This window comes from Sorghum bicolor, chromosome 4, assembly GCF_000003195.3.
Source record: "Sorghum bicolor cultivar BTx623 chromosome 4, Sorghum_bicolor_NCBIv3, whole genome shotgun sequence".
NCBI lineage: Eukaryota > Viridiplantae > Streptophyta > Magnoliopsida > Poales > Poaceae > Sorghum > Sorghum bicolor.
The window spans coordinates 5,497,894-5,567,318 of NC_012873.2; the positions used below are offsets into that span (position 1 = coordinate 5,497,894).

The 69,425-nt window shown below is 40.4% G+C and overlaps 8 protein-coding genes, 2 long non-coding RNA genes and 1 pseudogene across 13 annotated transcripts; 5 read left to right on the forward strand and 6 right to left on the reverse strand.

Moving 5' to 3' along the window:
* Positions 4,691-15,488, reverse strand: LOC8077635 (negative regulator of systemic acquired resistance SNI1). 3 transcript variants are annotated; one of them, XM_002453370.2, is made up of 15 exons: positions 11,835-12,133; positions 11,641-11,707; positions 10,468-10,561; positions 10,134-10,196; positions 9,943-10,032; positions 9,391-9,459; positions 8,594-8,675; positions 8,450-8,499; positions 8,045-8,254; positions 7,897-7,967; positions 7,753-7,822; positions 7,018-7,083; positions 6,483-6,638; positions 5,341-5,465; positions 4,691-5,194 (listed from the first exon to the last, which is right to left on the reverse strand). In XM_002453370.2, exons 1-15 carry the CDS (start codon positions 11,956-11,958, stop codon positions 5,110-5,112), a joined length of 1,422 nt encoding a protein of 473 aa, XP_002453415.1. In that variant the 5' UTR covers positions 11,959-12,133; the 3' UTR covers positions 4,691-5,109. The 3 variants fall into 3 exon arrangements, with proteins under 3 accessions (XP_002453415.1, XP_021313928.1, XP_021313927.1); XM_021458253.1 differs by lacking the exons at positions 11,641-11,707; positions 11,835-12,133 and adding an exon at positions 15,441-15,488; XM_021458252.1 differs by lacking the exons at positions 4,691-5,194; positions 5,341-5,465 and adding an exon at positions 5,480-6,174.
* LOC110434920 lies at positions 15,573-16,424 on the reverse strand. The gene has a single exon (XM_021459923.1). It carries the CDS (start codon positions 16,110-16,112, stop codon positions 15,786-15,788), a length of 327 nt encoding a protein of 108 aa, XP_021315598.1. The 5' UTR covers positions 16,113-16,424; the 3' UTR covers positions 15,573-15,785.
* LOC8079413 (BRCA1-associated protein) lies at positions 17,320-21,980 on the reverse strand. The gene is made up of 12 exons (XM_002453371.2): positions 21,675-21,980; positions 21,469-21,584; positions 20,928-21,036; positions 20,709-20,823; positions 19,879-19,976; positions 19,356-19,462; positions 19,029-19,275; positions 18,872-18,925; positions 18,633-18,776; positions 18,451-18,515; positions 18,000-18,054; positions 17,320-17,864 (listed from the first exon to the last, which is right to left on the reverse strand). The coding sequence occupies exons 1-12, from the start codon at positions 21,957-21,959 to the stop codon at positions 17,700-17,702; spliced, it is 1,560 nt and encodes a 519-aa protein (XP_002453416.2). The 5' UTR covers positions 21,960-21,980; the 3' UTR covers positions 17,320-17,699.
* Positions 22,052-23,452, forward strand: LOC110434921. Its single transcript, XR_002452488.1, has 2 exons — positions 22,052-22,180; positions 23,226-23,452. It is a non-coding gene; the product is annotated as an uncharacterized LOC110434921 (long non-coding RNA).
* LOC8079414 lies at positions 26,132-27,615 on the reverse strand. 2 transcript variants are annotated; one of them, XM_021459922.1, is made up of 4 exons: positions 27,493-27,615; positions 27,146-27,394; positions 26,910-27,050; positions 26,132-26,656 (listed from the first exon to the last, which is right to left on the reverse strand). In XM_021459922.1, exons 1-4 carry the CDS (start codon positions 27,499-27,501, stop codon positions 26,342-26,344), a joined length of 714 nt encoding a protein of 237 aa, XP_021315597.1. In that variant the 5' UTR covers positions 27,502-27,615; the 3' UTR covers positions 26,132-26,341. The 2 variants fall into 2 exon arrangements, with proteins under 2 accessions (XP_021315597.1, XP_002453417.1); XM_002453372.2 differs by having other exon boundaries at positions 27,146-27,391; positions 27,493-27,609.
* Positions 29,164-30,062, forward strand: LOC110434922. Its single transcript, XR_002452489.1, has 3 exons — positions 29,164-29,254; positions 29,357-29,444; positions 29,791-30,062. It is a non-coding gene; the product is annotated as an uncharacterized LOC110434922 (long non-coding RNA).
* LOC8079415 lies at positions 35,663-38,853 on the forward strand. Its single transcript, XM_002451628.2, has 8 exons — positions 35,663-36,294; positions 36,429-36,580; positions 36,738-36,931; positions 37,050-37,334; positions 37,457-37,515; positions 37,624-37,660; positions 37,778-37,849; positions 37,926-38,853. Exons 1-8 carry the CDS (start codon positions 36,219-36,221, stop codon positions 38,707-38,709), a joined length of 1,659 nt encoding a protein of 552 aa, XP_002451673.1. The 5' UTR covers positions 35,663-36,218; the 3' UTR covers positions 38,710-38,853.
* LOC8077636 lies at positions 38,979-40,801 on the forward strand. The gene has a single exon (XM_021459806.1). It carries the CDS (start codon positions 39,955-39,957, stop codon positions 40,252-40,254), a length of 300 nt encoding a protein of 99 aa, XP_021315481.1. The 5' UTR covers positions 38,979-39,954; the 3' UTR covers positions 40,255-40,801.
* Positions 40,829-47,513, reverse strand: LOC8077637 (annotated as a pseudogene).
* On the forward strand, positions 50,255-53,446 carry LOC110434869 (phosphopantothenoylcysteine decarboxylase subunit VHS3-like). Its single transcript, XM_021459658.1, has 4 exons — positions 50,255-50,505; positions 50,676-50,812; positions 52,706-52,755; positions 52,855-53,446. The coding sequence occupies exons 2-4, from the start codon at positions 50,696-50,698 to the stop codon at positions 53,216-53,218; spliced, it is 531 nt and encodes a 176-aa protein (XP_021315333.1). The 5' UTR covers positions 50,255-50,505; positions 50,676-50,695; the 3' UTR covers positions 53,219-53,446.
* On the reverse strand, positions 54,228-60,713 carry LOC8079416 (pyrophosphate-energized vacuolar membrane proton pump). The gene is made up of 8 exons (XM_002453374.2): positions 60,349-60,713; positions 56,948-57,522; positions 56,397-56,776; positions 56,126-56,212; positions 55,705-56,035; positions 55,045-55,455; positions 54,908-54,967; positions 54,228-54,773 (listed from the first exon to the last, which is right to left on the reverse strand). The coding sequence occupies exons 1-8, from the start codon at positions 60,596-60,598 to the stop codon at positions 54,567-54,569; spliced, it is 2,301 nt and encodes a 766-aa protein (XP_002453419.1). The 5' UTR covers positions 60,599-60,713; the 3' UTR covers positions 54,228-54,566.

The window sequence follows — 69,425 nt, forward strand, 5'->3', positions numbered from 1 at the left end:
AAACAGAAAGGTCAATTGTGAGGAGGGTCTTCACATTCATATGCATGTTCCTTTTTGTGTTTCAATACCTCAGCGATGTGGACATTAGGTGCACAAGGAAGATAACCATGCTTTGTGGCAAGCTGGAAGCCGCTATAAGACCAATATTTTCCTGTTTGTTGTATTAGGATTGTGGAAATGCTCAGCCTTCCACTTCCAACACGTGCAGTAGTCTTGCGACGCAGCATTTATTAGGACTATAAATGGATTGGAGAGTTCAATTGTCCACCACTAGAATGACTGCTGAGCTACATGCCAAACATGGTTACAATGGATTAGAGCTTGTGATGAGCTACAGATAGATAATTTTATGAGCTTTTCACAATGAGCTCAGGTTCTTGCCATTCTAGTTTGACATTGTTGAGCTGCTGCAGCATGGGTGACTAGAGATAAAAGCTCAAATCAGTAACCACAATAATTATTATCTGAAACTGCAACACAGTTGTAGAGCACTGATTGTTTGAGTCATATGTCCGAATTATTGCTATTTGTATAACCTCTGGTGATGTTGCATAATTATTATTATCCAGTAATCTGTTGACAATTGTGAGACACTAGTTTGTATACTTTTGTCGTATACAAATGTTTTCAATGTGGCATTCTGCTTTGTAAGCCAGCCAGGGAGAGTGTGAGACATCTCTCTTGCTGTAGTCGATATTATTTATTTATTTATTTATTTATAAGCCATGCTGGTTGCTAGCTTCTCAACTTCATATCAAATGGTTCCAGTTGTATGATGAAAATGGCCTCTTCTTCATATTGACTTTATTTATGTAAGCTGTGGCAAAAGAGGCTTTGTATAAGAAGCATGTGCTGGCTGTCTGTCTGTCTTTTCCTTTTTTGATTGAGACATGGAGGGTTTGTTATCTGGGTTGTCTATGCATAGTCTTTTCAACCATGTTTATTGACATTTAACTGATTTCCTGTGATCCAGCTTATTTGCAGTTATTCTGTTGCATCACTTGTCTCTTGGGCAATTTGAAATTTGTGTTAGTATCTATGTCACCATGCTAGATGGGTGTATGCTCTGCTTACAAGGCCAGCATCTTGCTCAGTAGTTGTAGGTTGCAAACAGTGCATAGTAACATATCCTTTGTTAGTCAGATATGGTATTAGTGGTGCATAGGAGTATAAGTTGATGGCATGTTACTTTTTCTTGCAGGAGGTACTACGGAACAAAATCATATCAGAGGTAAAGCAGTCAGTGGTTCTACAAGAGGATGGATTCGAGAGAATGAAATTAAAAGACCTATCTGATGCAATTTTTCAAGATATTGGGTAATTTGAGCCACTTCTTTGTAAAAGCCTTCAAATGTATCACTTCTTAGATTCTCATAATAGATATTGATTACTATATCTTATACTCAACTGGTTGCTATACTGATCTTCCATATCAGGAACAAAATAATGGGTCAAATCTCAGATGAGGTATGGAATGTCATCCAGTCAAATGAAACTGATATACAGGGAACTGTGAAAGCCGTCTACAATAGGATACTAAACCCTGAAAAGGTCCCTGAGCCTTCTTCCAAGAAGCTGAGGCTGAAAGACAAAGAGGAACAAGTTTCGCCAACGAAAACAGCAACTGCCATTGCAGTCGAGGCGGAAGATGATGATCCGGAGGAACCTCCAGGATTTGGTTTCAGCAATACTCAGCGTAATGATATAGGAGCAACAAAGCCACCGATGAATTTGGAAAATGGTAATGAAGCGAAGCCAAATGGAGGTGAGCCAGCTGCTATCAGCAATCCAGGGGATGAGGAGGATCCTGAAGTGCCCCCTGGATTTGGTTAATGTCAGTGCAGCTGTTTCTTTCATAGCAATGTACAAGAAGGGAAATGTTTGATCTTCTGTTGACAGGAAGAGGAATGCTTTAGCTCATGTCTGAGACTTCAGAGGTACAGCAGTTGAAACCAGTGTAATGGTGGCTAAGTCTATGCAGCCCCAGGATATCTTTTAATGCGATGTTTTGTGCGGAGTTTCTTTCTGTTTCTGCCCTGCTTGCCTCCTGAGTTGCTAGTTGCTTGTTCCCTGTAAGTGTAAATGTTGCAAGGCATGGTGAGATGGCTTTGAAGCCCATGGGCTATTTTGGGCATCGCCGAAGGGAGAGTATATATTCTTGTGAATTTCTAGCAGGGATGCCTGACCGAGGCGAGCAAGTGTGTATTTTTTTTTTGAAAAAAGTCCACTTTAGGTCCCTCAACTTTTACGAAAGTCTAATTTTCATGCCTGAACTCTAAAACCGGATAAAATACATCCCTCTACTTTTAAATCCGTGCACATTACATCCTTGACCTGGTTTTGTATTTTTCTTTTTATTTATTTCGGCTTAATTTTTAAAAAAATCACAGTAAATCACATAAAAATCATAAAATAGAAAACTCAATTTTGTTGGACTTTAGATGAGTACATCTACACATTGAATATATAATATAGTATGTTTTAGTACAATTTTTTTATGCAGCTTTAGATTTATGCTTTTCTATAATTATTTAGACTAATTATAGCTATAGTTTCTATTGTCCAATTGTGATGAAAATTATATAGTGGGCTAATTATTCTATGATTGTGTTGTGGTAAAAATTTCATACTCATTGGATCATGTATTACTTAGTTATAGATTTATTCAAGTTTATGCTTGTTAAATCTTAATAAATCTATAAGTTATACATGATCTAATGAGTATGAAATTTTTACCATAGTTTAAACATATAATAATTAGCACAACATAAAAAATTCATCACAATTGGACCATACAACATATAGCTATGAATTATTCGAATTAATTATAGAAAAATATAGATCTAAAGCTACAACAAAAAAACTTTGTACTAAAGCATACCATATTATATGTTCACTGTGTAGATCTACTTAGCTGGAGTCGAACAAAATCAGATTTACTATTTTATGAATTTTATGTGTTTTACTATAATTTTACAAATATTCAACCGAAATAAATAAAAATAAAAAAGACAAAACTGCCTTCAAAACTGCTCATAACCATGTCAGGGACGTAATATGTATAGTTTTAAAAGTTAAGGGATGTATTTTATCTAGTTTTAAAATTCAGAGATAAAAAGTAAACTTTCGTGAAAGTTGAGGACTTAAAGTGGACTTTTTCCTTTTTTTTATTGGCGAGTTTCCTGTTTGTGTCAAAAACGGGTTTAGGGAGTTCTTTTGCAAAGCTCTTGAGATGAACAGCTCTCCCAGCATTTTTTTTCACGTTTATTTATACACCTAGAATAAGTATTTATACTATAAAAGCTCTCCCACCTCCCTGCGTAATTTTTTGCACATTTATTCATACACCTAGAACAAATGTTTATGTTATAAATATATATTTTTTGAATATATGGACTGGAACATGCAGCACCATACCATACTCGGCTTTTTGTTTGGAGTGTGTGTTGGTAAGGAATGAGTGCATGATAGGTTAAGGAGCCAGCTCGGCTCAGCTCGTTTTGGCTCGTTAGGATAACGAGCTAGTTCGGCTCGACTCGTTATCTTAACGAGCCAGAAAGCTAGCTCGGCTCAGCTCGTTAAAAGTTCGAGCTGGCTCGTTATGCTCACGAGCCAGGTAAAAAAGTATATAAAATATAATATTTATATTTATCTAAAGCTTAAAAATAATAATAATACAATAATAATATATCTATAATTGTTTTAAGTTCAACAAAATATTCATATGAGTTAACATATCAACTATTTATAAAGTGTAAAATATAAAGTAATACAAAACTAGTATAAGTTATGATGAATTTTTCTCTAATACTGTAGCTCATTTGGCTCGCGAGCTGGCTCGAGTTGGCTCGTTATAGCTAACGAGCTAAAATCTTGGCTCGGTTCGGCTCGTTATCCTAACGAGCCGAGCCGAGCTGAGCCGAGCCAGCCACGAACCGAGCGAGCTAACGAGCTTCGAGTTTTTCGTCCAGGCTTAATGATAGGTTGTTATTTTCTAACTTGAGTAAAATGAAAGATCCTCCCATAAGCTAACCTTCCACAATCTAAACTAGTCCCTCCATCCTCTAATACAGCACTTTCTAAAAAAAGTCAGGATAACTTAAAGCAATATTCAAATGATGCGCGTAAAACCTAATTAAAGAATTTCTCCTCGACGGTCGGGCCAAACAAAACAGTCGGAGCCTGATACGAGCACAATGTCCGACCGATTCCAAGAGTCTTCTCGCTCTTCAAATTATCTTTTGAGGAGCCATTTGAATAAAAATTATTCTTTGTATTTTTTTACCCTCCAACATCTTGTGTGCACTTTAGAGGTTAACATTACTCTTCATGACCTTATCATCTTTAGCTAGCAAGAAATCTAGAATAGAGAAAATAATAATATTTGAAGATTTAATTGAAGAAGCTGTTGAAGAAATTCATTTATTTATTTGCTGAAATCTCTAGTCAATAATTACTAGCATCCACACAACCTGTCATGTCAAGTTAGGCTATTTTTTAGATTTTCGGTTTTCCTATATCGGGTCAGATCTGAGTAAAAAATTACAACACACGATCAGCCCGATAGTTGTTGTATAAGTAAAAAATCATGACCAAGTGCATCCGATGGACTAATAAGTCGTACTTTTTCTGCCAACCAATAGTGTTTTTCTCTCACAAAAAATCAGCGAACAGTATTTTCAGCCATGGCTTTTCACACCAGGTTATTTTAGGAAGGTTAGGTTTGGTTGATCAGATGACCCACAATCAAGTTCTAACAGACCAATACCATATTCCTCGTTCTTCAACATCCGTGAACACCATTGATTCGAAGTAAACAAAGAAACTGGTGGTACTCAGCTTCATGTATGATACTCCCAAGATATGCAACAGTTTTCTAAATAAACAAAAGATTTCTAAACTCCTATCTCTAAACTCCCATTCCCTGCTTTCAATTACTCCCAACCAAACCAGCCGTCAGCGTTCCAGTACTGCTACTCTACTAGGGGAGGCAGGCTAATTCTCAGTAACTGTGACATAGAGCCCAAAATATGAACATTTTTTAGGATGGTGCCAGTGCCCATAGCTACACCATCTGAACCTATCATATCCAAAGTGGAAGCCTCGGCTCTATCTTTCTTCGCTCTTCAATTTTCTAATCAACGTTGCAGCAGTAAACAGAGCTTCTTTCTCGAATGGTGATATCTGGATATTCCTGCAGACAACATAAATGATAAATCGATATAAAGTTCAGATTATTTTTTTTGGAGACTTCCTGGTTGTAAGCAACAATCAGATCCAAAGCTTTCGAAACATGATGGTTGCTACATTGTATAATGTTAGGAAAATTAAGATACTCACGGGCTAGCTTTTCTGATATTTTGAAAAGCAGATATGAAGTTTGAAGATATCTCTTGGAGAGTAGCTCCAATTTTTTCGGAGGTAGCAGTAGAATTGCTAGTGACATCTTGAACAGAAAGGCACACCTGAAAATATATGTAATAAATCTGAATAGATCGGATGTAGTAGCTGGAAATGTATCAAAAGAACATAACGAGCAAATTAGGAACATCAAACACAGGGATTTAAGTTAACAGCTACAGGTTTATCAATAATACTTAAGATTGCTTTCTTGAATTAAAAGTTAAAAGCATTGCAGACACTGTTTATATGGGTAGCTGAAATGCTGTTGTTGCCCTCATGTTATTTTGGAAGTCACCAGAAAATTCACTGCAGAGGAATTCAGGACCATGACAGTGGTTAAGTGGCTTACAACCTAGGAGATGTTCACAGCAATGGGCTGGTTGTAGAGGGATCGACTGGTGACAGGGGAAAGGGTGTTCATGCTATTTAAATATAAAAGCTAAGCGACATTCAAGGGGAAACATTATTTTACAGAACAAAGATGACAATATCATCCTGCAAATTCAAAGCTATCTTATCTCTGTAAAACAGCTTGTTTGTCATGTCACAGACTTAATTTTCCCCATATTATATGTTATGTAAAAGGAAGTGCCAGCAAGACACACAATTATGGTTCATCTGGATGATTTTGTGATATAACAAATCCCACCTGATTGGCAGGTAACTTAGGGTGGCAATCATTTGTCTAGAATAATTAGGTCGTTGGAGCAATCTGCAAAAACTATTTCCAGAGAAGCAGGTAACTTGGACTGCTAAGATGAATCTGCAAAACTAATTGTGCAAACCACACAAGAGTACATATGAGCATCCGTGACAGGACATACTACCATTTGCACAAGCTGTAAATTGCAGGTCACAAAAGAAAAAGGCTTCCCGTATTTTGTATATCCAAGTTTCAACTAATAAACTATTTCCAGGGAAATGCATTGGCACATAATTTTTTTATTCTTTTAGTATACAAGGTGATATTCAGTGGTTTTAAGTTCTGCAGTCACTGTGGCATGCATCAAAATCTAGTTCAAGACATGATTAAAAAAAATAATCAAGAAGGAACAGTAGAAGTCTTTGGGGTTTCTAACCTGGTAAGCATGTGTTAAGAGAAGCTGAGCAATTTCTGCACCCATCTTTTTGACAATAGCATTTGCGCTTGTGGCTGTCAAAAAGAAACTCAGAACACTTTCCAGTTTCAAATCTTCTTGTGAATTATCAGACCTCCTTCGAGTCCGGACTGGGCCCTGCAAAGAAAAGGAGGGAAGAAACAGCATGCATGATTTCTTGGTCACTAAGGAAATTTGGAATGGAAGTTACCAAGCATAAGGACAAGTCTCAATTGCACATCTTGAAGCAACATGATAATACTGGAAATGTTAACTTAATTTTATGTATGTATTTGTAAGTTGTAACAAATGTAAGCCTATAAACACAAATTACTAATGAATCAACAATAAGTATGAAAGCTACTGGTTTAGAGGCGGCTGACAGCTGATACCAATAAGCCTACAAGAGGCCAGAAAAAGCTGCAATAATCAACTCATTTTCATCTTAACCAGATTTTTTTAAAAGAAATACTGTCTTTGGGACAAGTGAGGTCAATGAAGAGTAAAATTAGAATACCTTGCCACAATATTTTGAAAAGTACTGCAAAATAATCTCCAATTTCCACTTCCCTTCCACAAAGGCCTGTTATAATTATTCAAGGAATTATTTGTCTACAATTATAAGTGCAAGAACAAGCTTCTAAAGAATCACAGTAAAATGAGCAATCAAAACAGACGTGGAGTTAAAAGCATTGCTTTCTAATTACGTCTTCAAATATGTTTTTCTTCAGAACGCACTGCAGAAGAGTTGCAGGCTTGCAGCTAGACTGCTGACACCAAAGATCTTCTGTGTATAAACTTTTTCTCGAGCATAGAGTAAATAAACACTCAAGCTAACCTGATGGCTACAGCTACTCTTTGGTCTGAATTTTTTAATTTCACTAAGGCCTAACTTGGAAGCAAGGGGGAGGTAAACCTAGGGATGGAAAGCCCTCTACGGAGAACTAAGTGACTAAGTAAAATGAAATACCCATGGATTCTGGGATCCAGGGGGTTTGGAGTTTCCAAACTAGCCCTACTAACACTGACCAATCATGGCAATCAAGCCATATGCTTCCCCATTTGCAAAAAACAGCTAGCAGTAAACGAAACTGTGCATAGGGGTTTACAGGAAGCCATTGATGTTGATGCATAACCAGTGAATCTTTTATGTAAGTTCAAACACAAAAACAACATGATTACATGAACAAAGGAATTAAGATACTTGTACAAGAAAAACAGTGGTTAAGAGATGGTAATGGGTTGCAATTACCAAGAGAAATGGGGATAAATAACTGCTGTTGTAGGTAAGCTCATCCAAAATAATTTCCATGATAGGGTTTCTACAAAGAAGGAAATAGCATGTCAATACTTATAACAATTAACAGCACCTTCAGCTCAAAAAGCATTGGCTCACCTGAACCCGTCAGCTCTTGAAGTTAGCCCTAATGTGTCTGCTTCTTTCCTAATCAAGTCAAGTTTCATAACCTGTATAAGAATGATGGTTAGCACTAGAGTACTAGACTATAACAAGGTATACGTATCACCAAATTCCGAACACTAACCATCACAAATAATTTCCTGAGAGATACGAGTGTCCTTTCTGACTCGAAGGATGAATAGTTTAGGGAGAAATCGTGATCAGATGCTGATTTAGCTTTTCTTTCAGAAGGTACGATATCTTCAACTTCATCTTTAGCTTCAGGGTGATACTGGTTGAGTAGAATAAACATGCAGTTCTTCACGAAAGATTTGAACATCAGCTTTCGTGATCCCTGTTAATAGTTGTTGACAAAAAGTTCATCACTGTCACAAATTAAAATTACACAAGAAGGCACATTAGTGCCATGTGAATCGAACAACAACCACATGCCCAGATAAAACCTCTTTAAATGAAAAGGGTAAGTTTAAATCCATGCAAACAGAGCAAAGAAAAATAGTGCATTTTTTGTGATTGATGTAGATCATACCAGAAGCATATTTAAGAGAGACTCTCTGAAAATCACCCAGTCTAGTGACTCTGTAACACAATCAGTAAACTGTTAAGACATATTTTTCACTGTGCAGACATATAAAAGCCACGAGATAAACAGCAAGGTTTCTCAGTAGTTTACCTTTGTATGCAATATGGCGAGGCACAAAATCTGCTTCAAGTGTGTTGACAAGATACTGGAACAGCATCATATTCTCGATAGCCTAGGTCACAGAACAGAAATTAACTGAAATTTCAAGTCCAAAGGCAAATAATCAGATAAACAACAAAATGCAATGAAAGAGATAAAACAGATTACTTTGTAGACGCATCAAAAAGATAAAAATATTACTTTTTAGGCTCATCCATGAAATGCAATGAAGAGACAAACAGATTACTTTCTAGACTCATCCATGAAATGAATAGTCGAACAGATAGATCTAGTGAGTAGAACCTAATTCCAGCTGTCAGATAGATGCAAACATTAGTTTACTTTGATTAACAATTCAATAAAATATAAGCTTCACATTTTAAAGGCAAAGGTTGGTGTAACTTATTACTAACTGCAGAAAACCAAACAGGGGAACTAATGCAGACATGTGATACAATCCCTTTTTTATTCATTCTTCTGAGCAATCTAACTAAAAATACTGACATGATTATGAACAATCCAGAACAAATCCTAAGGATCAGAAATCAAAGGAGGTGAAGAGCAAAACAAAATCAATCAATAAAGTGTGTGGAGGAGGGGCTGCAACCCCGCGCGCGCGCGGGGGGGGGGGGGGGGGGGGGGCACCACGTCAAAAACAAGCAATTTGGTACTCAATGATCAGTTGAACAAGTGTGCCATTGATGATACTTTAGGAAACAATAAAAATATAATATTAATCAAGAAACAGCTTCCAAACATCTGTGAGAGGCTAAACATCATGGTGTTACCTTAATTCCATTATCATCATCTGTGTCATTTGTTGGTTCCACAATAGCCTCAATCAGCAATGAGAATCTCTTGGGAAGGGCAAAACAGAATCAGATATTTTCAATATTTCCATGACAAAGAAAATTTGACAAAGTCACGTACATTGGTCTAATCTACTTACAGCAACTATTGCCTAAAGTCTAAACACACAAGGGAAGTAATTAGAGTAAGGTAACAGCCCAAATGGCAACGATACCTCTTAATCCCTACTTAATAGTATCAACTAGAACTAACGCTTACCACATAAGTCAAAAGGGTCTACAAAACTTTTTTAAAAAATATATATCAAAAAGTCCTAAAGAGAACAGGGGTCACAAGGGAAAAGAACAACCTAAATGAAAAACTCAAAGGTACATTACAAGTATACCCGTAGCAGACAAAATAAGGAATACATTTTGGCCCAAAAAAGGATCCGAATAATCACAATGGATATTTCATTGCTACTAAAACAGAGTTTGAAAAGATGAATTATTATTTACAAGATGAGAACATTATATGTAATGTCAACTTACTGAAGGATCAAATAGGTGATCTGAGTTCCTCACGTTTCCCCCAATCTCACTACTAACAGCACCATTGCCAAGGAGAAAAGGTAACCAGCACTGTGTAGAATGAGAAAATATTTGTGTTCGAAGTTCAATATAATACATGACAGTTTTATGAAGAGAGTGTTTTATGAAATTATATTATCTTATTTGTTTACCTCTTTAACTACCACCAAAGATTGGTGTCCACCAGAATCTGTCACATATGTTCTTGGATATTGCTGCAAGGGGGAAAAATCACCCATGAAGTGAGATACTTTCTGGTAGCAATTTTGTATCTAAGAAAATCACTAAAGCTCCCCTAAACCACAAACAGAAAATTAAAGGGTGGTAGACTGAAAGCCAGTTGTGCCAATAAACAAAAGACATGTTGAAGCATCACTAAAATAGCACATTGGCATTATATATTGTTGAATTTCCAAGATCAACAGATAACGATTGAACTTGCATCAAGTGGCAGACAGATGGAGGAAATGGTAAGGAATGCTTTACCTTGCCCAATTCTGTTAAGAGATGGAAACTTGCCACCGCAAGCTCCAGAGACCTACTGTTTCGAAAAATCTGGAAAACACCATCGTACATTCTCCTGGCAGAAGGGTAAAAATCACATGAAAGTGCACCATGGCACCGTATAACTGACCAAAATAACTTATGACCACAATAATACAACAGTTTCACAAAAAAATAAACAAATATTCAGTAAAGACAACATGAACTGAATAAGTAGGCACATAATGCAGGAAATGCTACAGCTCTGCATAAGGAGCATGTGCAGACACAGGAGAATTTGAGGCGGAAGTTAACATTTAGTTTAAGAGACAAATACAGAAGAACATTCTCAAGCTCTCATCACAATGCAACAAAATTTATGGAACAAGAACAACAAGAGTATCCTCATCAGCCCAAAATACTACTCCCTCTGTCCCAAATTCCCAATAGACAATTCAGGTGGGGCACTCACCCCTCCGGTGACGTCTTCAAAAAAAATTCAAAAAATAGACAATGACTCCTGAGAATCTTAGGAGAAATTAAGTGTATCAAGGGACTCTGAATAGGGAGCACATACTGAACACAAGGTCATCTACAACGGAAGTTAACCTCTACTCTACTTTACGTAAACCAGTTAGGCCTTGTTTAGTTCGTGAAAATTTTTGGATTTGGATACTGTAGCACTTTCGTTTGTATTTGACAATTATTGTCTAACCATGGATTAACTAGGCTCAAAAGTTTCGTCTCGCAAATTACAGGCAACTTGTGTAATTAGTTTTTTTATTTATATTTAATGCTTCATGTATGTGTCGAAAGATTCGATGTGATGGAGAATCTTGAAAAAATTTGGGAACTAAACAAGGCCTTACAATAGAGCGTTCTCAAGCTGTCATCACAGTACCAAAAAAATGGAAGAGGAACAACTAAAGTATCCTCATCAGCCAACTCCTGATAAGTCCGCGTTAATTAACTTGTGGGTTGGAGGCTTCTCATGTCCTTATTTTTTTGATATAAAATTCAAACGCTGGAAGTCATCATATATTTGGGACATAGGGAGTATATATACCTATATTTTTGCGCTGAATGACGCAGCTAAATAGGAGGGCAGAGCAGAGAGCAGAGAGCAGAGGGCACCCATCTATACTCAGCCTAGGACTAGGTGGGTGAGGTCCGTACCACGATGGGGCCGATGGGTTGTCGGCGGCGAGGCAGGCGGAGCGCACGGCCTCCAAGAAGGCGGCTCCTGCAGAGTTACATCGAGGACTTAGCGGCGGCGAGATTCGATTGGTACACGGCAACGGAAGGAAGAAACCTAATTGATTAATATTCAATCGAAGAGGAAAAAGATAGGGAGCGGAGGGAGCGGTTACGGTCGTCGTGGAGGTCGCGGGAGTCCTTGATGCCGGAGGAGTCGAGGATTGCCATCGCGTTTTCCTCGATGCCCCCATCTGTCGCGGCGGCGACGGAGGCCGGCGGCGCGCGAGAGGCCGCCATTTTCGGGGGGGGTTGGGAGGGGTTTCTCTGACAGCGTGCAGAAGGCGGGAACAAAAAGAGGATGCAGCAGTGTGGGGAGGGCGGGGTGCAGAGACCGCGGATTTTTGTCTTCCGATGGAAGAAGGAAGCGACCCAGCGCCAGCGAATTTTTGCCTCACTGACGGCGTGGGCGTGGGCGTGGCCGATGGGGTTTTTTATTTTCACTCAAAAACTTTTCTCATTATCATTATTAATTTTTTAAAAAATAATTAAATGTATGGGACGAATCTTTTATATTTAATTAATCTATGATTGGACATTAATTGATACAGTTACAAATACATTATAATACTAAAAAAATTATTTTCACAAACTAAACAAGGCTATAATTAAAAAAAAGTGTGACAAAGTTTTTTCTAATTCAGTCTAAAAATTAATTTGAGAGCTTTGCTAAATTGATCATTAAATAATGTATTTATAATTTTAATGATTTTGATAAGACAGGAACAAAATATGATAAAACCTTCGTCCTGTTCTCTAGCAGTACTTTTTTGAAACAAGACTTTAGCACTACTTCAACAGTATTTTTTTCTGAGGCCTTGTTTAGTTTCGAAAAGTGAAAAATTTTCGGTACTGTAGCACTTTTCGTTTGTTTGTGACAAATATTATCCAATCATGGACTAACTAAGATCAAAAGATTCGTCTCGTGATTTACAGCTAAACTGTGTAATTAGTTTTTGTTTTCGTCTATATTTAATGTTTCATGTATGTGCCACAAGATTCGATGTGACGGAGAATCTTGAAAACTTTTTGGTTTTCAGGGTGAACTAAACAAGGCCTGAATGAACAATATTTTTCTTTCACAACAAATCAACATAAACATCAATAACAATCTTTTTCAACCATCCAAATATGTTTTCACGGTGTTAAGATCTACCACCATCTAATTATTATTATTATTATTTAGAGAGGATGGACTATTCTATTCCATTTTCTCACGTATTTGGTTCTTATAGACTTTCATGAACAGCCATATTTAGGCCTTGTTCAGTTAATGAAAAAATTTAGTTTTGGCTACTGTAGTATTTTCGTTTGTATTTGACAAATTTTAACCAAACATGGACTAACTATAGGTTTAAAAGATTTGTCTAGTAAATTACAGACAAACTATGCAATTAGATTTTGTTTTCATCTATATTTAATGCTTCATGCATATGTTCAAAGGTTTGATGTGACAAAGAATCTTGAAAAAAATTTGAGAAATTTTAGGAACTGAATAAAGCCTTAGATAGTATTTGGTTATATGGACAAGATGGGGCGGATGGAATGGTTTCAGTTTTCATGGTACTCAAATTCCGTATTTGGTTGGGAGACTTGGTCTTGTTTAGTTCACCCCAAAACCAATTTTTTTAAGATTTTCCGTTACATTAAATTTTGTGGCACGTGTATGGAGCACTAAATATAGATGAAAATAAAAACTAATTGCGCAATTTACCTGTAAATCACGATATGAATCTTTTAAGTCTACTTACTTCATGATTGAACAATGTTTATAAAATAAAAACAAAAATGCTACCGTTCTGAAAATCAAAAAGTTTTCGGAACTAAGGCCTTGTTTAGTTCCTAAAAAAATTTACAAAATTTTTCAGATTTCCCGTCACATGAAATCTTTAGATGCATGCATGAAGTATTAAATATAGACGAAAATAAAAACTAATTGCACAATTTGGTCGGAATTGACGAGACGATTCTTTTGAGCCTAGTTAGTTCATGATTGGATAATATTTGTCAAATACAAACCAAAGTGTTACTATTCCTATTTTGTAAAGTTTTTTTAGAACTAAACAAGGCCTAAACAAGAGCGGAGTCATCACACTAGAGAATATTCACCATAGGGTGCGTCCGCGTCCCTCCAAAAGAGGTCGTTGAGCTCATCCTCGGTCATGGTCATGCGTCTTCCGTTTCCTCTCTCACCTTGTCCTAGGCAGGCCCGTCGGAGGGGGGGGGGTGCAGGCAGTGCACAAGTCAGGGGCCCATAGCCTTGGGGCCCATGAGTATACCCATGTATACTACATGTATTCGGTGCTTGCTTCCTATCCCAGGTGAGTCACGATGATGCAAGCATGTGACCCTTTCAATTCCTGAACGCGATCGTGATTTCCTTTCCTTTGTGGTGATGGCTGCTCGGTGGCCTCGCGGGAATCATGGCCGTGGAGACGTCGATTCATAGTTTGACGGCGGCGGCGCGACAGGCGTGACCTCGTCGGCGTGCTGCAGCCTTGCGGCGCTGCAGATCAAACACGACATGCACTTAGCAGGTTCAGGTCGGCGCCGAACTTCGTTTCAATTGATCTTCTAGTTTTCTTTTGATCAATGATCCTGCCCAGTCTCCCTCGAAGGCCTCAATTGAATCCCTCTCTCCTTGTCTTGTCAATTGCATTGACTCCAATCAGTTATCCGTTTTTAGTTCAGTTCATCAGTTTGGCATTCCACGACTCCGTGACTATGTGGCTAGCGGTAAGTAATTGCTGTGAATTTACACTTCTAATTTAGTTATAAGTTGTAGAGATCTTATTTTCTAAATTTTAAATTCTAATTCAAATATATGCTGAACTAAGTATCTTATTTTCCCAAGCACTATATTTGAGGTAACCATAATAATTATTTTATCATTCTTTTAGTTTCTTCGATGTAATGACATTTTCTTATGAACTAAATATATGCTGAAATTTTTGTCTTATTAATAGTATTATATATTTCAATCGTCATATTGAAACGCTAGATTGCCGGGCCTTAATGTTTTGCTTGCACAATGGCCCTAAAAATTGTTGAGACGGCGCTGGTCCTAGGGTAGCTTGGCAGGCATCAAACAGACATCGCGGATGGGCCGCGGTAGCCATGGTGCATCATGAGGACCGTGGACGGCATGGACGAGGTGTGGGTGGACATGGCGTACAGCTAGGCGGGCCCGTGTGACATGGAGGCATGATTAAGCAGTGGACTGACGTGGACGACAGAGGGCATGGCGTGGTGTGGACGGGCGGGAGCTGACCAGACAAGATGGTCGGGCGCGTGAGGAAGAAGAATAGGGAGGGAGAAGCTGAGGGCTCGTTTAGATTCAAAAACTTTTTAGATTTTGATACTGTAATACTTTTGTTTTTATTTGACAAACATTGTCTAATCATAGAGTAACTAGGCTTAAAAATTCGTCTCGTGATTTACAAGTAAACTGTACAGTTAGTTATCTTTTTTATCTATATTTAATGTTTCATGCATGTGACGCAAGATTCGATGTGATGGAGAATCTTGTAAAATTTTGGATTTTTGGATGCATCTAAACAAGGCCTCTATATTATTCTTTTGTGTCTCTGAACCAAACATAACCTTAGTGAACATTGTTTATTATTAGTAGAACAAACATTATTAAATTTTAAAATGAAATTTTTCTTTTAAAAAAATCTATAAGGATACAAACACTCGTGTCAATTTAGTTCGGCTCTTACCGTGGAGCCATGCCAACGTTCATCTACGGCCCTCTTTGCTAAGGTTTTGTGTGGCTTAGGCTTCGCTTGAATTTTGACTGTGATAGATAATGTTTGCTAATTTATTATGATATAAAAACACCGTTAAATTGTAAATAATTTCAGCTGATAAGTTTAAGAGAATAAAAAAAATATACTTACAAAAGCAGTAGAATCAGATGAACTCTTGAGCCGCCGGATTCTTAAAAAAAAACATGATTTTCCGCTGGCTTGTCCAAAAGCAGTAGAATCAAACCGGGGGAACACATCATCACCAGTTTACACACACTCTGGAGTCTGCACACAGGTGCTCTACCTACCCTGCGGCTAGGCGGCCTCGACGACGGCGGCGGCCCCCGGCCTCCGCGTGACCAGCTGCGAGGACAACAGGAAGGCGTCGACGAGGCGGCCACCGGCGCGGTCCTCCTCCTCGCCGTCGACTCCTCCGTGGTCGCCTTCGTCGAAGTTGAGCGCGTAGCTGAGCGGGTCGTACCGGAAGTCCCCGGCGCCCGCGCGGCGGCGCCACCGCATCCGCTCGCCCAGGCCCCCGCTGCTGCTGCCGCCGCTGACGAAGCAGCACACGGTGGCGCGTAGACTGTGCCGCAGCACGCTCAACGACGCCGACGACAATGACGCCGCCGCCTCCATTACCATCCGCTCCCCTCCGTCCCAAACAAACAGCACCCACGATCAGACTACAACCGATGATGTAGATGACTAGCAGCAGCAGTAGCAGTAGCCTTGGATTCTTAGTTGACTATTAGCTTGCTTGCTGCTGGTTAATTAAAGGTGGGGCACGCCCGGCACGACGAAGGTTTAGAGCAGGCGGCGAGCTGGTTTAAGTAGCACGGGACGGAGAAGGACATGCTAGCTGCCGGGACCGGACAGGCGGACAGGGAGGGGGAGGGGGAGGTGGCGGCGCGGATGCCAGCGTGCCGTATCCGCCGTTGGTGTCGTTGCAGGTGGGGCGGGTCCGCGGGTACATGCACGTGGGGGCACGGGCAGTCTTGGGGTTGGCTCTCGGGCGCGCGGCCCGCCGAGTGTTTCCCCCAGTTTTTTTTTTTTTTTAAACCGCGGCCTTAATTTTTTTTTTATGGATGTAATAATACGGCGCCCATTGGATGGTCACTCAGGTCTGGATAGCGTCTGACGTCTTGTGTACTACGTCCTCGTGCAATTGCTTTGGCCAAATCCTATTATGGTATACGTTAATCGAGGGCAAGCAGAACTTGCTCAAAAATTTGCAAATTTCAGGTGGGTGAATTTGTGCACGGAGGCACAGATTAAACAAGAACAGGATCTTAGGGTGCTTAAGCGAGATAGGTACGCCCATTCAGTTAAGCAACTCATAATGTGACATATTAAAGGGAAAAAGGGACAGGTTAGAAAAGCACATGATTCATAAATCGCATTGGAGGCAACAAAACTAGTCATCCCTTAAATCACAAGCAATAATGTTTTAGGGTTGTCTGCAACCAACCTTTTCAAAGCTCGACAACCATTTTTAATCACAATATATTTATAAAATATATCACATGTACACTTCTATTCTATCCAAGTACTGTATTTATCAAGACAAATATACCTGTAACACTTCCGAAAATTCAAAATCAACATACAAAAAGTAGAGTAATGTGTAATCGAAGTTTGAAATTCTTTGACAACATCAAGTCACATCTATCTGTCAGAAGAAGATAAGGTTCAACCAATCGTTCCCCTTCCCCATGGTATAAGCTAAACCCCGCAACAAAAGACAAAGGAGCAAAGTCAGCACACGTTAATGCGGGGGGAAACGCTTCACAACTGGACCAGCACCTTTCATTTTTCCTCGGCGTCACCCTCAGCGGAGAAACTTTGCAAATGTCACAGTCAAACATGACTTGTTAATACCATTAATGTTAGTTATAAGGATAAGGATCTGAAATCCCTAAACACAAAAAGATAAGGATCCGAAACCATGAACTGAAGTGTTAATTTGCACTTCCTGATATCACTGCTTCACCCAAAGTATTAAAAAAAACTTTGCAATTCCTGCCGTGGAATCTCTGATACTATACCACTATGGTACACACTACTAGCGGCTAATGACAATAGACTTGAGGGGCAGTGAGGTGACAACTGACAAATGTGTGTTACCCTAACTGAACATACAAAGGGTGGGGGTTTGGAAGCAAGAATATACCTAGGTCCCTATAACAGTCAAACGTGCTTTATAACGGGTGCAGATTGTGGTGTCAAAACTCAATTCTGCTTCCCGTTTCTAGTGCCACCAACAGGGTCACCGCCGCTCGAGGATGATTCTGATGCTACCGGAAGAATCATGTCCCCTGGTATATCACTTGAGAACGAATCTTGAGCTTGTGCAATGGCACTTTGGCACTCGAAATGGGCTATCAAACCTCTTAGCTGTTACAAGAGAACAACAGATCAGTTAGCTACAAGCCATCGCACATTCTGCACAGGCCATTGGTTGAAATGACACAAGGCAGAACATGAATATGTTACGCATTCTGGAAAGGAAATTGCTTTAAACATACTAACCTCTTCTTGAAGTTTCTCAATCTTCTCATCTTTTAATCTAAGGGCAGCTTGCTCCCTGAAACAGAATTACACCAACTTAGATAAAAGCCAAAATAAATGTATGTTCTAGTTTCTAAATTGGTATGATCATAGTGTTCAACACCTGGAACAGTGACCAAAGAACATAACATTCAAACAAATGACCAAAAAGAAAGAAAAAAAAACCTTGATCATTCATAACTCATGAAACCATATGGAAGCTAGTGGGTCTATACCAAATTGAGCTGTCCAAAGCATTTGTGGACATAAATATTAGGATCAGTTATTAGGGAGGCAGCAAAAGCACAGTATGCATATCTTGTTGATCCATATTCTCTAGTTTGAACAAAAATAATATAAGGACTTCATCAAACAAGAAGCATTATTTAATAGATTGGTTCTGTGTTTATTTCAAATGCAACAAAGAAACTACCTTGCTTGTGCTTTTCGTATCGTTTCAATCCACATCTCCTGATTCTTGACAAGATTGCCATTAACCTGAGAAAAAGGACACAATCCAAACAATTAATACAAATGAAGGCCTGAGATAACACAAATTCTTAAGCACTAACATTTAGATGTAGCTGTAGCATATATAGTAAAGTACTCGCTTACTTCATCAAGAAATCTTTTCTCTTCCCTGAACTTTTCAAACTTTGCTTCCAACTTTTGGAGTTTTATGCTCATGGCTTTCTCAGTAGCAGCAGAAATTTCTCTCTCAGTTTCCTCTTTGACTTCTAGTAGAAGTGACTCATAGTACTACATTAGCACGGAAACCAAATAAAAACACATGGTTTTATATACAGTAGCAGATAGTAAACAACATTAAAAAACACAATAACGTATGGACTTACATTTCTTTGCTTTTCAAGTTGAAATGTAACAAGATCATTGTACTCTTCAACAATCTAAAATAGGGGAAAGTCAATGTTGTAATGCAAGGTATATAAGTTTATCAGGATGCTCTTTGAAAACAGTTAACAAAACAAATTCTTTACTTAAACACATTACAGCTTCAAATTTACTGTTTAGTAGAGCTTCACTCATTGCGGCATCACCACTGCATAGTGAACACGTGCTCTCTGCTGTGTGATCATCATGGCAATTGTACTCAACTAGCTTTCCATCTGTTTTTGACTGAATAAGCCGATGGACATAGTTGTCCCCAGCATAGTCCCAAACTTTCTGTGTCTCTAACTCAAGTGAATAGCAATGTTGTGTTTCCTTCCAGTGTTCAATAGCATGTCCACCTTTGTACCTGTGAATATCCCCAACAATTAAATCAAATAAGTTATTTAATAAATTCACAATTGACAGAATGAACATGGAATATTTTACCTTCCACAGCCAACATGGCCACAGATTAGACATATCCAAAGATTCTCCAAAGTTCCGCAAATAGAACACATGGATTTCTCTGGTTGCTGCTGACAATATCTGCAGACCTGAAAGATACTTTCAATGTAACACAAATTGCACAAGCTGCCAACAAGAGTAAACGAATGGCATACTACTTTCAATGTAACACAAATTGCACAAGCTCCCAACAAGAGCAAACGAATGGCATACTATGTTTTTTTCCTAAAGCCAGGGAAAAAAGACTATTAACAAAGCTCAAATCCAATCCATCCACTATCAAATACAAAAGGAAAGAAAGAATTGCTGAATGCACAAATTTGAAATACTGCTAGCTTGGTGATAAAAGATATTCCCATAGGCACCAATAGCATAGCTGAGTTTCATATTTCCATTTTGAATTTAAATACAGATATGGCGATGATACAATCAGCACACAGTACTGTAGTTAGTAAACTAATATAAAACAAACACATTAACCAAGTAAATCATTTCAGTCACTTACCGGGCATGAGGAGTCTGTCCATTTTGATATGCAAGAACAGTGGAAAGAATGGTTGCAGATTGTTGTGAGAATACCTCCAGGATCTTGGTCAAGTCGTTCTATTTAAAGATCGAAACAAATAAATGATGTGATCAAAATGAACTCCAAACACCATCTTGTTTGGGCTCAAATATACTAGAGAGCTGATAAAAATGCATGGCACTGAGCCTCTATAAAGCAAAGTGAACATAAAGAAGAACAATGGATATATTACATAAAACATAAAGTTTCATGTAGTATGCACTACCAAAGGAACAAAACAGATAACCTCCCAAAAGAAAACTTGTAAGCCTGTTTAACAAACATTAAATTTAACTATTTCAATGCATGGATAAACCTTCTGTCATCAATTAAGAATAGGACAAAGACACAGGGAGGCACAAATCACAATATATCACTATGAATCAACTGGAACCAGGGTTCGAAATTCAACAGCCCCATCATCACGCACAAACTTAAATATGGCCCAAGTTTTCCTAATGAATAAAGAGATAGCAAATGCACATGTGAAAAAGATCAGGTCTCACTTAGTGAGTACATCTAACTTGACATGGATCACAAACGTTCTCTTTCACATCAACCAGAGAATATATGACTGCATAAGCAGGAACCATGACTTGAATCCAAATGCGTAGGCACTGAACATTTCTAACCATTTCAGTGCAATACAAGAGGGAAAAAAACAAAGAGAGATTGTAGCTTTCAAAGTTTCAATATTCAAACAAAACAGAACACTCTACTCTAATTGTTTTTGCAAAATTGAGAGAGTTGTTCAAGACAACTAGACATACCAAGACATACTGGGCACGTAGGTTGCTCAGCCAAGTTTGTAACCGAGGTATGTGCATGCTCAATCAATTGAGTGTAGTGCACATCTTCCACAAAACGGACTTGGCAAACATCCCCCTGCACCACATAAACCTCCAATCAATAATCATTGTAAAATTTAATCACATCATCAGGGGAAAACACAATACTAAATTCAGCAGCGTAAAAAAAAAATTCAACACCTCCAGCGAAGAGAACTGCTTCCCATTGAAGTGCTTATAGAAGCTGTCTGTGGAGCTCTGAGTGTCAAAATTTATAAGAACACTGTACTGGTCCTCTGCTCCATCAGTTCTGCAACACAACCACCAATTGATACTAAAATCCACATACATGGAGATCACACACACATCAACAGAGCACATCATTAAGGAAACTAAGGCCTTGTTTAGTTCGCGAAAAGAAAAGTTTTGGGTACTGTAGCACACTTGTAACTATAGCAATTAGTGTCCCATCATGGACTAATTAGTCTTAAAGATTCGTCTCGCAAAAAACATGCAAACTATGCAGTTAGTTATTTTTTAACCAAACATTCGATGTGATGAGGCGAAAAGTTTTTGGGTGGGAACTAAACAGGGCCTAAACCAGCAAATTCACTCGGACCCAACTATTGAAACTACTCAGATTGCATCAATTGGATAAATTGATCTCTAGGGAAGCACACAACCATGTATGATTTAAAGGGTAAGCAAAGCATAACAGGAGTGATCAGGCAATGCGAGTAACCTGACGATGCGCATCTCGAGCGTGTGGGGGACGAAGGCACCGCAGAAACGGCAGAAGTCGGCGTAGGTCATGTGATTGGGCACGGCGAGCACGCACACCCGCGGCTTCCTCCCCACCTACAAACACACACGGGGCGAGCCAACCGTGGAGGTCAGGTTCATGTCACTAGACCCTATCCACGGAAACCCCAATCAGGCGTGGCTTACCGGGAGATGAGACCAGGAGGCGGCGGCGGGCGGGTCGGGGTGGAGGACGACGACGCCTCGGGTCTCCTCGATGCGAGGGTTTCCCGAGGAGAAGTGGACTGACTCCAGCGCGCGGTCAGAGGAGGAGGGCGCGGCGGGAGGTGGCTGAGGAGCAGCGGGCTTGCCACCGGTCGCCATGGCCGGAGGCAAGGCGACGGCGAGGAAATCAGCTAGGTCCCCTAGAGAACACCATTGAAGGGAGGGGTCTTTCTGTAAAAGGGTTCCTTGGTTACGCGCCGTGCGCATCTCGGTCCCACCAGTTCGACAGGCAGGTGCCCCCACCTGTCAGCGACCAAGAGGCCAACACCACACGATTCCACCTGTCCGTGACGGGACATGGCCTCCGCTCCTGCCCGATGGCGCCGACGCTCATGGAGTCTCCTTCTCCGCATGCTCAGACGGCGAAATCCCTACGCCCAATAGTTGCTGCGCGGCGATCGTGGTGAAAACTGGAAACGTTGGTGAAGGTAAGCGTTGCTTTGGAGATTTTCTTTTGGCTGACTGCTAAGTGTTCGACGAAATGCCACCGCGCGGGGTAGTAGGATTACCGGATTGGGAGTCATGGATGTGCAACATTTGGTTTAGGGATTTAACTAAGGTTATGTATGTGTAACATTTGGCCACCTGTCATGTTGTGTCGTCAACTCGTTGTCCTTAAAACATGCATAGGCGTTGAGATGATGAGCAACATTTGGTTTCTCCAGAGTAGTTTGCTCTGGAGAAGGCAAGGAGGCAGATCTCTACAGGACATGGCTTTCAAATGCCAGTGTGCTGTTCACATCTCCTGCTTGCTACGGGCAACTGACATGGATAGGTCCATTGGGCTTGGACTTCCAGGCCGGTATCTGTCTCGTTTCTTGTGTGCGGACTTTGGTTACATCTTCCATGTACCTGTGACTTTTTGCTTGTTCGAGATAAGAAATCATGTGTTCAAAGTTTTGCTAGTTTTTCACCTATAAAAGCCTTTCTATTAAAGCATTTTAATCCTGACTCCTGGGACACGAAATGATCAATATCTTCACACAGCTTTTTTTGTTTTGTTTTAGAAGACGTACTGGGCTAATCTACCTTTGTGTAATGCTCTGATTTCTTTGAAGTTACAATATTTGAATGTCATATGCACAGATATTATCCATTTTCATTGAACCAGTACTTACTAGTATCATCCCCACTAAGTCCTGCGTACTGCGGTTATGTTGCATAGATATCTGTTACGATAAAGAAATTGCTGATGGGAAATGGTTGATGTATCCCATGTAAATAAACTTCGTCAAAGACTGTAATCTTCATACTTGTCAGGGATCAGATGATAGATGAAATGTTAGATCTCGATCTTGCCATTCCTTAGTGGAAATGTGTAAGCTTATTACCTCACATGGTGTATTTTCAATTAGCGTATCTGGAGATCTTCTGAGCTATCATCTGCCGTACGGTTATTAGTTGACTCAGCATCCCTAGAACAGAAAGTGCTAAAATTTCTTAATTTGGTTGACTATCTGAGTTCATTTACAGGATTTTGTGAAATCAATCATTTCGTTGACTTCACCTGATGCAAGTTGATGAGATCTTCAGTTCTCAATCTTTTCCAATGATAATGGAGATGACCCACAAAGGAGTTCACAACACTAAGATTCTCACCGGTATGGGGATACGCTAGTCTGAAAAACAACACTATAGTAATTTTTCCCCTCAAACATGTAAACACTATGGTAATATAGAGAAAATATTGCCTTCTTAAATACCAGATATGGGTATGGCTGGTGAAGTATCAGTGATACATAGTTCACTGCTCTTTTGCAGAGATGCTCCAGCTAGATGATATTACTGCACAATATTATTTTCTGCTGAAGTAAATAATGTATTCTTTTGGGAATGGGAACTTGTAGCTAGTTGTAGTTGTAGGGACTCAAGGAAGAGGACTCCGTACAATTTTCTTGGAATAATGGAGTCAAAGGGTGGCCTGAAATTAGTTCTGAGACATTGAATATTCAAAAATTTTGATGCTTTCAATTCAAACATACATATATTGATCGGGGGGTGTATCATGTGGGAAGTTATCCTAAATTATGAGACTATAAACTTACGATCTGAATCATCTGATTAGACTTTAGATAGCTTGGAAATTGATCTGCAAGAGGAATTAACATTTTTTTATATTACACCGAGTCCTTCGTGCTCACCACCTTTATCTGAAACCTTGATGCTGAATTTTCTAAGACCCAGCCAGGTAGATTAAATTGTAAATCTTATTCTGTTGCAAGGTTTCATCTGTCGTGTTCCTTAGAAAAAAGTAACCATGAAATAAGCTTATTTGGTTTGAGTACCGTGACTACATGATTAGTTAGAATCGTTACACTATTTAATATTTATGAGTCCTATTACTGTCACAGCAAAATAGTGGTGGTTGAAATGCAAACAGTTTTAGTTGCATATTCCATCCTTCAAGGCTTTAGCCTTAAAACCTGGCAGTTCTTCTCCATCCAAGTTCTCAGCAGTACAATTCTTCAAAAATCATAGTTTTCTTTCTTTTTTTCCTTGCCAATATCTGTTCCTTTTCCATCACAGGGTTTTAGTAAATCATGGCTGGTTCTTTGCAGCAAATTTCGAATCTATTGAGATTTGTGCTGCTTTGTTGCTGTCTGCGTTACTAGTATTGCCTTTTTACTATTGGACTATTGTCTTGTTTTGCGTACCTGATTTGTCCAAACTTGACTAACATGTTTAACTTAGTTGTTTGTTGCTAACTTGAACTGAGCAAGAGTACATCAATTTGATCTGGTCAGATTGGTTTACTATGCTTAGCTTAACATCCCCGACATGACATGATTAAATGCTGCTTAGTTGTTTCTGCATCTGAATTTGCTCTTTTGTAGTACACAATATACCCCCAGTTACCTTTTTTTTTATTTACTTTAGACTGTACTGTTTGCATGAATTTGAGATCTGTCATGAAACTAGATGGTGCATGCATCTGGATTACAGCAGTGACAACACATCGGACGCTGCTAAGAAATTACAGTGGTTGAAATGCTTACAGAAAATTCAAGTCAGTTTTCTTTTTTTTTCAGTCAAAGTCAAGGGGGAGATCGGACCTACACCTAGGCCAATCCCTTTTAATTAATCATCATCATGAGAGGATGACAAAGATTTCACTGTTTTAATCAAAACTAGACTATCTTAATGTGCTTATAATATTTAGTCGATGATGCGCACGAGTGCACTTCCCGAGCTTTCCAGCTATATGTGTCGAATCATATCACGAGGTGCATGGAAAAAAATATTAATCTCATGTTCTGATCTCGAGATGATCTGAGTAGGCATCACTGAAGACTTCATTAGTTAAAGCTAGAGTTACTCGGCTTCCAATGGTTGAAGTTCATTTTAACATTGTGTTGTTAACGCTTCCCTGCGAAGCATAATGCATAATCAACAAGATCCAACCGTGTTGTCTTGCTGCAATACAATTGCTTGCATGGAAACTGCTGTAATCTCAAGATGTTTGTATCCCATTCCTCTAACAGATTGGTTTTAGGAAGGATAGTGTGCAATGGAAGGTAAACTTCTTCACAAACTTTTTGTTTGGTTGGAAAGAGTTATTCTCTTTGTCAATTGACCTTACAACCGTATCTTTTATGCTCTATATCTGACACACTTCCTGCCTATGAACATGTATAATTAGCCAGGGCTTATATTTGTTACAACAAGAGACATTTCTAGGATGCCATTTTTAACATCTTTAAGTCGCATTTTTTATGTGCTACTACATTTCGTCATGAGTTTTTTTTGAGATAATAAATATTATTTTTGAAACCAGGAATAGTGGAAATTCTTGCTTCTTCATAGTTCTTTCACGATTTGTTATTTTATTAAACGTGCTATGCATAATTTGACCAGTTCTTTTATTTATTTCAAAAATAATTTGACCGGTTCTTTTCTCTTATTTCTTTTCAAGTGTAACAGTTGGTAATGTTCCGAACTTGCTTGCAGGGTTTTTTTGGTAGACTTGAGGCTATAGTAAAATGTTTCGCATTTACTGATTTTATTTTTAATTATACATGGAAAAATATTAACCATTATATGTTTTTACATGCCACTGAAATGTTAGACCCATCAAAGAACCCCTCTATTTAGTCCAGAAAATTCAGATTGTGACTGGAAAAGGGGAAAAATTATAAACTCATTCCATGTTTAGATACAAAATTACACCCTGGGACTTAGCTATTGAACTTATATAAATAATTAAATACGAATCTTTTTATGTTTATTACTGGATGTAGTTTTACGCATGTCAAATATTAAGAACAATGACATAATGGATACCATGTCTAGATATTAATCTTAGTTAATGACCTACTAAAAACTATGGACAGATTTGGTTTTCTGAGCAAATAACAGCATACTTAAAGAACTTCGGAAAAGGGGATAACATGAACTATGTTAAAGCGTACATATATATAAACTGGTGCACCTACTTGAAGAATTCGAGTACAATTGCCTCTAGTGTTGTATTTTAATCACATGGTTGTATTGAGACAAAATTCTATCAGTATTGCACCAGTTTAGTCCAAGAGATAAAGAACATGAAAGAAGTAAACAGAAGGAAAAAAATAATTAATTATTGAATTTATTTAGCACAAAGGCGATCTATGAGGAACCCCTTTCCTTCTGCTCATATTTGTGGCCATGTCTTCATCAGACACTCTGTTTGCAGACCGTGCACAAATATATGGTCCACTCCGTTTTTTCCGAACAAAATTTGTGCATGGCGCACTCAAATTCTCAGAGTCCGATGATCCCATGGGCTCATCAACATCAACAAGGGTTGAGTGAGTTGTGTCATCATCAGCATCATGAGGAATGAAGAAGTCAGGGCCAAGCTGCAACGTCTTGCATGGGCGCAAGTATGCTGACAAATTTTTCTTCTGCCGTAGTATATATTCTACCTGAAAATGATGCAGATTATCAAACATTTTTCATATCATGTCTTGCTAAGGACCTTTTAGAAACTGACTGACATGGATATTGCATGACAAAAAAGTTCAAATACTGCTCTTGCTAAGGACCTTTTAGATTATAATTGTTCTGCTCCTCTCTTTTAGCATGAATTATGCTGTTTTATTTTCTCAGCCACCATAATTCAGTTACATAGATAAAGTCACATAGGATAACCATAGCTTATTAGTTCGAGTTAATTACCTTGCAATCCAGAGAGCAGTGGAAATACGGTTCTTGAAGGCTCCTGTCGCAGGAGGTGCAGATATTCCCTGATCCCTTGAATTGCCTATTCTGTGGTCTCTTCTTCAGGAAAACAACCTTAGAGCTGTTAATGGTATAAGACTGCACCACGTTGATACAGAATTATAAGCCTTCTTGCATCTTGAACCTCAGAACAATACCAGACCACATGCATGCACTATGCTTAATTGATATACCTGAACACTGGAGCAATCAACAAGCTTCTCCAGGTCCTCCAGCCGGACAACATCATGGTAGACGTATCGCCGCACCTGCAGGAGCCGGTGTACACGGTGTGCTCCCACACAGTGTGGGCAGATGCTGGTGCAACAGTCAAGGCAGCAGATGTTCTTCTCGTTCTTCTTGGCGTGCTCATGGAGAGAGCATGCTACGAAGAACTTCTGTGTGTTAAGGGCCTCTAACCATGCTGGCTTCCACATTGCCTGCTGATATATTGCACAATTCCATACATTTTTTGCATCAATAAGTGGCGAATTCATATGAGAATTCACTGGTAAGCATGAAGAAGGTTAAGAGTCCTTACCATGATCATGTATGCGGCTGTAAAGGCCTCTTGTGTTGTGTGTGTTCTAGGTTGGATGGGGTGGGGAGTTTTGAAGAAGAGGGGGGGGGGAGAGAGAGAGAGAGAGAGAGAGAGAGAGAGAGAAGAGAGAGAGAGAGACGCACAGTAGAGCTTATGAAGGATGGGAGGTGGGGTGTGTGGTGGTCTTAGAAGTATTAATGAGACAACCAGGAGAGGGGGCTATATATTTGCATCACTCGGGCTTTTGACAGTTGACTCCTTAATCTATGGCACTATCGTGGAATGCACCTTGCTTTAAGACAGAGTGATGGGCATGTGTAGTTACTTTATGAATCAAATTTAGGACATGTTCCGTAATTGCTGTTGTAAGTGCTGGGGCTGTACTTCAAAAAGGGTAGCGGATTTTGTAATTTCATTCGGAGGGCCTTCAATATCAGTTTGTGCCAGGACGATTCCTTGCTGGAGTTGATCCTATCAAGATTAGTAATAGGTGCTCTGAGATCATACATAATTTTGGCACACTTTCCCTTGTCATAGAAAAGTCTGTTTGATTTCATTGATAGTATCACCATGTTAATCTTGAAATAGATAATTCATTTTTTTTTGGAGAATTTCACAGTTGACAGGTGCTGCTTCAATTTTCAAAACTGGTTCAAATGAACTGTGTCAGTTTTGCATGACCGCAATCATGAATTTCTATTGCCCAATGTGATAACTTGGACAAGTGGTCAATTACCGAATCACCATATAAATTTATATGATATCATAATTTTCAGAATCATGACAAGTTACCATGCAGAGCAGATTATTGTAAGTTAAAATCTTACTCATTCTTGTTAATTCTTGTTGTTGATTGAAATATTTTGCAAGTTCAATTGTGTTGACATTGGAACACACCAAGGCCTGAAGTTTTACCAAATAGATCCTTTGCATCTCTTGGAGATTGGGCTAATGTGACATGTACATAGTTAGCCAACAAAACACACAAAAACAATTCTGGAGGGAAGAAAGGGGAGGTGGGGAGGTGAGGCGAACGTGGATGCTGTTTCTAGTGTTTCCCAACCCTTGTGCCAACTTTTTAACTTATGACTAAAGCTCAAATCTCTAGCCTTGGCACCAGAGCTCACCTCTCTTAAACAAAAAATTATGCAGTGCCCAAGGAGCCACTTTGATTCCTTGTTTGGAGCCTTATGTGTGGGGGCGAGTACGGCCTTTCTTGGGCAACACATGCATACAATACAAATCGACAGCCTCCACTAACAAATTACTGCCTTGGGCTTTGCCCCCATCGTGTTTGCTACAGGATAGGTTCTGTTTTACTTGACTTTTAAACTTCAAATGGTACACTACAAAATCTGCTTGAGTTGTGTATTCTGTGGATTGTTTTGGGGAATCTGTATTCTTTTCACCCTTCAGCTGTTTTTGTCTCGAATACAAATTTGTATGGTTTGAATGGAATTGCTAAAGTGATGTTACAGTTACTTTCTGTGGGTTAAAGTCTGATGATATGGAGTGTGGAGTATGGACTACTACCATTTATTTCTGCTGTAAAACCTTTTGACATGGACATCATTTTGGCCGTGTTACTACAATTGCAGCGATCAATAAGTTGTCTCTGTTTGGCCTTTACAGGTATGTGTTCTAGATTCCAGAAGAGTAATACTGATCGAATCCATCTAACTGCAGTGTTGTGGCTTTAACGTATTCCAGGTGTGGATCTGATTTGCAATGGCTTATCAGGATTCAGGCCGGGGATGATAAGGTTTGTAAATGAATTTCTTCGCCATGCATTGAGTTGTTTTTTCTGTGCTGTCTCATGGTTTGCACTCTAGAACCTTTGACATGGGATTGTACCATTCATCAGACTGTGGGTGCGAGTTTCTTTTTCTGATGGCACATCAAAAAAGCCTGAACTGTCTTGCAGAGAATAGTCCATTATCCCAGGGAAGCTGGTGAGTTGATAGTTCCTCCTTGAACTGTCTGATTGGTCTCCAACTCTGCAAGTCAAAACAGGCATGAACCAATAACATGATTATAACAAAAGCAATTGCTCGATTTCGTATCTCAACTGTTTTTAATAAATATCTTTACCATGATTGCATTTATTCTTTCCACTTGTACCTGATGTTAGATAGGAAAAGAACTGTTCTTTTAGTTCTTATATATAGTTTGATCAAATTATTATGAATTTCAGGAAAAGACATTTCATCATCATTTTTTATATGTAATGCTGTTGCTGCTGAATGTCCATAGTAGAGGAGAGTGGTTGAGCTTGACATATAGCTGTGATCGGTGTAGGGTATTTTTGGCATGCGTGGGCGCGGATAAACAGAATCCTACAGCAATAAGGTTCTCACTCTGTTTGCTATTCTTCAGTTAGTCAGGTTTAATCCTTTGTATTCCCTGAACCAAAAAAGAAAAAAAAAAGGTGATCTGTTACGCCGAGTTTACTCAAAACTAGAAGAAAAACTTTCTAGTGTGTTTGGACGAGGGAGTTACTGTAGGGACTTTCAGATTTTGCCTTCGTTTTATCTAATCTAGGAATTTGGAATGACATCCTTGTATCCAAACAAGCATTACCGGCAGGACTTTTTATTGAAATAGTAGTGCTCAACCAACTTGGAACTCACATGTGAAGTAGAAAGCTTCGTTCTCGTAGAGCATATCCTTAAAGAACATTGCTAGCTACAAGTACTCCAAGCATTTTCTAAGCATAAACACAAAACTCCAAGGCTAATAAGCCATTGAGCTTCCATAGCAGTCACCCATAGGACTTGACCCTATGGCGGCGTACGTCCTCAACTTGTCTTGGTGAATTAGGGCTAGCTAGCTAGGACTAGTAATATTTATTTATTTTTTCGACGAGCAGGACACTACTAATAATCTACCTAAGCGAGATATTGAAAACATTTCCTAGCTAGGCTTAAATACAAAACTCCGACGAGGCCAATAAGCCCTTGAGCTCATAGCATATACTAATATTACTCCCTCTATATCCTAAATTATAAGTTATTCCAAGAATTTTGGAGAGTCAAAGTATCTAAGTTTGATTAAAATTAAAAAAAATATAAAATTTTTTGACATCAAATAGATATACTATAAAATTATAATTAATAAAGAACCTAATAATACTTAGTTAATATCATAAATGTTATTATCCACCATATAAATTTGGTCAAATTTGAGATGCTTTGACTCTACAAGATTCTTGGAATGACTTACAATAATTTGAAATGGAGGGAGTAGCATTTCTCCATGAAAATTTGACCCAAGTAGAAACAGGGCGTCCTTAACTTTGTCTTGGGGAAGAATTAGACTATTATTAGGACACTGGTCTATGAGTGATGTCGAAGCAATGGATGTTGTGTAGTGTAGGTGCCCTATAATCATGAATCTAGCTTGGCCACACAGCACCCACGTAGACCTAAATATCATATCGTGCATGCTCTAACAAAAGGAGCTTTGCTACTGATGAAGCATCAGAATAATCTGTGTGTCATGGCCTCATGGTTGGTTCTAACACCGCTTTGTCGGTCTCATGGGCTTAATCTCTGGTCAAATCGCCCTCTCCACACCATTAACAAAAAAAGGCGTTCAAAACGTACGGACGCCTGCCCGGCCGGTTCACTCTAGCTCGTCAAGCGATCCTTTTTCACCATGACGTGTGGGGCCCATGTGCCCGGGACCCAGGCGCCAACGGGCGAGGCTAGCCTGTGGGTGGGTAAAGAACAGTGACGTGGATCGGAAAGAAAGAGAGAAAAAACACGAGTAGTACAAAGATGCCGGCGTGCGTGTGCACCGCCCGCACGTGTGCACGTACGCTCTCTGCGTAGACAATCCGAAGCACGCACACGTGGCGTGGTGGGGGCAGGGGGCGGGCGGTTGGTGCCCGCCACGTGAGGGCGTCTGACACAAGGTTAATGCGGGGAGGCCGCCTCACGTGCAGGGCATCGGAGGCCGCGTAGGATAGGATGCGCTGTGGCAGAGTCCCTGTGGACCTCGTTGCGGCTTGCTTTGTTGCCGTTCCAGAGGTTAACTGCAAAATGGATTATGGGCCTGTTGGCCTTGTTTAGTTCTTTATAAATTTTACAAAATTTTTCAGCATCGAATATTACATCACATGTATGGAACATTAAATATAAATAAATAATAAATAATTATATAATTTACCTATAATTTGTGAGACGAATCTTTTGAGACTAGTTAGTCTATAATTGGACAATATTTGTCAAATACAAATGAAAGTGCTACAGTGTCCATTTTGCAAAAACTTTTGCAAGTAAACAAGGCCTTAGTAACTAAGGAATGCAAAATTAAAAATATAAATTTCAAATTTTTCAGATTTATGTTTAGTACCATCTAAATTACAGAATTTATGCCTTTATTATGGTCTCTTGAGGCTTTTTTTTGCCTCTTGAGACCAAAATACAAAATGAAGAATGATAACTATTTTACCAAATTTTTTGCATGATGTTTAATTTTATTATACAAAATAACTGACCAAGACCTAGAATTTTTTAGGATAAAAGAGGAACTAAACACCCCCTATTTCTCCTTTCCCATTTCTCTCTCTTTGCTAGGAGTATGCCGTGGCGGATCTAGAAAATAGTTAGAATGATCTTATTTTATTATCTTACATCTCTATTCTTTTCCTTCTAAACTTCTATAGATGCAAAATTTTTGAGTCACACTACCTTATAAATATGAGTCCATTTAGATAAAGTTGATATTTATACTGCATATAGATAGTTTAGTGCCTATATTGAGTCCTTATTTAAATAATATATATTAAAATACAAAAATGGTAGCACTCGCTTTGTTTGAAAACACATGCTGTTTTTATTTTTTGCATTAGCAATATTATATAAATTTAACTTAAAATATACCAACATAAATTTATTTGATATCATAAATGGTAACATGACTTTGTATAGACATATTTTTAATTATGCGAATTAAACTTGGAACTAAAATGACCTAACATAATGGAACGGTGAACGCCTTCTAAAAATTTAAGATTTTCCGTTATATCGAATCTTGCGACACACGCATGAAGTATTAAATATAAACAAAAATAAAAACTAATTACGTAGTTTATCTATAATTTGTGAGATAAATTTTTTAAGCTTACTTAGTTTATAATTAGATAATAATTACCAAATTTAAACGAGTGATGCCGTACTCAAAATTTTAAAAAAAATTGCCAACTGAACAAGGCCTTAAGGAAGGAAGGAAAGGAGACGTGTTGGGCTCACGGGCACTGATCCACCAACCCATCTAAACAGCCCACGCAAGGGTGGCAAAGGATACCCGCCCACGCGGTAGTTCCGGGCCGAACGGGGGAGGGGATAGATAGTGGTTGACAGCCCAAGTAGGGAGAATCTGAGACGGTTTTCCTTTCGTCTTCGAGCTAGCGGGCCGTGCTGGACTGTCTGGTGGGCCGATGGATCATCGTCGTCGTCGTCATCATCATTCGAAGCGGCGCGCAGGACCCGCTGCTTCGGTCGGCGCCGCACGCCGCACGCTGCGTCGGTGGGGTGGCCCCGGCCGCCGAGGACCGAGGTGCGCCGCGCTGCATGTGTCGTCGTAGAGGCCAGGACAGCCGGACAGCACCTTATAAAAATCGGGCATGCACGCCGAAAGCTCGACGTTAATTGAGGGCGACGGCGAGAGCGCGACCTGCTGCTAGCTGTTTCGGTGTCGTCGCCGTGTCGTCGGCCGCGGTATACCTAATCGCGTGTCCTTTACGAGGCAACAACACCCAACAACTAGACGACTTCCTGTTCAAGGATTTTAGGTACGTGCCATTTTGTTTATTAATTATAACTACACTACGTATGTATAGTAAGAGATATACTATATAGTTTGGCGCGACGACGAGCTAACAGCGGCCGGCCGGGCCAGAATGCATGGTTTTAATACACTACATATGCTATACTTCTTACTTGCTGCGATATGATGTTGACTGGCCACAAGAAATTAGGCGTGGGTGTGTATACACTAATGATCAGTGAGCAGCCACACTCGCTCGGTGGCTATAGCCTTTGACTCTGTCAAAGTGTACGTACTTAGATACTCTTTTCTAGTTTTTAGGTAATCATTCGATCGTGCAGTAGGTCATGCATCTTTTCTCTTCTTCTGAAAGAAAACAAAAACAAAACCATGCAAGTTGTGATGAACTAATATACTAACACCGTTTTAATTTGATCCACCGACCTTCAACACGTACGTCACGCACGTACATGCTATACCAGGACTTGGGCATCGAAGAGACGTGACACTTGAATTTTTCCCTCCCGACCCCTTCAAGTCACCATTCCTCACTCATTCCAGCGAGCTTCTCTAGGTCTGAGGACCTTTAGGCCTTGTTCAGTTCCAAAATTTTGGGTTTTTTTTGACATTATAGCATTTTCATTTTTATTTGACAAATATTATCCAATCATGAATTAATGAAGTTCAAAAGATTCATCTCGCGATTTACAGGCAAACTGTGCAATTAGTTTTTGTTTTCATCTATATTTAATGCTCAATGCATGTGCCGTAAGATTCGATGTGACAGAGAATCTTGAAATTTTTTGGAAACTAAACAAGACCTTAGCAGTCAGAAACGCAGAACATGCATAACAACGTAACTTGTTTTGGGAACGTCTACGTTCCCAATTCGAAAACATTTGCGTTCCCACATTATTAAATATTGCCTCAAGTGTGTGTGACTCAGATGATTATTCATAATGTGCATAGGATCGGAGGATCATCATGATAATGAAAAGATGGGTTTTATTGATTGAAAACTTCTAGATAATAGGTGTTAGAGCATCTTCAAGAGTTTTGAAAACCCACTCCCAATTTTGATCTTTTTAGTAAAACTGGAAAAACCGCTCTCCAATACCCCCTTTTTTTTAAAAAAAAAACTAACCCCCCCCCCCTTCTCAACTCTCAATAATCTTCCCACGTTTAGAAAAAATGATCCAATCATGTGTGGAAATATACTCACGCATATCAAACAACCAATCTAGAGGTGGAAGAGCGTGAAAAATAATAAGAATATGAATAGGCCCATAGCTTCCGAAGTTGTTTTGTTGGATACTCTTCACTACATTCAGACAGTCACTGGCTAACCTGACACCGTCAACTTGTAGGTCTGAAGCGAAAGCCACCCTTTCTCTACATGCAATAGATTTCATCAACACCAGGTTCACAATTCCACCAAGGACCAGCGCCGATCCAAATGCTACCTAGAAGTTATTTTATGGTTAGCCTGCTAAGAGCAAGTATTATGGTGGGCTGTAAGCTGGCTAAATGCTGATGTGGAGGAGAGAGAGGAGAAGCAGGCTGTAAGCTTACAGCCAGCTTAGACACAAAAACCAAAATACTTTGTGAGAGAGATAAGTGGGCCATGTATTAATAGTGAATAGCTAACTATTGTATGGGTGGGCTGGGAGAAGGCTGTAAGAAACCTTACAGCCAGCAAGTTGGCTGTATTATTAAACTTGCTCTAAGCAATAGAAAGCTTCTATTTAGGGACCAACACAAGACTTTAACGACCAAACATAAGGACATTCACAATTGGACTTTTAATTTGGTGGCCTCTAAACCTCGACCCGTTTTAAACCCTTAAGAAAAATACAAAATGATAATAAGATCCAAATACTTTATCTATCCTAACATTGCCATTTTAAGATTATCACTATGGAAAGATAGCAATCAATATAAAAATTAAGCTCCAAATCTTCCTTATTTTTCTAATGTAGAATCAAGATTGCATCACACACTGTCTAGATAGATCACTTTAGAAATAAAAATCCAAACAAAGTGTATTATACTAGCACTACCATTAATAAGCAGAAACCAATACTCTCTTTGTTTGCTAAGGGCACTCACAATGCAAGACTCTATCACAGAGTCTAAGAAAATTAATTACATATTATTTATGGTATTTTGCTGATGTGGCAGCATATTTATTGAAGAAAGAGGTAGAAAAAATAAGACTCCAAGTCTTATTTAGACTCTAAGTCCACATTGTTCGAGGTAATAAATAATTTTAGACTCTATGATGGAGTCTACATTGTGAGTGCCCTAAGTATATAAATAAAGTTGGCATTAATAATGCAGGTCATGGTAGTCTTCACATGCCACGGCACACGATCCTCGCACCGGACGCAAACGTCAACCCCCAGAGGAGAATGTGCATGCTGCATTGCCCCGCCGGCCGCCGCGAACCGCGTCATGAATCCCGGAGCCAGCGCGCAACAATTATTTTCCACCACAAACCTTGCTCCACGAACCACTCCACTCGTTTGCGATTCAAATTCGCATCTCACTTTATGGACTGCATTATGTAACAAAATCCATTTTTAAAAAAAAAACAAAAAAAACAAGCTTTGCTCATGAGTCATGCATGGCCGCCGTTTCTTGGCGAGTAGTAACGCATGCTTAGCTGTTGCAGTCTACTAGTAGTATCTACTAGCACTTCCTCGTCTTCTCCATCCATCTCCTGCAGCAGGCCCTTCCTCGTTCCCAAATCTGCAAGCAATTAAGCAAACATTCCACCCACCAACCATCCAACCTTTCAAGTGCTCATCACGACATCAGGGTTTCCCCTTTTCCCTTTCCCTTTCGTGGCCCACGGCTCCGCGTCCTCCTCCGATCCGACGACGACTGACGCCGTGTTGACTCGCTTGCGACAGCGAACGGACTCGAGCCAAAACATACGTCCTCCCGTGGCCATGGCCGTGGCCGTGGCGGCGCGTCGGGCGACTCTACTCGTCCTGATCTTCCTCGTCTCCGCGGCCGGTGCATCAGGTGAGGTTCTTGAAAATTATGCTTTTTTTTTTCTTTCTCTTCCGGCGATGCTGCCGTGTGGTTTGATGCATCGATCGAGAATTGGGAATGCGTATATATAACTTTGGTTGAAATGTTGGGATCGTCGTCTTCAGCCTCGGCGACGGCGGCGGCGGCGGCGCCGGGTCCCGGGGCGAACTCGACGTCGTTCCTGCTCGCGGCGGAGCAGACGCAGCGGAAGGACCCGCTCGAGGGGCTGAGGTACTACACCGGCGGGTGGAACATCAGCGACGAGCACTACTGGGCCGTGAGTTCTTCCTTCTCCTTCCAGCAGATCCCATCTTGATCGATCGTCTAATCGGTTCTTGCCCCTCGACCCTCGATCGGTTCTTGGTTATCCGTTGTCTTGATTATCCTCGATTTTTTGCTGTTGGTTCCGGCGACGCGATGATCATCATCGTCAGTCCGTCGGCTTCACCGCGGCGCCGGTGTTCGCGGCGGCGGGAGTCTGGTTCGTCGTGTTCGGCATTGGCCTGTTCATCGCCGGCTGCTGCTTCTGCTGCTGTCCGGGTGGCGGCGCCGGCGCCGGCGACACCTACTCGCGCGCGTGCCTGTTCGTCTCGCTCGTGCTCCTCCTCGTCGTCACGGCCTTGGCAGCGTAATAACCAATTCCCCCGCGATCACGTCGCCATCCCATTCATCATACCTTGCCTCGCCGATTAGTTACTAATTCACCGGCCGGTATGCCTCTAATCCTCTATCGCCGTACGTTGCAGCGTGGGGTGCGCCGTGCTGTACGACGGGCAGGGCCGGTTCCACGGCAGCACGGCGGCGACGGTGGACTACGTGGTGCGGCAGTCGGGCGACACGGTGGCCACCCTGCGGGGCTTCACGGGCTTCCTGGAGACCGCCAAGGCCGCCGGCGTCGGGCCCATCACGCTGCCCGACGACGTCAAGGGGAGGATCGACGACGTCGTGCGCAAGGTGGGCGCGGCCTCCGACGAGCTCGCCGCCCGCACGTCCAGCAACGCCGCCAAGATCCGCGCCGCCCTGGAGACAGTGTACGTACGCCGCCACCGATCACCGATCGAAGCACCTTGCTCGTTTTGGCTGGTTCCTCGCCGTGCACTACTCCACTCCTGATCATCTCTTGTTCTTGCTGCTCCAATATATTGCAATGCAGAAGGAAGGTTCTGATCGTTGTTTCGGCGGCGATGCTAATCCTTGCTTTTCTTGGACTCGGTGAGCTCCATTACTCCCTACTGCCACTGTTTATGCTTCATATCACTGCCAATTTTGGAGAAATTGACATCACCGTTTCTGGAATCTGCATTTTTGCTGTGTTTGCAGTGTTCTCCTTGTGTGGATTGGAGTCGATTGTCTACGTGTAAGCATCAAATACTTACAGATCTTCAATGATTCATCACTTGCCATAGTTCATCTTCTGATGAAAATGCAGCTTCAAAAGTCTGATGCCAGTTAGGTTATGTGTACTTGCATGCAGGTTGGTGTTCTTGGGGTGGATCCTGGTTGCAGGGACGTTTGTACTGTGCGGTACTTTTCTCCTCCTGCACAAGTAAGTACGGTGCCTTCGCTGTTGCTTGCAAGTCAAGTAGTGTCACGAGCACACCTACTCAAGTCTATACGTGCAGCGTGGTGGGCGACACGTGCGTGGCGATGGGCGAGTGGGTGCAGCACCCGCAGGCGCGGACGGCGCTGGACGACATCCTGCCGTGCGTCGACACGGCGGCGGCGAACGAGGCGCTGGACCGGAGCAAGGAGGTGAACTACCAGCTGGTGGCCGTGCTCAACGCCGCGCTCACCAACGTCTCCAACCGCGACTTCCCGCCGCAGGCGCCGCCGCCGATCAACTACAACCAGTCGGGCCCGGCCGTGCCGCTGCTCTGCAACCCCTACACGGCGGACCTCCGCGACCGCGCGTGCGCGCCGGGCGAGCTGCCCCTCGACGCCGCCGCCGCGCGGCAGGCCTGGCGGCGCTACGTGTGCCGCACTGCGGCCTCCGCCTCCGCGGACGACGGCGCGTCGGCGGCGGCGGCGGAGGTGTGCGCGACCACGGGGCGCGTCACGCCGTCCATGTACGAGCAGCTCGCCGGCGCGGCCGACGTCAGCTACGGGCTGTACCACTACGGCCCCGCCCTGGTGGCGCTGGCGGACTGCACGTTCGTGAGGGAGACGTTCCGGTCGATCGGCGAGGATCACTGCCCGGGACTCAGCCGGTACAGCGGCCAGGTGTTCCGGGGCCTGCTCGCCGCCGCCGTCGCCGTGATGCTGGCGGTGCTGCTCTGGGTCGTGCACTCGCGGGAGCGGCGGAGGAGGAGCGAGGCCAAGGAGATCCTCCTGCTCGCCTCGTCGCCCTACAAGTTTCCTGTGGAGGAGAGGGCGTTTCTCAAGAGCCCGGCGAGGCCGTTTATGTGAATTTTAAGCGGAATATAATTACAGTATCGGCTCTGCTAGCTTAATTAGGCCGTGCACCGTCCAACATTTGGGCCGTATTATACCTGTACAGTACATTCTACTGTAGTTGTATTTAACTATAAGTAGCCGACATTGGTGTTCGCATGTGCTAAATTTCGAAGAAAAAAAATATGGCGGTTAAATACAATATACTATGAAGTATGAACTAGTATAGTACTAACATAGTAACATACTCAGTACATGATACGTGTACTATTACTTCCAGTCAAGTAGACTCGATATTCAGACAACAAAAACAATGAGAAAATTAACAAGTTGCCTCTACTATCTGAAACATAAGTGAACTTAGAGGCTGTATATAGCATAATTTATTAAAGGAATTTCCTTTCTATATATATAATAGAAAACTCTCCTACCAGCTGGTCATGTGGTAGTTGTCATGTCTAGTTTTTTTTTGTTGTTATTGTTATTGTGTTCTTCTCTTTTGTTGATGTGTGAATCTACGTGTTCTTGTATCCTTTTGGCTGTGTATATAGTTAATGAATATAGAGACTGGGTTAATAAATCCATTATCTAAAAAAATGTGACAAATGTTGGCATATGTTTTATGGATGCATGGTTATGGGGATGGCTATTATGTTGGTCATCACCATTGACACTATTGTTTTATGATGTTATATGCTTTGTTTTTATTTTCTTCTGCTCTATTGATACATGACCTTTAAGTAGTTACTTGCCAGCGTTCTTTGTCTACCATAAGAGTCTGGGATGCTATGCGATTAAAAACTCTCTACTCTCTAGTAAAGAATGGACTATACTCACTTTTCTCACAAGTGTAGTATGACATGTATGCAACGCTTGCTTTGTACAAGAAAAGCCCTCTTTTCACATGCATTTTTGTCCATGCATGCACGCTGATCGAGCTCTTGATATAGTATCTTTTGGTTGTTTATTTTAACACCCTTTCTTTTGGATAAACACACACCTCCCTTTTTTGTAGGATCTCCATTTGCAGTTTTATCCTTTTGAGCCACGAAACAAGGAAGTCAGTTGGCACTCAACAGCCACGTCCACGAAGCCTCCCTCTGCACGATCGAGCGCACGTACACGAGCAGCACGCGCTATGGCATTGGGAATTTGGGAATCAGCAGGCGGCCGCCACAGCAATATAATACCCCGCCGGTCGACAACTCGACATCACCACCTGATCAAGCGCGGCGCGCAGCCTTGCACCGGATCCGATCCATGAGCTCCTCTCCTCCTCCGTGCTCCAAGACCGCCGCCGGTCATGCGCCGGCCAGGTACTGCCTGTGCGCGCCGACGACGCACCCGGGCTCGTTCCGGTGCAGGCTGCACCGGTCGTCGTCATCAATGGATGCCACGGCGGCAGCATCGGAGGAGGCCAAGGAAGCAGCCGCCGCCGCCGCGCGCGCGTTCCTGGAGCGGATGACGACGGCCCGGAAGCCGAGGCGGCAGGGCGTGTCTGGGACGATTTTCTTGCCTGGACCTTCGAGGCTGGGAGCCACCGCCACGGCGGATGAGTAACCCTCCGTATAGTCGTTCCTGCCGCCATGGCTATATATGTAGAGAGAAATTTGTTAGACTTGTAGTGATGGTGTCATATGGTATATATGGGCATATGGTGCCGTCGTGTGCATGCTGGAAGTCACATACTTGATACTTCCTTTGGTTCATTTGCATTTTGTACACATACTTGCAGATGCAGTGTCTATGTGCTAGAGAATTAGAATATTTCAATTCCAGATAGCAGATAGTACTATATATATTCGCAATTTACAGCCAAAATGTTTGGCTTGACGATTAACTCCATCTGGTATGGTTCGTTCAACTTCAACATGCAGGAAGGAACATGAAAGGGTTGGTGAAGGACGACACAGACTTGCCATGCAAACCAAACGCTACGCTTAGATTCACGGAACAACGCGGCAGCCTCCGAATCAACTTCTGCACAATCGCTTGCGTTGAAAGCAATATATAGCACTGTGCCATCAACTGAACTGAAGACATTGTTGGAAAAAGAAAGCTCTTTTTTTAGATGTTGGACAGTGGACACTAAACATCACATTGCATCAGCACAATCACTTATCCAGCTAAAGCATTCGACAAAAGCTCTCTTGTCATGAGACCAAAAATATAAATGCCATGGAGTTCGATTACTGTACAATTTACACTTGTGGTGTACAACTATGCCTCAAAACGGGATAGTATATGAACTACTAGCCCCCAGCCATGTACGTACAGAATGGTTAGGTATCGTGCCCCGGTGCACTTTTGCCAAGAATAACAAAAACAAAACCTTTACGTGTTGACAAAATTTCTTTTCTATCGTGCATCATAGGAGCAAGCTGAAGATGTTTCTGAAGCCTTCATTTTTTTAGGGGAGTTTCTGAAGCCTTCATGTGTGTGCAGCCAGAGAGAAGTCACCGAGCACGGACGAAGAAATAGGCCAAACAAAACTGTGGTTGACTGGTCGTCCAACAGGTATGCACAAATATAAAGAAACACATCTGCATCCTCAAAACGAATCACAAGGGAAGAAAGAGATCGCCCATAACGGCTAGAGGTGTTGTTATGCCCAAAGGCCTGAAGGGATCCTATCATATTTCTTACTCTGATTGCCACATTGGGATGAACTTTGGCGATGGGATTTTGAGTTGTCATGTGAATTGGTGGAACCATGGTCAGTGCCATTCACATGTGGTGGAATGCTCTCGCCATTCTGTGAGACTGGGCTTCTCATCTGAATTGGTCCCATTTCCTCATCAGTTTGCAATGTCTGTACAGTGTTCTCAATATCCTCATTGTACCCCTTCAGCAAGAACTCAGAACAGTTCTTGCGCACCCCATGGTCATATGGATTTCTGAATCTGCCACTTGGTCCCCTGAGATAACTATATCTCATGGCATTTGCCATCTCATTTGTTGTAATGTTCCTGGATATCTGCAAGGTAGGAAAAGCAAAAAATTACCAGATGGCAGGAAAAGGTGTGTTAAAGATACAGGAAGGAAAAGAAAGTTATAGAGTCAATAGTGCCTGATATCAGATGCAGTGGATCTCCACAAACAAACAGAAGCTCAATAAGGTGATAATTTTTAGTACAACTGAACAGATAACCAAGAATGCATAGAATCATGCATGTGCAGAAATAATCTACAAAAATATACATTTATGTATAAACATGGGCTGAGCCGCAGAGGCATCAACAGAATCAGGTTGATGCCAAATATTTGATTAGAATTTAGAGGTATCATTAGCACTTGGCACCAAAGGGATACTGAATCCGTATTTTGCTATAGAGATGGGTAAGAAAAAATGCTGATGCCATTTAGTTTTTCATCAAAGAATATGTCCTAGAAACTAGATCCATACTGTGCTGGTGCCTAATAGATGCATTGTCAGATGTAATCTGCCTGACTAGTCAGTTCATTGGAGATGGTAGGAGACAAATCATTCCTCAGTGGGAACTCCAGCATATTTCAACAATCAAAAGTAAACAAAAAAAAGCCAATATCAACTTGGTTCACACCTGTGATGCTTGAATTACTGTTAGAGTTATAACACCAAAGAAAAGGAGGAGATCCATTATGACAAAAGACACCACCCAGGAATGGTTTATAGCTGTATAGCCAAGCCATCCACCAAATGATGCTGGGGAAGCTGGGTCTCCTATACTTCCTGCAACAAGAAAAATAATAAATGAAGTTTTCTCAATGCAATCAAAGTCTTGGTATAACAGAAAAATGTAAACATACTTATGATGGCCGTTACACCAGTAATAATCATCGCAGAAACTTCTAGGATAAGGAACATAAAGAATTCCCATTTGTTCCTCTGCAATTTCAAACCATTGTAGCTTAGACTGAAGAAAATCATTCATTAATATTCAAAATGTGGAAACAAAAGAGAACAATGCAATTCATAAACTAGAGGCAGAATGATGTTTTCTTGATCTTCAGCTCCTGCTTTGGGTCTATAGGTGTAGGTTTTAGAATGAATCCATATTTAGCTTTTTAACCCTGTACCATCAAATATCAACTGCAAATAAGATGTCCAAAAAATAAAAAGGAAATAGTACCTTTCCAATGCAATTTGATACCCAAGGGCAGTGATGATCGAATTGCTCGACACAGCAGTCGCATGTAGAGCAGTGTTTTGAGCGTACAGGCCTGACAATCTATTAATACTAGGCAAATCAGGCCGCTTCAGAAAAATGTTAATTCAAAGGAAAACCCCACACAAATTGCTTAATACAGAAAAACTTACTTTGCATGTTATACATAGTTGAGACCAATTACCATCAAGGAGTTCAGGATTGTCCAAACCCATCTTCAACAAAGGTTCCTAGAGGAGCAAAAACAAAAGATGAACATTACACACTTTGGTCTATGATATTATTTCAATTTTCTGTGAGTGGCAGTCTAAAATGAAACAGGAGATAAAGAAATGAACAGGAAGTCATAGTAGGTTTCTAGATCTTTCAAGCTTACATCATCTCTTTGATTTTGTGAGTCTCTTATATTCTTGCTGATGTAACCAGGATCTTTCCTGCACAAAACCAGTATGGTCACTCCAGAAGAAAAAAATATGATCAAAATGCATAGCTAAGAGGTGAAAGAAGCAGGGTGTTAGGTGTGTTGAATATACAGATTTGGAAGGAAAATAGAACACAAAATTAAACAAACTGAAATTTAAGTAACAGACCTTTTATAGACGCACAATAAAAATAACGAGAAACATTAAATAAATTGGCATTACCTCAAAACCCTAAGAGGCTGAGACTTCCACCAAAATAGCATGGCATTCTAGTAAATGAGGTTAAGATACAATGCAAAATGATAGGTTCTAGCAATAAATAAATATGAAAAAAAAATAAATGTCTACTTTTACAAATTGCATGTGGTTCAACATATTAGTCTACACAATACATGAGAATAATGCATAAGAGTTCCAGTTTCTTATAAAAGCTTTTCTTATAGGCCAATTTGCAAAGCCTTTCTTTATTTCTCTGCTTCTCATTTTTTTCGTTTGTTGCTTGTATCATAATAAGATGTCTACCTGCTGCATCTATAAAACATAAACAGCCCGGCAGTTGCAAGGAGAACTCCCAACCAGGAAAATAATCCAAGAGATACAGTCATCTTTGTGTTATAGTCTCCTGCATAGTAGGAATAAACTAAGTGCCACATTATGGAAGATTAAATCGTCTGAACTCTGAAATACATCAATATAGTATAATACCTAAGATAATTGAATGTATATATACAAAAATTAAGGCTATAATGATACACCAAAGAAGAGGAGCAAGCCCGACTTTTAATAGTTTCCCAAAGTAACCATTCCCGACACATTCTCTTTCATGTACTCTTCTAGCATTCCCCTGCATTAAACAGAGCAAATGATCAAGTCCGTCCTTAAGTTTCCCTACTGCACTATAAGACATTTTGTATTGAGGTCAATAATGGCCATTTTAACTCCCTAATCAAGATATCCAGGTCAGAAGACATGCAAAAAAAGGCTATTAAAAAATTAAAGAAAATTAACAAACCACAAAAGCTGCAGATGAGTACTTTCAGCTCTAATGGATTTGAGGAGAAACAGTTTCCTCTTTTGTTGCTTCCATGTCAATGACAGTACTTTCCATCTTTTATGTAAAGAAAGTAATGTCATCTAATCACCTTTACCATGCTAAATGTACTAACTGTGAAAAATATTTTTTTGATATGTGAGGTAAAGTAATTATCAAGGATGCACACATGCAAAATCTGCTGCAGCGCAAATAAAAAAAAATCAGCAGCGGTGCTTCATGCTATTTAGATTAACAAAGCTTTAAAGATACAAAACACTACTAGGCTCTCCATCCAACACCAAAACTTTATAGTTGGACTCCAGAATCCAGATATGCTAAATATTTACTTGGAAGTGTATATTAATAAAAAATATTAATAATATAAATAATACTTACTAGGAAAAATGCAACTTGTCGATGATTCTTATCAGCAGCAAGTTGGGCTGGAGTGAAGCCAGTATTGTCTTGAACCGTAAGATCCTCCTTTTTGCCAGCTTGAACTAGCACAGTGCAAGACTCCAAATTCCCCCGAATAGCAGCCCAATGTAAAGGAGTACAACCTAAGGAAGCACTTACAATGGAAATGAACAAGCTGGTGGGAGAAAAGGCTCTATTGATTGGAGAGATTGTCATTATTTGTATAAAGATAGGAAGGGTTTTGAAATAATCCAATGCAATACCTTCTTTATCTTGCCGCGCCCTATAAGCACCTAAAAACAAGAGGAGACGTATAGTATCCGCAAATCCCTTATATGCAGCCCTACAAGTGGCATGAATATATATACAGATACATCAGCAGGGAGTTAGACAATATGTTAAGAAGAGCACAAATACATAATACCACCAGGTTCATATTAATGTACGGTACGAACCAGTGAAGAGGGCTTCTTCCATCGTTATCAGGGACATCATAATCAGCATTCCATTTTGTAACAATGTGACAAAGAAATGCTGTCTGGCCATACTGGGCGGCAACATGTGTGGTCTGTGATATAACAGTAGATTGATTAAGGAATCATGAGTAAAACTCCGGCCACAGGCTACTTAAACAGACTTCACTGAAGCTTTTATTTCATCTACTACAAATAGGCTACTCCCTCCATTCCTATTTCTAGAGCACATAATATGTTATCAATTACTACAGAATCAATGTCTGTCTTAATAAAATACATGTGAAATAAGAATCTATTTATGCATCTTGAATAATTGAATGCCAAACATTACAGTGTTTGACCTTTTTGAATGATAATATACCGTAAATTTTGAAATGGAGACAGTAGTATAGTATATTAAGGAGTGAACCTAAAGTAGTGGGGGGCACAAGGCTTAGAGGTAAATGTTTAGACAAAAAGTGCAATGCATAAGGTAAATCAGTCATCTTCTCCCAAAATTGCCCTTGTACTAATTACGTTGATATGAATTTTGCCACTCTTCACTTAATAACTCATCGGATACTTCATAACATGCTTGGTGCTATTGCAAGAATGGCAACATTTGCAGAGCAGAACAAAAATCCACTGTATATGTACATCTTGGTTATCCCATCCAAACCATTGTTACAGCCAAAAAGAAGTTATAATGTCTAGAGTGACAATAGTGCATTTCTTAATCTGTGTGCAACTAAATAAACTTCATCTATTTTTGTATCAGAGGAAGTGGGCCATCAGGAGAAATTATGAAAATACTCTAGACAAATAAAAGATACAATGATAATGGGAAGTGACACAGGTGCAATAGAAAAATCAAACCACAAACCTGGTATCCATATAAATCAGCGGCATCCACCTTAGCTCCTTCTTTCAAAAGTAATTCTGCAACTTGAACATGGCCGCGCACAGCGCTCCAGTGAAGTGCTGTTTGGCCTGTGTGGTCTATAGCATTTACATTGGCACCATGCTGTCCAAATTAAAAACTCAAATCATCATCCACCAAAACCAACCCAAAAGGAAGAAAAAAAATGCAATGCTGTAATGAAGTAAAAACATATGATTAAGAAGGACGTAACCACATTTTACAACACAGGACACACATGATTGGAATAATGATTTCAAGAGAGGCATTTTTTAACATGACTACACTTACATTTCTAATAATTATGACGGGCCTGTTTAACATCCTGAAGATGGCCACTATTTTAACCAAACTAAGCATCCAGGTTCAATTTGAGAATGTCTCAGCTACGAAGACAGAAAATGTCATTTGTTTGGAGATAAGATCGAAGGCTCAGCTTTAAACAGTACTTAAGGATATGCAAGAGAAAGCTCATTTTGCCTTGCAATCTAGCGAAACCAAAACCCAAGCTCTTCCATCAGTCCTATGTTGCAATGGACATCATATACACCATCCAACATCTCCCAAGCTACAGCAAGGCAACAAGCATAAAACTTGCACTCAGTTACAGCAATGGTTCTGCCCACCTTACCCACCACCACCAGGTCACCAGCCATAGTGCCCACAGGCAGGCTCGAATCTCAAACAGACTAAGGATGAAAACTCCCAATAACAACAACTCAGTAGAGCAATGGCTATAAGCTTGAGCTCATCTGCGCAATTCTCATCCGAGCACGAGGCTGTAGGGGCCACAAATAGAGTTAAAATATTAAAACGCATTGCCCATTCCTCACGCAAAATCGTCGCTAGTCACTGCCAACAAGTGATCGCCGCCATTATCAGGCTATCAGCAAAGCAGCTAAGCCCAGCAGGCTACCGCGTCGGGCACCAAGAAGACGGGGTGGGGAACCGACCTCAAGAATGTACTGGGCGGCGGCGACGCGGTTGTTGAGCGCGGCCCACTGCAGCGCGTGGTACCCGAGCGCGTCGGGCACCGTGACGGAGCGGCCCTCCCGCTCGACGAGGCGGTGCAGCTTCTCGAGGTCCCCGTACGCCGCGCCCGTGTACACGTCGTCCTTGAGCGCCTCCTCATCCTCCCCCTCCTGCCCCGCCCCCTCTGCGACGGCCCGTCCCGCTCCGCCGGTGGTGGCCGCGGGGCCGGCGGCGTCGATCACCTCGATCTCCGACGACGCCATGGGCCCGGGGGATTGGGCGGCCTCGCGCCCTCGCGGGATTGGGTTGCGCGATTCGGGAGGCCAGTAGGCCACGGAGGTGGCGACTGGCGAGGGGCCTGCACCTGCTCGACGTGAGGCCGCTTTGACTCGTTATTTTGGTTTTGTTTTTGTTTTCGGCCCTCGGCCGGACGGATGATAGCTGGATTTGGACGTCTTTGAGACAATTCCTAAGTCAAATTTTACCTCTTCTACAACTTTTCTCATCAAAATAATTCACACTTGCCTCGTTACCATTTTCATCGAAATTAGTTAGGTTTGCTGTTAAATTGATCTGAAAATGATCATTTTACCTCTCTCAAACAAATGCTGTGAAAATTAGGCGGAAAAAAATAGGTGACAAGCGCTTTACACGATTAGGAAATGGCTAAATCTAACCCGTTTGGCCATGACTAAGTGAGATATGATTTTCCCAAAGTGATAAGCGCTTATGATGATTAATATGCTGATGAAACTTTATCTTTTCTTTTAATATCTTAATGATCTTAATCTTAAATAAAAAACTCACAATTATAAGTTTGTAGATCCCATCAAGAACCGTAACTTCCAAATAAAAAAGATATCTATTTCGCACTATATAAGAAAATATATGATTTTCCAAGACGACAAGCGCTTGTACGCGATTAATATAATGCTAAAATGTTATTTAGTTTTTTAGCATCTTTAATGACTCTCAAATGAAAAAAATTCTTGTGAAAATGGCTTCTAGCTTCAATAGAAAAATATTCGACCTTAATAAAATATAAAAAGTTTCACTTGCTTATTTACAATGTACTTCCTCCATCACAAATTATAAGACATTTCAAGAATCTTGGAGAGTCAAAGCATCTCAAGTTTGACCAAATTTATATGATAAAATAATAATATTTATTATATCAACTAAGTATCATTAGATTATTTATTTTTATTTTTTTATTTTTTTATTTGATATTTAAATGTTTACTAGCAAATATGCCCGTGCGTTGCAACGGGAGAAAAATATTAAATGATCATAGAAAGTGATGATATAATGTTACATATCTATTTATATTTATCTTTTTTATAACATTAAAGTCCGTAATTTATTTTATTGATAACCATGACATCTATGGTATTAGATAGTTAATATTTACAATAATATATAGCTTGGAGACATATTTATTTAATAATAATAATAATAGAGATTAGTCAAACCTTATCTTACTCTAATATTACCTCTTAATATACCTTAGTATTATATTAAAATATGAGAAGTTTGTTGGTATCTTTTTTTATTTAGGTTAGGATTCCTATGAAATATGATATATCAGTTAAATGTATGTAATTATGAATATATGGGCTTATCAAGTGTTCATATGACATAACAACACATCGTGCAAAGATAGTGTAAGCATCCTCAAGCATACATTTAAATAAATTAGTAAATTAGTGAGATATACAGGAATGGTGCTAAAACTTTTATCACAAATCAAGCATCACATTAAATAGACTACCATAAATTTTTCATAATAATTGGAGCAAGATAACTACAATTTCAATTTTACACTAAGCATAGGCAAACATCTTCAACAAAAAATAAATATACTAAAATTTGTGATATTTTTTTGTTTAGTGCATGGATCTACATATATGGAGCTGAACAAAATTTGTTTTGTAATTTTTAGATTTTTCTATGATTTATTTATCAATTTTCAACTGATCAATTTTACACTAAAAAACATATACAAGCATCTCCAGCAAAGAAAATATAATAAAATTTGTGATATTTTTTGTTTACTGCATAGATCTACATATGTGGAGCTGAACAAAATTTGTTTTGTAATTTTAGATTTTTCTATGAATTACTATGTATTTATCAATCAATTTAAATAATAAAATAAAAGTAAACTAATAGGATAAACACATTAGATAAATTAGTAAATTAGTAGGATATGCAGTAATGGTGCCAAAGCTTTTACCACAAATCAAGCATCACATTAAATATACTACTATAAAATTTTCATAATAATTGGAGCAAGATAACTACAATTTTAATTTTACACAAACATAGACAAGCATCTTCAGCAAAAAATAAATATACTAAAATTTGTGATATTTTTTGTTTAGTGCATGGATCTACATATATGAGGCTGAACAAATTTATTTTTTATAATTTTTAGATTTTTTTATGATTTACTACGCATTTATCAATTTCCAGCCTATCAATTTTACACTAAAAAGCATAGGCAAACATCTACAACAAAGAAAATATAATAAATTTTGTGATATCTTTTGTTTACTGCATGAATCTACATATATGGAGCTGAATAAAATTTGTTTTGTAATTTTTAGATTTTTCTATGAATTACTATATATTTATTAATTGATTTAAATAATAAAAGAAAAATAAACTAACAGAATAAACACTTTGCATATAAGCCTCTATAATTTCTTTATTCTCAATATTTGTAATGTATAAAAGAGATTTTGCATTGGGAATCTTAGAAAAACTTTTATTCTTCTTTTCGTCTCTGTCGACGTTTGAAACTATTGGTAGAGTCGTAGACTCGTGTGTACCAGCTTTGAGCGATTCGTACGGACACCTGGTCCGACTCCGGTCCGGTACCAACGGCAGAAAACTTTTGGGACAGACTGAAATTTTCATAATTTAGTAGTAGGGATAGATAATATTTTTTTATATTTTTAGTCAAACTTACGATGTTTTGAATCTCCAATATTCTTGGAATGACTCATACTTTGAAATGAAGGGAGTACTATATATTTACTAGCCATTGGTAGAATAGATATAAAATTTATGTTATGTTATTTAAAAGAAATATTTTACTAGCCAATAGTGTCCAATAAATAGAATACACATATGAAATCAATAAGAATAAAAAATTAAAAGGGAGAGAAAGAATAAAAATTTAAAAGGGAGAGAGAGAAAAACACAAATTTTCAAAGAAACTCAAAAACGGCCCACAAGAGGCCCGTGCGTTTTTTTTTTCGCCGTCTGCTTCCCCTTCCGTCGGCTGCCCTTCCGTCCGCTGACCTCCTCCTCCTTCCCTCCTCCTGTCTCTCTCTCGCTACCCTCTCGCTCCGAAGACGACTGTTGGGCCGCCGCCGCCGCCCTAGCCCAGGTGCTGAGGCTTTCCTTGGTCTCTTCGCCGGCGACGAGCACCCACCAGGTACTCCCACCCCTTCTTTTCCCTTATTGCTGTGCGAAGCTGAGCACCGAAACCCTAACCTAAAGCTATTTAGCTATTTGATGACAATCCTCCTAACTTCGAAGTTTTTGCAAAAATTATTGGTGTACATGTGTACACCCATGTCCCTTTACTGGATCCGCCCCTGGTAGAAATCCTAGCTGCTTCGAGTATGGAGGTGCTGTTTGGAAGCAACAACCATGGCGGGGACAAGGCCGCTGATTTGGCCTCGCTTATAATTGCCCAGGCTGCCTTGGAGGTGCCAAGGTTATTTGGGATCTTTGCTATGGTAAAAGTTTCTTCTTTTCTCACGCCTTACAAGAAATCTTGTTAAATTGTTACAGTAAACCTCCGTGCAGTAGCTTACTATATTATGTAAGGTCAGTAGATCTTTGATATGTGAGGGGCATTTTTTTACATGCAAGGATTTTGTGCGCGCGCGTGTGGGTGTGTGGGGGTGTTGGTATGAAGTTGGAGTGTATTAATATTCTTGCGGACGGCCTAGGTTGGTTAGGTGGCTCTAGTTGCACTCCTCAGGTCCTAGGTTCGACTCTCCATGGGAGCGAATTTCAGACTGGGGGTTAAAAAAAAATCCCCTCATATGTCCCATGACAAAGCATAGGTATAAGATCCGGCCCAGGTCGTTTGTTTCTTACATGGGCTACGGTTACATTGTGTACATGTCAGGCAGGGGTTCGGGGGTTTTCTCAGCCCGCATGAGAAAGTCGTCTTCTTATCAAAATGCCCAGGGCTGTCTTATCCCCTGCCCCCGCAGGTCCAGTTATTATTATTATTATTATTATTATTATTATTATTATTATTATTATTATTATTATTATGCATGATTGTTCCCTGGTTGTGCTAGGGAATCTGGTATCTTTTGTTTGCTGTAATTATCTTTTGCATGCCCGTGCCATCAATGCAGCACGGATGCCAGCCTTGCCTCCACAGGAACTGGAGTGGGGTGGAGGACCTCGCCGGTGCCTTCACTCGGCCATGGAGGAGCTCTCACGTGCGGGTGTAGGGGGTGTTGTAGTGGCTGGGGCCTGTGTAGAGTTATGGTAGAAGGGAGGCAGCAGGTGTGGGGGAGTCTGGGAGTTATCCAACAAGCTGTTGGTGGGCTGGGACGTATCGGACCGGCGTATCAGACGAGCCCAACATATCAGTTAAGAGTATCCGAATTCTTGTTGATTGTTTTTCTTTACAAATACGTATCCACTGTGTATTCATACTGGATATGTACTAATACAGGATACGGCCCTATCCTGGCATATTGGGGTAATCTAGGGCATCATCACAACATAAGCTGATGCAAGCCATCAGTTGGTGTGTTGCTTGGATAATAGACTATGTTTTAGGGTTACTCAGGTTAGAGATGACTCTAGTATTTTGATGTGCTATAAATAACCACTGAGCCTCTTTTGCCTTAAGTTCAATAAAAGCAGGGTTATCGCCTTGTCGGAGGTCTTTGGTAGTTTGGTCTAAAAATACAATGTGTTTTCTTGCCCAAAGACCTTGGTTTTTATGGCTTACCTAGCGGTGTTTGTATCAAGCCAAATGATATGATGTCTTTGAATATCTTTCGTGCTAATGATGGAATTGCAAAGGATCTACCATTTATTTTCTTCCTCAGATGTGTCTTATGTCCTACAAAGCCCATGAAAAACCATTGAGTTAGTCTTGGAGATTTGCGAGTCATGTAACTAACTTCACTTTTCTGATGTTAACAGACATTGGGTGACCTGCCTCTCTGTTTGTTGCTGATATTTTGGCCAAGCTTTTGAGATCTGTGCTATCTGTGTTTTAGTTGTTTGGTACTATAGTTGTTTCCATCGTCCAAATGACTGCATTAGTATGTAGCCCAGTCATTATTCAGAAAGGAGAGCACCATACATGCTTTGAGATAAGTTTTGTTACGATAAATATTAGTAGGACTATTAATTTGCTTGAGGGGATTTTACTAAAAAGAAAGTGGTTGCAATTGGTGCCTTTTCTGACTTCGAAATTTGTTGACTGTTCGGCATTAAGATGTTGTCATTTATGTCGTTTCCATTCCAAAGAAAACATCTTGCATTGTTCGTGCTTTTTAAACTGGGAATATACTACCTCGTTTTAGCTAATACGTTTTTTTTTAAAAATGTTTTAGCTAATACTTAGTACTGTTTTTGATTTTGTTGTCCAGATTCTGCATAATGAAATCTTTACATCTGGAGATCAGAATTTGATTAATAGGTATGCCCCATCTGGTGCATAAGACCACAGCACATTATTATTACCATGGTTATTTCTTGTCTTCAAAAGCTGAGGATTGTTTGTCTCCTTTTCCCCAAGGATTCTTAGCAAAAGCAAAAATGAAACTGATCCTGAGAACAAAGATGATGGAGAATCTGATGATGATAATGATGATGATGATGGAGACGATGAGGATGCTGAAAACCAAGAAGAAGATGATGGTGGTGACGAGGGATCAGATGACAATGGGAATGAGGAGGAAGATGACGACGACGACGATGATGACGATCCTGAAGCTAATGGTGAAGGAGGAAGCGATGATGATGATGATGGTGGAGAGGATGAAGAGGAGGATGACGACGATGACGACGGGGACGGTGACAATGACGAAGATGATGAGGAAGAAGAGGAAGAGGAGGATGACGATGACGTCCCCCAACCACCTACTAAGAAGAGGAAATGATCGATGCCTGTTCGCCCCTGCGCAGCAGTATACTGTTTAGTGGGTAGGGGGTTTTTAGCTTGGTCGTGGACGATTCATAGCCTAGTTTGGAAACAAAAAGAAACATTTAATTGTGCATGTACTATTAAACCATTCCTTTAATCATGTATCTCAGATTGCTATCTACCCCTGTGATACTCAGAATGGTTTCTAAATTGTGTTTGCAAGTTTTGTATTGCAATTCGACAATGTTCCTGTCCAACCTGATGGTTGAGGTATGTTATGCCTGGTTGCAAGGACACAGCAGAATCTGCCAAAGTATTCCGGGTTGAACAGAGAATTGACAGGTTTGATGTGAGGATTGACAGGTTTGAACAGTGTCTGCCAACTTTTATGATATTTTCTTTCTTTATTAATCCATGGCTTTGCTTTTTTTAATGCTTTCACTCTATGAAAAGGTTTTCAGCTTGCCAGGCATGACCGCATGAGCGGCTACAAAAACTGCTCATTTGAAGTTTCGCATAATCTATATATCAAGCACCTTGAAGAGTCTTTCTAAAAAATTTAGTGTCTAAATCATAATTTAGAAAGTCATTTGAGTAAAAGTTGCTTTCACTTTTCTATATCTCTATCTCTCTTCATCTTTATCTAGCAAGAAATCAAAACAGATAACGTCTATATTTAGATATCCAATTTAAACGGCTATTAGACTAAAATTTCTATTCCTATAAATTATTAGAAAGGATATAAAAAGTTTCTTAAAATCTATATTCCTATAAATCAAGACTATATTCCTATAAATTAAGAAGGATATAAAGATTTTCTTAAAGTTACTCTAGATAGCCGTCACTAAACCAAACTTTGTTAAAATCTAACTCTTGCTATCGCATTTAAACAACAGTTTGGAACAGCATCACTTCCTTTTTTTACTTGCATATTGTTTTGAAACAACAGCTCAAAAAAAAACATCACATCCATTTTGCATGCATAACGTGTTGAAAAGAGAACGAAATTTCAAGCAAAGACCATGTTAATTACTGTCAAGAAGAAAAAAAATGCTGAGATTAATCATCATCATCATAATCATCACCATATCGCTAGAAACTGTTTAGTTTTCCAATGCTTCAGTGATTGGCTGGGTCTGATGACTTACGAAGATAGTCTCAGTTGCTCGAAGGCCGGAGGAGAATTTATGGGATCAAAACATGGTCGGACCCTGGAACTAAAAACTCAAGAAAACGAAAACCAAAATACACAACGGGGCTCATCAACTGGTGGAGCAAAGCACATGCCATATATGCTGTATAGCTGACATACTGCTCTACTCCCCTTGCAAAACTACGGCCTTTATCCTGCGACTCTCGCTGGCTTAGAGCCATTTGAAGAGAATGCCACCATGGGCGGCGAAGAAGGGGGCAAAGACAAGGGATTCAACCGCCATAAGCTTGATGAGGATGTTGAGGGAGGGGCCAGACGTGTCCTTGAGAGGATCTCCAATGGTGTCACCAATGACAGCTGCCTTGTGAGGGTCAGAACCTTTTGGGCCAAGGGTCCTGGCATGCTCTGAAGCTCCAGCCTGTGCAAACCAAAGATCAAAGTGTTATAAACAAAAGGCATTTTTTTTCTTCAAAAATAGCTTTTTAGAGAAGTTGTTATGCAAGTTCAGGCAGGGGGAAAAAAAGGCCCAGTGAAGTCTGCGTGTAACTTTACCTCAATGTACTTCTTGGCATTGTCCCAGGCACCACCAGTGTTGGATGCAGAAATGGCAATCTGAAAATGGTGAAATGGACTAAGGAAAAACTCAGATGCAACTATCATACTGAAATTTGAGAGGAACTCCCACCAACCTGAACACCAGAGACAAGGGCACCAGCAAGGACTCCAGAGAGGGTCTCAACCCCAAACAAAATCCCAACGATCAGTGGTGTGAGCATAACAAGAGCACCTGGGGGGATCATCTCCTTGATGGATGCATCCGTTGAGATCTTGACACAAGTTGCATAGTCAGGCTTTGTGGTGCCCTCCATGAGCCCAGGGATGGTGTTGAACTGCCGGCGGACTTCCTCCACCATTTTGAGTGCAGCACTGCCTACACTCTTCATGGTCATTGCCGAGAACCAGTATGGGAGCATAGCACCGACAATAAGCCCAATGAATACTTTAGGAGTCAGAACATCAACAGTGGAGATAGCAGCCCGGCTTACAAAGGCACCGAAGAGTGCAAGGGACACCAAGGCTGCGGAGCCAATGGCAAAGCCCTGCAAATACAAAACCATGAGAGAACTTTTCTAGCAAAACCAATTGCATTGAAGGTGGTATAAAATGATCTGAATAGAAACTATTAAAGTTTCTAGGGGTGTCCAAGCTTTTAAATGAAAGCACATGCAAGATTTCAACTATGTATGGACCCTAACTGGCATTTGCCAATGGAAAAAACAGGAAAAATGAAACATCTTTAGTTCGCTGTGCAATCACATGAAACTCTGATAAGACAAGCACATGTCTACCTTTCCAATTGCAGCAGTGGTGTTTCCTGCAGAATCTAGAGCATCGGTTCTCTCACGAATCCTATGGCTCATCCCAGCCATTTCAGCTATTCCTCCAGCATTATCACTGATAGGGCCATAGGCATCAATGGCAAGGCCTGTGGCAATGGTACTCAGCATTCCAAGAGCAGCCACAGCAACACCATACATGGCAGCAAGGCTGAAGCTGAGGAAGATACTAAACGCAATAGCAAAAATTGGGATAATGACTGATTTGTAACCCAAAGCAAGCCCAAAAATGACATTAGTGGCAGCTCCAGTTCTGCAGGAATCAGCAACATCTTGTACAGGGCTGGAACACAAAACAATAAATATGTCATACATTGGAAGCAAACAAGAAATGCTGCCATCATACTGACTGGCAAGAAAAGTTTCTAGATACCTGTAGGCATTGCTTGTGTAGTACTCGGTAACAAATCCAATGACTAGGCCAGCCCAGAGACCAACCGCCACACACAAGAATAATTGCCTGATAAATTTAAACTAGAATGAGATTGAATATAAATTACTTAGTAGCAAAACCAACAATTAGCCAGCACAAAAGATCAACTGCAACACATAAGAACAGTTGCCTGGTAAATTTAACGCAAAGAAAGATTGTAATATGAACTTTATACTAAACACTTCAATGGACAATCAATTTTTTTGCATACCAGCTTTGCACTGTCTTCTGTTCTCCAAAGTTAAAAATGGTGAAGGTGTATGGAAGACCAAGCCAACTGATGAGCGCAATGCCAATGGTCATCACAACAGTAGATATTATAAGTTGTTTCTTGAGAGCAGGCTCTATTTCACTCACAGCCTTTATCTCGAAGAAATCAGTTGCAAACAGCGTTGTTACGAGACATGCTATAATACCAACAGAGCTGACAAGAAGGGGGTACACCATCGGAGTAAATTCATGGTTGATTCCAAAAGACGAGATTGAGGCCACAACAAGAGCAGCACATGACGATTCAGCATATGAGCCGAAGAGATCTGATCCCATTCCAGCAATATCTCCAACATTATCACCAACATTGTCAGCAATGACCTGCAAGTACATCGAGAGATCATTCTTACACCAGGGTGCAGACACCAGTCCAAGCAGAATGCTAGCTATAAGCTATGAACGAAAGTAAGTATGAACACTATGCAATTGCAGTGTAGCAAGATAGGACTTAAGAACAGGAAGTTTTCACAATTCAAGTGAATGAATTCTTACAGCTGGGTTTCTTGGATCGTCCTCAGGAATGTTTCTTTCTACCTTACCCACAAGGTCAGCACCAACATCAGCAGCCTTGGTATAAATACCACCACCAACGCGGCCGAAAAGAGCCATAGAAGAACCACCAAGGCCATAACCAGTAATAGCCTCAAAAAGACCTTCCCAGTCATCACCGTAATAAATTCCAAACAAATTGATAGCAATGTAAAGAACCAAAAGACCACTGGCAGCAAGCAGAAAGCCCATAACTGCACCAGATCGGAAGGCAGTAATAAATGCCTTCCCAACACCCTTTCTGGCCTCTAAAGTTGTCCGGGCATTCGCATAAGTTGCAATCTTCATTCCAAGAAATCCAGAAACCAGTGAGGTGACGGCACCAAGCACAAAAGCTATAGTACTGAAGATGGCATTAGCAAGGGCAGGCTTGCAAGTTTTGCCCTTGCTATAGTGGCAAGGTTGACTCTTCGTGCTGAATCCCTCGACGGACCCAAGGAAGAGGAATATAAGGATTGCAAAGATGCCCATGAATAATCCAACATACTTGTACTCAGTGAAAAGGAAAGATGTAGCTCCTGTTCACAACAGAGTAAAGAAAAGGATGGCAAAGTGAGTTCAGTAGTTACAGACAGTGTATTAAGGCTTGCTAAATAAAAAATTGAAATGAGCAAAGCATGCCACAGAACAACATCAACTCTGAAGTAACAAAAAAATCGAGGTGGATGCTATTGAATCCCAAACAACTCTAAAATAAACCAAGTTTGAGGATTTGCCACCCCATTCTGGCGCTTGAGGATTGCCACTCATTCACCACGTCAGTGATACAATGGAGCGAAAAATCATGGAATGGCAAACCCTCTACTTCTATGTGCATGACTATATTCACTCGTGAAAGAATTGCTACACCCACTATAAAATAGACCCAAATGGGAACAGCTCTTTGATCCTATATGAGGAAGATACATTTTATACAATAAAGTTCTGTCACAAAGACGCGGTTATCATTTATCAAGATACAACAAAATTTTCCCTATTTTTAACACACAGAAATTTCATCACAGTCTCTTCACTTGCATGCATGGTTTTGATCAATCAAATCCATCTTAGGTAGACTTTAGACTGCGTGTAAGTTGCTCAATTTATGTACCTTTGTTACGCATCCTGAAAAAACAAGCCAAAATAAGATTCTAGTGATATCTACTACCAGTTTTTTTCCTCAAACACGCAGGAGGGCTGCGTATCAATATATTAAGAAGAAAGAAGGGTGTAGCACCTAGTCACTAATACAAAGGGTTTTATACCCCCTCACACATACACACACTGGATCGCCTGTTACCAAGAAAAACAACCCAAGGCCAGGGAGACCTAGCATTCTAACTGGAGGGCTGCAGGGCGAGAAGATGAGAAATTCCTCGAGCCCCAGCCAAATCCCACAAAAACAGATCCTCCCTAATGGAGGAGAGAAGCCCATTTAGATCAGGCTGCCATCCATAAAAAACGCAGCGATTCCTGTGATTCCAGAGAGACCAATTGCAAGCCACCAGGCAGTTTTTTGCTTTTAATGTTGTCACAGTCAGAGACAGCACAGGACATGAGTCAACATCAAACCAACTGGAACAGAGAACTACAGACAAATGGTAAATAGTGACAGACTGATGGCTCCCTTAAGAGCAAATTGTTCAGTGCTAATTTAAATGAAAACCACGAGGTCCAATGAAAACTTATCCATCAAGACTAATCTGGCAACTACAACATGACGCAGGCAACTGGTGCTGCAATGGGAAATTGGGAACCAACCAAATCTAATCCACAAAGCTTTAAAAATGCCCACATTAAGTCAGCTTACTTTAAACTTTTAAAGGAACTCTTAGCAAAATAGGCAGCAAGTCGTGAATGTCAAAATATTTCAGTAATTAGAGAGAAAAAAATCGCTCAGTAAGTTTCGCTGCAATAGCTACAGAAACTATATGGCCTGTCTCTGGCTCGTTGTGTAAACAGTAAAACCAAACACTCAATCACCTTCACAGAAAAGGTCACATTTGACTGACCTATACGATTGTTGCTCCCAGATATCATCAGCAATGAATACGGAATATCATCCTATCCTTAATTCAGAAAAAGAAAGAGTATATGTGGTAGCTATCTTTCTACTGAGAAACTCAATGCAAAAATGTTACTGGAACACAATACAAAAATGCAACAGTTCTTTCCACGGTTGCCTTAAGAGTAACATGCCGAGCCAATGTGCAATTGTTCATCTGCATCAGTACCCCCACACATGTGCACATGCAAGGATTTCAATGGATTATGAAATTACCAAACCAGCAGGATGTGGACCATGTGGTTCCTACAAGATGAAGTCTGGACCGACTACAGTCAATATCAGCTGCACTGAAGATTGAGTAGGGAGGACCACGTGCTTATCTGCAACCCCACTCCTGGACTTCTCAGACTGCTAGAACTTATCCCTTCATCCGTTACCCCACAGGCAGCTTCTGACCAATTCGACTACATTATTACGACCAGTTTTGACCATGCCCACACATTCCCAAAAGATACCTCCAAAAGGATATCTAGATGGACTAGCTGTGCCTCCAAGGATTAGGGCTTAATTAACTAAGCTTACTGTATCTGCTGCGTAAAGTAGCAACAGCAGATAGTTTAATGCCTTGTCTGCATCCAACTGGCATGGAACATTAATGCAATATTACAAGTTTACAACCATCCATACATGACCCCCTCCCCCCACCCCCACCCCCACCACCACAACCACACACACTACTACACCCACCCCCTAAAAGAATCTACAATTAACTTCAGCCAAAAAAAAAAGGACCGTGAAAAGAGTAACGCCTTTACTTGTCGTCTGCAAAACAAGCAGTCTCCTTCTCTATTAAAGCTAGCAATTGATTAAAAGTCTCCTGTCTAACTCTACGCAACTTGCGTACGCACGACGTTCTCACATCACCGAGCAAGACAAGTAGACAACACAAAGGCGCACTAAATGATTGTTTCCTCCAACAGTCTCGTCACATAGCAAGTAAACAAAAATCAAAGTTCGTTCCATCACAGAGGTGATTGGGAGATCATCGTTAAATAGAATAATCTATTTTAAATATATATATATATACATATATGTTATATATATAAGAATAAAAAGGATTTCCCACGATCCTTTTCCTCGAAAATCAAATCCAGAGCATCAACTCGTGCGGTCGTGCTTAAGCCAATAAGCAAAGCACGTAAGGTTTCGATCATTTCCAACAGCATCCAACTCAAACAAGGCTAATAATCGAAGCACCCAGCAAACCCCCCGCGTACCAACTTCAAACGAAGAGTAAAGGGAAAACGCGCGAGTATGTGCAATAAATCACAGAGCCAGATAGCGCTCGGTTTCTCACCTTCAGAGATGGCGTTCTGGATCTCGGCGCACTTGACGACGACGTTGTGGTCGTTGAGCCCCTCCTCCTCCTCGATGAGGTAGTCGCTGGGCCCGCTCTTGGCGGCTCCGCCGTCCGCACGGCGCTCGGGGGTGAGCCGCACCTTGGACACCAGCACCCACTGCACCACCGCGAACGCGATGCCCACGGCCGCCGCGACCGGGATGAGCACCTGCGTCGCCAGCTCCGGCAGGATCGCCGCCGCAGCCATCGCCGGAGGCTACTCCCAAGTCCCAACAGCGTTAGGGTTTCCTTTCTCGAAGCTTCGGCCCTCCCACGAACCGGCCGGAGAGAAACGGGGAGAGTGGTACGGTATGGGAAGGGAGGAGAGGCGAGCAGAGCCGCGGCCGGGCCTTATAAAGGATGTGAAGGAAGACGAGCATCAGCGAGGTGTGCAGAGGCGAGTGACTGCGTGTTGGTAGTTGGTAGGGGAGAAGGGTATTATCGGGTTTTCATTTCTCACGTATTTTGTCACAGTTTTTCAAAATTTTCTTTGTTTTTTAAGGAAAAGTTTCTCAGGTTCTCATTATTATTCTACGCAAGAAAGACACATGAATTTTTTCATATTTCTTCTTAACTATAATAAAGTAAAAGATAACATATAGTCTTTTAGTCAACCTCGTACAAAATTTTCTAGTCGTTAGATCAATGCATTACTTCACAAAAAAAAATAAACATCTCCAACTGTGTTGAAACGTAGATAGAGGGGCTATGATAAAACAACCTACCGACCTACAGTTAAGTCATAGTATGTGGCGTGACAAGACACTTTAAAAAGTTTTACATAGAACCTTTTTTAAGGTAGAGCTCCTGATATTGATAACATAAATTTCACTTTATGAGTAGCGGATGAGGTCGACAAATAGATGATACCAAAGCAAGACAAGAATGACACTATCATAATAAAGTCATGACAAGACGATATATAAATATTTTACTTTTCCTATGTATGGTGGTGGAACGATAAATAAATGACCTAAAACAGAATAGAGGGAGCCAAAAGATATGACCATAGTGAAGCCAGGCTAGTACAATGGCATTAGGTGTCGGCGAATTTGGTAGCATAGAGATCTACGTATGATAAGTTGGTTAGACGTTAGGACAAAAGGCAAAGATTGTGGTGAAAAAAAAAACCACAAAAACAGGGAAGAATATATGGCATTACTCGTCGATGTTAGAGGAGACCGTCTGCCAAGATAGTACTTGAACAGTGAAGTAGTTTTGCTAAGAAACCCTTACAAACCGTTCATTGAAATGCAAATATAGTATGCGGAAGGCGGATTATTCAAAATAGTTCACAACGGCAGGAACACCAGATCTATTTTCCTTAATTTCTTGTTTCATGTGAACAGAACTTTGCTGTCTAGTACGTACTCAATACCATTTTTCACTGGGAAACAAGAGGCTCAATGACATCCTCAGCCTTACGGTTTCAGTTTTAGCTTGGCCGTCGCACACAAAATGACACAGCACGGCACAACACAAGCGCGGCACCGTCATTTTTGTTTCGTTCCGGCGCGAGTCGGATCTTGTTTTACTAGCAAGGTCAGAAGTCATCCTGAGAATTGGAGCTGCGGTTGTTGGCAGCTACGCCTACGCGTGGCCTCCCTGCTGCCCTGCTCGACAGTTGTGTTACTCCACGACAGCGTGGTCATTAAAAGGCATTAAAGAAAGCAAAGACGCTGACGTGCGAAAAGGGCGAGGCCGTTGTAGGATGGGGTTTGGGCTGGGGTGGCGTGCGGCCGCTCACCTCTTTCCCAATCCTTTTTCCCGGGGCGACACAAAGCGGCCGTGCATGGCCGTGCCTTTTGTCTGGCTCCAGCCCTTAGGCCTTGTTTAGGTCACCCCGAAAACCAAAAACTTTTTAAGATTTTTCGTCACATCAAATCTTAAAGCACATGTATGAAGCATTAGATATAGATAAAAATAAAAACTAATTGCACAGTTTGCCTGTAAATCACGAGATGAATCTTTTGAGTCTAGTTAGTCCATGATTGGATAATATTTGTCAAATAAAAATGAAAATACTACAGTGCCAAAATCCAAAAAATTTTCGGAACTAAACAAGGCCTTAGAGTTAGACCTTGTTTAGATCCAAAAGTTTGATTTTAATACTGTAGTACTTTTGTTTTTATTTGATAAACATTATTTAATCATAAAGCAACTAGGTTTAAAAGATTCTTTTCATGATTTACAGACAAATTATACAATTAGTTTTTGTTTTCATCTATATTTAATGCTCATACATGTATAAGGGCACTCACAATGCAGACTCTATCATAGAGTCTAAAGTTATTTATTACCTCGAACAATGTGGACTTAGAGTATAAATAAGACTTGGAGTCTTATTTTTTCTACCTCTTTCTTTAATAAATAGGCTGCCACATCAGCAAAATACCATAAATAATATGTAATTAATTGTCTTGGACTCTGTCATAGAGTCTTGGATTGTGAGTGTCCTAACAAAATTTGATGTGACTGGAAATCTTGAAAAAAAAAAATTGTTTTTAAGGTGAACTAAACAAAGCCTAAGTGACGGCATCGCCGGAATCCGACGAGACTGAGCCGGCCGAGCCGCCGCCGTTTGAGCAGCTGGGCCGTCGCTCGTCGGAGTACTCACGCGCTGACGAACATGGCCATGCGCTGCACCGTAGGTACGTACCCCTTTCGATCACCTCTCTGGCTGCCGCCAGCCCGGCCGATCTCGAAGCAACGCCGCCGCCGGCCGCCGCCGCCTGATCGAAATCATGATCAAGCAATGAGATGAAGCATGGATTTGTAACGAGAATGGGAAAGGTGATTGCAGTAACGAAGCACGTGCAAATGCAATGCAAAGGGACGGTAGATGGGATGAGATGCTGCAATGATCGCCCAGGACAAGCGTCCATTCGTGATGTAACCTTGAAATTATTAAGGAGAAGGAAGGCAATCAAGTTAGTGGTATGTGGGATTCGACTGGTATAAGTCAGCATCACTTTTGCAAAATGGCAGTTAGGCCATCTTCAATGGGAGTTTCATGACATAGTTTCCAACACATCAATATTTTGGAAACAGTGTATAGGAGTTTCATGGGGATGAAACTCTCTCTACTCCCATGAAACTCTTATCATCTCTCTCTTCATTAATATAGCGCCACATCAGCATATTTAATGTGTATGAAACTCTAATGAAACTTCCATTGAGACTGGCCTAGTTCCGATACGTGGCTCACGTGAGTCTGTTTTTATAATATAAACACAAATAAAGCAAGGTACCAGCTGGTATTATTGGCACTACTATTTAGCTTTACTTTTTTTTTTGTTTCACAAAACGTCATGCATGGTTGTTCGATTGCTCTAATTTTGTGTTCACAGCTGGTACATTTGTTTCACTACTTGGTACCGGCACTTGGGATACTACTTAGCTTCAGGGGTTGTTTAGAAAACATTGTGGTACCATGAACTAGTTTTATTAAGCCAAATACACATAAAAATCATGGTTTACAAAAAAAAGAAGTCATAGTCTCGAAAACTCTAAGAAGATAACAACTTTGATAAAAACAATGATTGTAAAAATGATGTTTGTTGTATCGAAATATCCAATAGCTCTTGGAAAATAAAGTTTTCATTGACCATCAGAACCACTTGAGGGGTCTAGATGCTCACAGTGTCTCATGGGGAGCTCACGTAGAGATCAAAGCATCACTATGAGAGGGATCCTTGCCTCACCATATGTAGCTGGGAGGTAGGGTTACAAAAGTTGTTGGGTCCAACATGTCGGTCAGAGGTGATGGGTCCCCTTGCTGGCATCGACCTGTGCTCCCTTCCATTGTAGTCACACAGGGAGAGTACACGAAGAGACGGGTCCATACCTGTTACATCTGTTGACACGAGGAGTGGCTCGTCATAGTGTTCCACCCATGTTGTGCTTGGTGTAGTAGTGTAGCTAAGTCATCCACTGGAGCTCTCACTGTCACATGTTCAACGTAGGACAACCATAGCACCTGTTCAATGTAGGGCAACCATAGCACGAGGCGTGTTTGTGCTTGTGCTTGTGCTTGTTTCATAAGGCTTTGACTGGCACACCTCTAGCCCTAGGATGCAGTGTTTGTGCTTGACCATCAGTCAGCAGAAGACTCTCATATGTGGGCATGTGAACACACCCGATAGGTGTAGCCCTAAGACCTTGTCCGACTAGCTAGACTGATGAGGGTACTTATGGTACGGGTGGAACACATAACACTCTTCTAGAGTTTCTATAATCTATAAAGAGCACCCTGCAAGCAACAACACACATATCCTAGAGTGAACAAAGTCCCGGTAAAAAAAAGAACTCAAGGCCTAGGAGAGAGTCGAGGTTCCATTGTGAATATTGCCTTCATATATAGATTATTGCCATGAATATAAATATAATAGTAGATGAATTGTTAATGTCATTGGTATATGATTTGTAAAGGCAACATTTTGTATAATTGTTAGAGTATATAAAGCTATACATTTATTGCACTTGCATGCATGTATACTTTTGATTTGCATGATGAAATAATATATATTTACATAAGTTAGTTTTTTTGTGTTAGTGGTGATAGAAATGGGTAATCTAATAAATAAATAAATGTATACATATAGGTGTAATTTAGGGTTATTTTTTATAAGAGAATATATTTGTGATTTTGACATGGATTAAATATGATATTTTAATATATATTTTTTTTTAAAAAAAGACGTAAGTGCATCTTACGGGTGATATTAAGGAAAACTACAACGAGTACGATGAAGACTATGCAAAAGAAAAACAAATTTCAAGAAGTCTTCTTCGATCTCTTCCGCCGTGTCCATTGCAACTGGAGGAGTGATGTGTTTTCTCCCATTGTCGTTGATCATGCCACGATACAAACGAGGACAAATAGATATCCAAACAAGATATGAACTAACCCCAATCACAAAGAGGCTTTAGAAGACCACAATAACCATCCACCATGAAGACGTGGAGAATGCATGCATTGGATCGTTGAAAGAGTATTGACTCCTTGAACATAATCCAAATCTACTCAGTGCTCAGTGCTCCAGCGTACGCAAAGCAATTTCCTTAATTCAAACGGTTTACAAGCTGGATTCACTATCAAATTAGTGGAGTTCTTCTAGTATTTTTAATTAATAATAAAACACTACCACTAGTCATAATACTAATGAATCCTCACTAGGAGACATTTTTTTCGAAGGGCGGCAAAACGCTTTTGCCGAATTTTTATTAGAGGAAAGAAAGAAAGTACACAAACTTACAGAAAAAACCACTCGAAAAAACATCTGAAAAAGAAAGGCAAGCCCTAAGAAAAACGAGAAAATACTACCGAAGATCGGCATTTGAATGGGTGGCCCACTAGAACTAGTCAAACTCCTCTTTGCTAGAAAAAGTTTGTACTAAATTTATTAGGAGACATTTACTAGAAAAAAATTATACTAAATTTTAAATGCTAAAATACTAGGAGAAACCTATATCACTAGGAGAAGTTAATAATTCTGGTTGTGATTAGACACTAGGGCACGCCAAACCGTACACGTGTAAAAATGGCTGTCAACACGAGAGAAGAAAATGTAACAGTTTGTGGTTCATTAGGGCACTCCAAATGCAAGACTCTATCACAAAGTCCAAAACAATTAATTACATATTATTTATGGTATTTTGCTGATGTGGCACCGTATTTATTGAAGAAAGAGATAGAAAAAATAAGACTCCAAGTCTTATTTAGACTCTAAGTCCACATTGTTCGAGATAATAAATAACTTTATGCATTGTGAGTAGCGTTAGGCTGTGATCGGAACAGATGGCTGCGTCTACCACTGTGTGTGCGCGCGCGCGCTGTGTAGCAACTGTTGTGGAATCGCAGCTGCAGCAGCAATCTGAACTGAGCAGCATGTCAAGAATTTCGATCATGTGAAGAATCATTGTCGTTCATCCCTAGCTGGTAGCTGTACTGTTAGCTCTACTATGCTCATCATGATTGCAAACCAGCATTGTCGTAAAGGCCTTGTTTAGTTCCGAAAACTTTTCAGTTTTCGGAACTGTAACACTTTCGTTTTTATTTGACAAATATTATCCAATTATGGATTAACTAGGCTTAAAAGATTTATCTCGTGATTTACAGTTAAACTGTGTAATTAGTTTTTATTTTCGTCTATATTTAATACTCTATGCATGTGGCGTAAGATTCGATGTGACGGGGAATCTTGAGAAGATTTTGGTTTTTGGGTGAACTAAACAAGGCCTTCGTAATGGAGAATATCACAAAGAGATCAATTTCTCACTGGCTCAGAAATAACAAATCACGTTTGCCAAATATGCCCTTAATATTTATTTCCTATCGAACCAGTAGGTCACTTTAGTTTCATCCTAAATTTAACCTTTAAACTTTGACTATGTTTATAGAAAAATACTTTAACATCTACAATACAAATTAAACCTAGAGATTTGGGGAAAAACTAGTGAATTTAATAAAGCTAATTGATGTTTTTTTTGGCTAAAATTAAAGAAGAAATAACCTACATTGTAGAACGAACGGAGGATCTGTTTCCAAGTTCCAACATCCGGTGTAATATTAAGAACAATTTTAGCAAATCGAGTGACATGTTTGCATACATGCTAGGAGAAGAAGTGTTAGGCAAATTAACGAGATATTCTTTTCCTGCCTTGTACTCAATTCTGTGTAGTTAGTCCAGTGATAGGCTAAAGCGAACCTATTCATGATTTTAACCACCTACCTCTGCCAGCACAAATCTCAAAGTAAAATGGATAGCTGGGATAAATCTTGCGGCCATCCCTTCTCTATATAAAAACCCTGAAGGCGACATGATTTTGAAAATTAATTCGTGGCATGACTAAATGAACAAAATTAAATGTCTTTTAGGGCGAAGAAAACTACATGTTGACAGTTCAAGCACAACCTTCTTTTGCTGAAACCACCAATCTGTTACCAGGCAACTTCCATCTAATCAATTTAATTTTGGTGTTACTGTCATGCCTGATGCCTGTGTAAGTACATTGTTTATAGAGTAAAAACAGCTGATTTGACATCTCATGTCATTTTAGCCCATTTTCATATCACAGAGACCCAGAAGGCGATTTAGCTTTATTATGCTGTGAAATCTCAGTGCACAGCAACTCTGGAAGAATCAGCTATTCAGCTAACAGCACATCTGAACTAGCACCTTAATTTTAATTTATTTTCCTATGTAGATAGCTGAGTGGGCTTCTTCTTCTTTTTGCCACATGTGCTCTCAGTCTATGTGGCGAAGAACATATTCCAACATAAAAAGGTATATATTCCAAATAGATGAGCTTTCTTAGAATGCGCAAATTCCATTGCTATGAGTGGATAGCTTGCATCCAACGCTACCACAGTATCTTCGTCTGGACCAACAAGGATCAGAGCACTGAACGTATATATGAGTTTTTCCCAATCATATATGACTGAGAATTTTGGTTGATGTCTGCTAATAATTTCCAAAGCGTGTGAGCAAAGAAAATACTTGTGTTTTTTGAAGTGGAGGAAACTGCTGTCTGTTGAAAAAACACCGTTGCCATACAGTGTGGATAACTGGATAAGCAGTTTCAGATCACAAAGTTCATTCAGGCCACAATAAATTCAGGCATAACATGTCATCGTCCTGGTATCCTACCACTACATGCTGCTGCTACTACTGGAGAAGAGTGGACAAAGCCAGGCATCTACACGCATATCCTACGTGCATGTGATCCTCTGAACAGAGCTTATCGTTTTCAGACTCCAAGGTGTGACCTGGCTGTGATACAGATAGATGCCCTGTTCTTGCTTTACAGTTTCCATGCTGCCATTGGCCCTCTTATCTCTTTCAGGCCGTTGCAGGACACAGGTTCCTAAGGGTATGGCTTAATATGTGGTATTCTCTGCAATGTGTAGATATGATTTGATCAGGGAATGGACCACCGTTTGGTTGTTGGTACTGCGGTATTGTTTGGTGTGTTCTCTAGTAGAATAAGACAGTGTCAATGTGTGTGCATAGCTCTATATGCTGCCAGGATATCAGGATTCAGGAGAGATATTATACAGTTGCCCAATTGGTGGCAGACGCTGGTTGTCTAGGTTTCAGCCCTATTCGACTTTACCGATCTCTTCTCTCCAAAAAAAAAGGTCATCGACTGAAACTTACAGTAGATATTTGTTTGGCAAGCTCTAGTTACTCCTAAGCCACAAATCCTGTCTCCTCCTTCCCTAGTATGAAACAGCTTTGACGACTCTAAAGCTTCGTTACTGAAGCCATTTTCTACACTACCGTTGTCTCTTGAGCCAGCCCTGTTCGCTTGACCTTATGTGTCGAATCTGTCAGCTATTCAATAATATTTTTCTCTCACAATAAATCAGTGAGCAGTACTTTCAGTCATAACTTTTCAGCAGGCTCGGGTGCCATCGATTTGTGCAGGATACAGAAGGAGTGTACCTGGTATGTTCATACTTCAGCCAGGCTCGGTTGCTCTTCTTCTAGGTAACATTCTTCTTTAACTGTAGGGTCCATATTCCTGTCGATTTTGGCCTTGTTTACCGTCCGTGTCAAACTCTGCTTACTGCTAAAGAAACTTATTACTTAACTATTTTGACAAGTCAAATCTGCTCTCATGTGTGTGGTGTATCTATTTTGACAAGTCAAATCTGTTCTCATGTATGTGCTGTATATATAGTAGTAGCTCATTACTTGGCGCCAGGGTTAAGCACAACATTCTTTTTACATATAATTAACTGAAAACAGTTGAAACGTACTCGTGGAGCCGTGCACGCTTCAGTCTTGATGTGCAGCCATCAGTTTCAGCTGCCATCCAAATATACTGAACAATAATTCAGCCGCCACAAATGATCTGAAAACTCAGCACAAGTGGGCCTGGTTTAGTTCACCCTAAAAACCAAAAACTTTTTAAGATTCTCCGTCACATCGAATCTTGCGGCACATGCATGGAGCACTAAATATAGATGAAAATAAAAACTAATTATACAATTTACTTGTAAATCGTGAGATGAATCTTTTAAGCCT

Excerpts from the sequence above, each read along its gene's own strand:
- LOC110434869 (XM_021459658.1), top strand. The coding sequence starts at position 50,696 with ATGGAGGTGCTGTTTGGAAGCAACAACCATGGCGGGGACAAGGCCGCT. Across the intron at positions 50,813-52,705 it reads TATTTGGGATCTTTGCTATG|ATTCTGCATAATGAAATCTT; the intron begins GTAAAAGTTTCT and ends TTTGTTGTCCAG. Across the intron at positions 52,756-52,854 it reads GATCAGAATTTGATTAATAG|GATTCTTAGCAAAAGCAAAA; the intron begins GTATGCCCCATC and ends CTTTTCCCCAAG.
- LOC8079416 (XM_002453374.2), bottom strand. The coding sequence starts at position 60,598 with ATGGCTGCGGCGGCGATCCTGCCGGAGCTGGCGACGCAGGTGCTCATC. Across the intron at positions 56,777-56,947 it reads ACGATCCAAGAAACCCAGCT|GTCATTGCTGACAATGTTGG; the intron begins GTAAGAATTCAT and ends ATGTACTTGCAG. Across the intron at positions 54,968-55,044 it reads CCCTTGTCTCTGGTGTTCAG|ATTGCCATTTCTGCATCCAA; the intron begins GTTGGTGGGAGT and ends CACCATTTTCAG.
- LOC8079414 (XM_021459922.1), bottom strand. Across the intron at positions 27,051-27,145 it reads TTGATTGCTCCAGTGTTCAG|TCTTATACCATTAACAGCTC; the intron begins GTATATCAATTA and ends AACGTGGTGCAG. Across the intron at positions 26,657-26,909 it reads ACTGCTCTCTGGATTGCAAG|GTAGAATATATACTACGGCA; the intron begins GTAATTAACTCG and ends CATCATTTTCAG.
- LOC8077635 (XM_002453370.2), bottom strand. The coding sequence starts at position 11,958 with ATGGCGGCCTCTCGCGCGCCGCCGGCCTCCGTCGCCGCCGCGACAGAT. Across the intron at positions 11,708-11,834 it reads CCGCGACCTCCACGACGACC|GAGCCGCCTTCTTGGAGGCC; the intron begins GTAACCGCTCCC and ends GTAACTCTGCAG. Across the intron at positions 8,500-8,593 it reads TCGCCATATTGCATACAAAG|AGTCACTAGACTGGGTGATT; the intron begins GTAAACTACTGA and ends ATTGTGTTACAG.
- LOC8077636 (XM_021459806.1), top strand. The coding sequence starts at position 39,955 with ATGAGCTCCTCTCCTCCTCCGTGCTCCAAGACCGCCGCCGGTCATGCG.
- LOC8079413 (XM_002453371.2), bottom strand. The coding sequence starts at position 21,959 with ATGCGCACGGCGCGTAACCAAGGAACCCTTTTACAGAAAGACCCCTCC. Across the intron at positions 19,977-20,708 it reads TACGTGCCCAGTATGTCTTG|AACGACTTGACCAAGATCCT; the intron begins GTATGTCTAGTT and ends ATCTTTAAATAG. Across the intron at positions 19,463-19,878 it reads GGACAGACTCCTCATGCCCG|GTCTGCAGATATTGTCAGCA; the intron begins GTAAGTGACTGA and ends AGTATCTTTCAG.
- LOC8079415 (XM_002451628.2), top strand. The coding sequence starts at position 36,219 with ATGGCCGTGGCCGTGGCGGCGCGTCGGGCGACTCTACTCGTCCTGATC. Across the intron at positions 36,295-36,428 it reads CTCCGCGGCCGGTGCATCAG|CCTCGGCGACGGCGGCGGCG; the intron begins GTGAGGTTCTTG and ends CGTCGTCTTCAG. Across the intron at positions 37,335-37,456 it reads CGCGCCGCCCTGGAGACAGT|AAGGAAGGTTCTGATCGTTG; the intron begins GTACGTACGCCG and ends ATTGCAATGCAG.
- LOC110434920 (XM_021459923.1), bottom strand. The coding sequence starts at position 16,112 with ATGGTAATGGAGGCGGCGGCGTCATTGTCGTCGGCGTCGTTGAGCGTG.